This window comes from Equus asinus, chromosome 23 (genome assembly GCF_041296235.1).
Source record: "Equus asinus isolate D_3611 breed Donkey chromosome 23, EquAss-T2T_v2, whole genome shotgun sequence".
Classification (NCBI taxonomy): Eukaryota; Metazoa; Chordata; class Mammalia; order Perissodactyla; family Equidae; genus Equus; species Equus asinus.
This window is the reverse complement of record NC_091812.1, coordinates 66,688,008-66,758,649: the sequence shown is the minus strand read 5'-3', so window position 1 is coordinate 66,758,649 and position 70,642 is coordinate 66,688,008. Positions and strand designations below refer to the sequence as shown.

Sequence of the window (70,642 nt, the reverse complement as noted above, 5' to 3'; positions counted from 1 at the left end):
CACGGGTGTGGGAGCACGGAAGGACCAGTGTTTGGTGAGGTTCCTGCTGAAAGATGGCGACGTGCAGAGCAGGTAACGGTGACGAACTCCTCTGCTTATATAAACTAGGAGCCTGACAGCCCATCAGCACCTCAGGGTTTCTCTGCCGTTTGTGTTGCTGTCAGAGAATGTCTTTTAGTCCCCATACGCTTTACACAAATTCACACACCACAAGTCCCTGAAACACGATCTTTGGAGTGGGCAGAGATGAAGGACGTTCCAAGGAAGGACGTGGAAGGAGAGTGGAGTCTGTCCTCCAGAGACTGACGAGGACGGGAAAGTGAACCCTGGGAGAGTGCAGCTAAATCACAACGTATGTTACTAAAACGAGCACCCACGGCCCAGGTTTGTACACAGGCATCCCAGATCAGGCAGGCCTCAGAATTCAGGAAGACGGCTCATCAAGCCTCTTCCAGGACCCTCAGGAGGGGTGCTAGGTGGTGGTAACCCTTGCCAGCCTGTCTGGGGTGAGGGTCCTGTCAAGTCCTGGGGGCCCACGAGCAGGGACTTCGCAAGCTCACTCATTCCTAGACTCCCATACAGAGAGTTTATGAGGTTGCAGGAATGGCTTCAGCATTTCCCATTGTCTGTCTGAATACCTGCCCCCCACCCCTGACACGATCTTCCTCCGCCTGAGCCTCCTGTGAGACCTACGCCAGAGGTGGCTGATGAGGGACGGATGAACCCACACAGGTAGGCCTCGCTGTCTGTCAGCTGCCGGGCAAGGATGGGGGCAGCCTGAACCAGGGTACTCTCACCCATCCTCCGAGTGCACAGAGACCTGTGGGACAGCATGCAGCTCTGGATTACGAACAGAAGCGCAGCTACAAAAGGGCGGCCTTGGGGAGCCTGACCACCGAAGGCACAGCATTTTCATCCACGGGGACAGTCTCGCTCCTCTACCAGTGGCATTCCCCAGGATGTCACAGTCTCTTTGGCGAGATTTATTCCTAGTGGTGCAGGAGGAGGACTCTGGAGCCAAACCCGTGAGGTGCTGACCGGGTTTTCCCGGTTCCTCATGCGTGATCTGCACTGGGTCCCCTGACCTCTCCGAGCCCACTTTCCCCACAGAAAAATGAGTGAAACATGACTTCCTCGCAGGCTCTCTGTGAGCCCCAGTGAGCCGCAGGGGTGAAGCATGGGGAGCGCTGAGCACACAGGGGGCGTCTACCCTGAGCACCACCACTTCCACAGGGTTTGTGGGTGAAGGTGTCCTTTCCAGAGATTCCTGTTCAGTCTCTAGTGATTCCTGCCTGAGCCCTACCTTGTACGCTATACTCACAAAGTTTCATGTCCACTGTGTTTTTCCGTAATAAAGAAGGTTCGGCTACAGTTAAATTCAAGACGTTTCTTCATAGTTTCTTCCCATTGGACCTACCCTTGTATTTTTCATGACGAATGTGCAGATCTTCACTCCCCACATTTGCACCCAGAGCCCGGTGTGCACTGTCCCCAGGCAGGGACACAGTGGGTGGGCACATGGAGAAGATGCTCACCTGTGAGAGGCGGCAGCTTCTGGACCAGCCCACAACACACTGCCTGAGTCTGGTGTGACCTCTGAGGCCCGTTGCTCTGTGCACAGAGGCCCCGCTGGGCAGGGAGGGGGTAGCAGGCAGGGAAAGCGCAGCCAAGATGAACCCTCTCCTTCACAAACGGCCAAGGAGGGCTGCAAGCACTTGGGTGCTGGCTGCCTGGACAGTCAACAAAGAGGTGATGGCGGAGGACCTGTGAGCTGACCAGCGGATTTCATGGGAGGTGGGAAGGGGGCCCTGGCATGATAAGCCCATTCATCACCCAAGCTCCTTGTGAGGGACAAGCAGAGGGCCAGGCCACTGGACAGCTTTAGCCCCACCCCAGTTCTGGGCCACTGCCCTGTGGCCACAGCTTTGCATGCTGGGCTGTACAGGGGCCAAACTCAGGGGAGTCTCAGCCGTCCTGATCCTGCCTGGGTCCTGGGGAAGGAATCAGACTCAGGACCTGAAGAAGCGGGGTTGGCCAGGAGGGGATAGGGTGAGGCCAAGGCGTGTCCACGCGGCATCAGAGCGACCGAGTAGGGCAGGAGGAAGGGGCTGGAGGGGGAGCCAGCACGCCCCACGACGGGGTTCAGCACATTGGGAGGGAGAGAGGGCGGTCTGTGAGACAGCGGGGTCTACACCACTTGGCTCCTGTCCCTCACTGTTTGTTCATCTCACTCGCTCCAGTGGGGTCAAGTCCCCTGCTCTGATTGATGGGTCTGCGCTGGCGCCTGCAGAAGGGTGACCGAGGCCTCCATCCCCTCAGCCTGGATCCCGGCTTCCACCCAGCTCTGGGGCTGTGGACCCCTCGCCCCCGCTGCCCGTGCTGGGCATGCTGTGCTTGTGAAACGTGCTCATTGTTAGTAGGAACTGTTTACGTGTGAATAGAAATCTCTGTCGACATCTGTTCACACAAGAGTCCGGCCATGGCTGCAAAGGGAAGGGACAGTGGTTGTGGGGGGTCCTTGAAGACCCCAAGGCCCCTGAAGCCAGTCCCCTGCCCACAGCAAGATGAGGCCTCTTCCCTCAGTTGGATAAGACGCTCCTGCACAGAAATCCTGCAAAGGGACTTGATATCCTCCGGGCCACTATCACGCCCCGCGTACACACCTTCCGGGCCCCAGGAATCTCCTCTCAGCCCCTTCCCCTTGTTCTGTCCTCATTAGAATGAAGAGGTAGCTGGGCCACCACCATCCACTGAGACTAGAGGATGCCCCTCCTACAACGAGGCAGAGAGCTGAGGCCCAGCCTTTTCCTTTCCCATCAGGCCACCCACACAGGAGCCCTGGAGGAGCTGAGGATGTCCTGGCCCTGTTGTCTGTCCACATGAGGGAGCAGAGAGACGCTCCCTAACGACAAGCGCTGTCTCCAAGCTCCATTCTAGAAAGCGGGTTAGAGATCCAGAGGGCTGAAAGGCACGGAAGCGACTCTCCATCCCCAGATGTTTCAGGGACACAGATGATGATGGCATGCCCCAGGAGGCCCCTCACCAAGTGGCCCTGGGAGTGGGGATAAGGCGAGGGGTCCCTGGGGACCTGTGGGAGCTGTGTGAGCTCAGGAGCGGTCTGAAGGAGTCCGTGTGGATGTGGAGGGAAGCTGTGGAGCCATGGTGCCGAGTCTCCCACAGCCTCCTTCCTCTTAGTTAGGGCCCCTCTCCACGGAGCAGCGCAGATGCAAGTGTGGAGACAGCACTCTGAGAGCATCTCCCACAAAACTCTCTTTATTCACAATTTACATCCAGTGCCCCAGGGAGCTGCTCCCACCCGGCGCCCAGGCCCGCTCTGCCTGGTGGTCCTGCCCTCCCCCCGCGCCCACATGGTGGAACTGCCAGGGTTGCACTGGCGAGAAGGGGCCTCAGGGGCTGGCTTGGAGGGGGCCCCGTTGCTCCTACTGGCTGCAATGCCGCTTCCTCCTCCTGCCTGTGACACACGGGTCACACCTTCTCTTCTGTGGCTGTGAGGGGCGCACCAGCCCCAGAGCCAAGGCTGACCTCCCAGGGACCCTGAGCTTGGCCCCTGGGAGGGGCATCTTCTCGGCAGGGGCTGGGCCTGCACACACAGGGCGCTTCCAGGACTCGGCTGCTGCAGGAGGAGCTGGGCTGAGGCCCGTGCTCTGAGGGGACGGGGCCTGGGGGGCTCCCTGCGCCCCCTGACCTCCAGGGCAGAGAAGGCCCGAGGCAGGGGCTGGACTCTGGGAGAGGCGCCAGGGAAGCAGGCTGTGCTGAGAGGCCAAGAGGAAGGCGAGGCTGGGCAGGTCATCCTCGTCCTCACTGGACCCGTCCACTGGCTTGTGCGTCTCCCTGGCAGGAGAGGCCTCTCTGAGAACGGGGGCGTCCCTGGATCCCAGTGTAGGGGAAGTGAGCCTCGGAGCCTGTGGGGGAGAAGGGGGCCGTGCAGCCCCGAGTGGAGGGGACTCCTGACGTCCTGGAGAGAGAGCCAAGGCTTGGGGCCTGGGCAGGTCGGTGTCTGCCTGGCCAGGCCTTTGAGGGTCCTCGCAATCAGTCTCTGGCGGGTAGGCTTGGTCGCTGACCCCTAACTGGGGGTCGTGGTCATGTGCATCTGGGCCGGCCTCAGACTCAGAAGGACTTGAGTCCAGTGGGGGTGCGCTGTGACTTGGGGGTCTCTGCACGCCCTCCTCCTCCTTCAAGGCCAGGAGTCGCTTCTGCACCAGCTGGGAGGACAGAGGGGGGCCGTGTGAGAGGAGGGGGAGCAGCGGGCATGGGACAATGGCACTGGTTGGGAGGAGAGAAGGGGGTGACCCTGTGACTTGGTCTCAAAGACAGACATGTGGCCCTCCTGCTGTCCCCCTGCGCCGTACTCCTGGCTTTGGGTCCTGGCCTCCCCTCCAGGCTCCCCATCCCCTCCTTCCTGTCCTCCTGCACTGCCCCCACCCCAGAGCTGCTCCTCCCAGCGCCGGCCTCCAAGCAGGGGAGTGTGGGCAGAGTCACGTGCTCCTGCTCAGGGGTCCCTCCCCTCTCTGGCTCACCTGCTCAGTGGTGAGTCCTTCCTCCTGCTCCAACTCCTCAGCCAGGGCCAGGGGGTCCAGCTGTGGTTCTGGGGAAAGCAGTTCTGCCAGGAACCGGGGGTGAATGACCGCCTCCACCTGGAACAGAACAGAGAGGCTATGAGCGTCCTTGGCAGGGAGTGACCTGTGAGCCAAGAGGACCTAGAGGAGCTGGAGAAACAAAGCCCCACTCCATTCCCTTCCACGAGATGGGTCTTTAAACCGTCATGGTCACTGGCCACACACACACACACACACACACACACACACACACAAATGGCTCAGGAACAAGGAACACAGCTTAATCCCAACGGCCTGCACAGAACCCAGATCTCGAGTCCTGAGAGTGCCACTCCCTAGAATCTTCTAGAACCCCAAGCTCCAAGCCAGCCCACCTTGGTGACGAAGTCTTCCTGGGAACACAGCTTGTCAACGTAGCTCAGGAGACCCAGGTCCGGGTAGACCCCACCCCCTTCCTGCTGGGGCTCGTTTCTGTCCTCTTTCCGTCCTCCATCCAGCTCCCTCGTGGCTGGGCGGGCCAGCCCCAGCATCCCCTCCATGATGTCCACGTACTCTCTCACGGCCTCGGGGGGGATCTCCTTGGGTGCCCCGCTCTCCGGGCGCCGCTGGGGTCTGTGTGGCTGTGGGCGGGCGGGCTGCACCCTGGGGCCTGCCTTCCTGGGCGTGCAGGCTGAGGCCACTGGGAGGAGGAGGGGGGCGTGAGGGCTCCAGCTTCGCTCCCCAGCACAGCGCGTGGGTGAGGGCAGTGTGTGGGGAACGTTAAGGTGGGTGCAGGCTGGGGCAGGACCACCCACAGCCACGTGCACATGGGAGAGGGAGCACGAGGGGCATCTAGAAGTGTGGTGCATGAGGACGTGTGGATCATGTGCCTCTCCAGGGGTCTCCCCACCCAGCCCACTTCCCAGTGGGTCCTCATCTGTCCTCCCATGCCGTATCCCAAGCTTTGGGTCCTTCACAGAGACCCAAACATCAAGTTGGGTCCCTTCACAGGGAGGTGGGAGAGTAGCTATGAAATGGACCAGGGCAATACCCCATCGTGATGAGGGGCAGCTGAGACCCCAGGCTTCCAGTGGCTGTTCTGGTCGAAACACCAGTGACCTCCTTGAGGGAAAAGGACCAACGAGGGGAGAGGGGCCTTCACTAAGCCCAGGGGCCCTCCCTAGGCCTGGGCGCCTTTGGCCATCGGCTCCTGTGGGAGCGAGGTGCTGTACCTGGCTGCAGGCCCACCTCCGGGGCAGGCGGCCCCTGAGGATCAGGTCTCGGTGGGGCTGGAGGAGGTGGGCCCCGCGCCCCCTTCATCCACTGCAGCTTTTGAATCTGCATCTCCTCCTCTGCCTCAAACTCCATGAACCTGGCGGGTGAGGGAGGCACAGACCATGCTGACAAGGAGCCCAGGCCCAGAGCACAGCAAAGGCAGCAGCTGACTGGGGGACTGGGGAGAGGAAGTGCCTTGGGGCCACTGAGGAGGCAGCAGGCTGGCTGGTGGAGCACAGCCCCCTTGCACAGCCCCTATGGGATTTGACCCCTGGGCTCATAAGTTTACCCCACCCCGTCCCGAGACCTTGATGTCAAGGCAAGGGTAGGTCAAGATCAGGGATGGAGGAGCTCCCAGGGGAGCCAGGACAGAAGCATGAAAGCTCTCAAGGTGAGGGAGAAGCTTCTGGCGGGAGTAGGGGCCTCTGGGCTTCAGGGACCCTGTGCTGGCTTACACGCCTCCTCCCAGCATCCTCTCTGATGAGCCGCAGAACCTGCCCTGTGGTCCAGCCCTCATCCCCGTACAGCCCTCGGGCCCCAGACCCTGACTCACTTTCCTGCCATCTCGTAGAAGATCATGCGGTCGAAGTTGCTCTTGTGCTGCCATTCCTGCACGGCCCGCCACAGTCCCTCCTCCAGCGTCATGGCGGGCTTCAGGCGGGCCAGGGATCGGAGCACTGGGCTGCAAGCCCTCGGGGTCAGTACAGTCTCCAGCCCGGCCTCCGCCCATCCTGACCCCCCGATCCCCCATTGCACAGCCTGGAGCGCCCCCCACACAGCAGCAGGAGAGCTGCAGGCTGAGAGACAGGTGTCTGGGTGTGCAAAAACACATCTTCCTCCTGTGTCATCACCTCACACGCACACCAGCCCACGGCCTAGGACTCCAGCGGACCCTCCACTTGTACCCTCTAGCTGGGACATCGTGGCTTTCGGGGCTCTTTTCCTTTTCAATGTTGCCTTTTCATACTGATAATCACAATCATTCACAAGGCACAGCACGTGCCAGGCAATCTGCTAACACTCCATAGGTTAGCCCAGGGACCTTCTCTGCAGCCCTCTGAATTAAGTAGAATTGTCCCCTTTTTACGAGGGGCCTGAGGGTGGGATGGAAGTGCCTCCCAGGCTCACAACTCCAGAAGGAAAGAGCCCACGCCCTCGCCACTACCGAGCTCTACCTCCGCCCTGTTCTAACTGGAATCCTCCAGAACAACGAGGCGGGGCTTGTCTAAAGCTCTCTCCTGGGTCTGCACATCTTCTGCCTCCTCTGATGCAACATCCCCCGGCTGTCCTGTGCTAAGTCCTGTGTTGAAAGGACACAGGGCTGAGGAAGGCGGGCATCCCAACCAGGACTCCTCTCCTTACGCCAGGAGCCGCTCTGACTGTGCATCTTCTGAAAGTGTGATCATGGTAACTATAGAAGAGAAGGGTTCGCTGGACTCAGGGTGGTGGGGGCAGTTGGGATAAGGCACCTGAGAAGATGTCATAAACCAGACACGTGACACATATTACCAAGCATGTGCCTTCTCAGAGCACGGCATGCCCTCGCACCTTCCTTCCAGTATCCCTGGGATAGCTAACCCGCAGTCCCTCCCAAGTCCCTCTTCCAGTGAAAGCTCCGGCTGAGCTTGGCCCCGGGGAGTGTGCTCACATGAGGAAGCAGGAGAGAGCTTCTGTGTCAGGACTCTGAGGATGGTGCCTCCGGGCCAGGGACTTGAAGCGCTGCCAGCGTCGGAAGTTCTCGTAAACACTCTTGGGGGTACAGGAGTCATCCAGTGAGGCCTTGCACGCAGAGGTGGCCAGGCCACCCTCCCTGGAAGCCCCATGTGGATGCGGCCCAGTGTTCACCGGAGGGGTGGTGGAGGCCAGCTGGGCAGCTGGTGGCGGAGCTCGAGGAGGAAGGCCTGGAGACCAGCTTGCCTTGCCAGCCTGGGTGCCCCCAACAGCCAGGGCGGGTACAGTGGTCTCCACCACAGAGGCTGCCAAGAATAGGGTTGCAGAATACGCAGCATTCCCACAGAGGGCCCCTGGAGCACTCCAGTTGAGGGAGGCCTGAGTAAGGACAAAGTTCTGAGTCTGGGGGGGCTCTGCTGGCCTCCCTTCTAACCTGACTTGCACAATGACATTGCAAGCCCCAGTCCCACCTGGGCTATGGCCATTGGTAGCCACCAAAGGTGTCCTGGGGAAAGTTGGCAGCACCAGGGGGCTGCCAGGAGGGAATGACGGGGTGATGAGGGGCAGCGGGTGCTGCTGCCAGGATGGTTGGTGTGGGGGGCCGGGAGTGGGTGGAGAAAAGGGCAGTGCCGAGAACGGAGACATGGAGGCACCAGGGTTCATGGTCACATCTGGTCCCAGCACTGGAGATGCTGTTGAGACAAAGGAAAGGGGTGAACGGAGTGGAGAATCAGGAAGCAGGGTGAGGCCTGGGGCCCCTTAGTCACTGGGGAATCAGAGCGATGAATCCCAACAGGCGAGGGCCATTTCAAGAGAGGAAACTGCGCACTTTGCAAATTCCTCGAGTGATTTGCTTGCTCTGACCTCCAGTTGAGAATTATGCTCCTAGACGTCAAGGTCTCTTGACCCCTGTCTGCCGAGCAGTCTCAGCAAGTGCTGACTGAAGGGCCTCCCTGACGGCTTCCCCGGCGCCCGACCTGCCAGGCTCACAGGCTGGATCCCGAGACACTGAGCTGGGTGGACATCTACTCCGCGGGAAATGCCCTTGGGCAGGCCCACCAGCAGGTAGAGACCTTTTCCAAGGTAAGTTCCAGGCACCCAAAGGGTGAACAGCTGGTGTCTAAAACATTAGGGCCCCGTCTCCTCCTCAGTCTTTCTTTTCCTGATACTCAGTATAAACCCCTCTCTGTCTTCCCTGGCCGAACACAACAAATCACTGGAAAACTGTCTCCCCCCAAGAAAGCGCCCTAGGACCCCTGGCATAAGCCCCGCCTGCGCGCGCAGCTCAGAAGCCCCCACAGCAAACACTTCGCATGGCCGGGTTCTGCCCTCAGCCCCAGTGCCAGAGTCACTGCCACACTCAGCTCTGTTCCCAGGAGAGGGGTCTGTAACAAATGGGTTGTGTCCCCGAGTTGTCATTTCACAGCCAGTGATGGCTGCAGAGGATGAGAAAAGGCCAGGAAATGGACAGCAGTGGGGCCGTCAGAGGAGGTTCCAGAGAGTTCCAGAGCTGTCGGTCACATCAGTTAGGTTGTGGGAGTGCAGACTGTGTGTGGTCCTCCCCCTTCCAGCTCCCAACAATGGAAAGTGAAGGCCCACTAAGAAGTGGGGACGCACCAGGTGCCGGGGGGACAGCATCACCTGGAAGACATCTGTGTTCACCAGGAGCTCGCGCAGAGCCTGGTCCAGCAGAGCAAAGCACACACCACGCGCAGCTCAGTCACCAGGACAAGCGTCCCAGGACATGTGCAATAATACAGAAGACAGTCTTCCTGCTTCTGGGCGACTCTCCTTCCCCCCTTTAAAAAGGAATCAGCCTTCAGAGACGATCGGCAGGAAAAGCAACCACACTCCACGTCTGTTCCCTGTCTGTGAAGTAGTGACGTGGAATATGAGCAAATCATCATCTCAAAGGCGAAATGCAAGGCTGAGGGTACACGTGAAATACTGGACAAGATGACGCAGTCTGAAGAACCGAGTCTCCACAAGGAGAACAATTCAGAACAACTTAGGAACCTGGGCCCTCTCCTGGCTGAAGTCACCCGGCTGCCCCACCCCTGCTGAATCAAGACGACGGCCACCTGGACTGAGGAGAGGGGAGCTCTGGGCCGGGAGGGCGGAGAAGCTCCATGCTGCAGCCGTTAGAATGACTTCTAGCCTAGCTCTCGCGGCGGACGTTTCACTGCAGACTTGACCACAGACAGCCCCACAGAACAACTTTCTGGCTAAGACCATCTCTCCCCACACCCCCATAGATATGGTGTGCTCAGTTCAAATCCCTCAGGAAGATACTGGGGAGCAAGCTCCAGGTGCCTGAAGAACATGACCCAGGGCTAGGCTTTCCCTGTGACCGTCCCTGTGCCACCACCACGACATAGTCCCACCTCTCCCTTCACACACATGTGGAAGTGGCTTGAATCCCCTCTAGAAAGAATCAGCGTGCCGCTGCCATCCTTTCTCCATACCCAGGGCACTTCCCCTGAGTCATCTCGATTCACCTCTGAGGAGCTCTCCTCCCCAGTGCCGCCCCAGGTTTCCATCAGCTCCCAGCCTCCCAGGGAGACGACTTTGGGCATCCATTGCTCTCTCCTTTCCTTCAGTCCAATCTACTTGCCCCCAGCGAAGTATCACATTTGAATCTCCAGGATCTGAGGAGTGGCAGAGACTCTGAACACACCACCCAACCTACATGCTTACCTCCTTCTGAAGCCATCCTGCAGACTTGGGCACGGCCCACCGGTGCCTGGCAACCTCCACAATGAGAAAAGTCAAGTTCAGGACCCAGAGAGTGGCCTGCTCTAGCAGATGCTCAGGATCCAAGTAAAGAAGGGAAAAGTTTGAATCTAAACAGGAGTAGAATGTAGGATTCAAGACATTCTGCAGTGGGGGAGGGGTGGAGGTAGGTGGGTCTGGGTGGGGGTGGGGAGACATTCCATGAAGGGCTCTGGCAGGTAGGCAAGAACCAGAAGTTCCTTTCAAATTAGGCAGTGGCGACACAATTGGCATGTGCCTCTTTAGGCAATTTATACAGTATTTATCAGATTCACAGCACAAAGGTTTTACTTGATGTTCCCTATATTTGAAATCTCCACCCATCAACCTACTTTTGTGCCCCTCAACCCACTCTGCTTCCTACCTGACTCTTTCCTTCAACAGAGGCTACACTTCCTGAACAAAATTCAGGATATAGTCTGATAAATGGAACCCAGTGTTTGAAATTGGGATTGTCTCGGTAGATCCGGTGTGTTCGGTTGCCATGTGCACATCATTCTTTAAAAGCAGTCCTTTTGTCCCAGCTACTGTCCAGCCCTGGAAGTTCGGCAGACTCCAGCAGGACCGGCTGTACTAACAATCCCTTTGTAGGAAAGCCCCAGCCCAAGAATGGCTCTACCGAAAAAGTGTAACATCTTAAGCTATTAGTTACTCACCACTATAAAAAAAAACTTGGAGTAAAGAGACTCAAGCGTGCATTTTGGCTCCACCACAAAAAAAAATTTCACACACACACAAAATCTGCAGGCTCCCTGGAGTCTATGGAATTTGGACAAGCCATCATACAGTACTGAGTGTCTAGTTTCAGCGGGAGCAAGGACAGAAGTAAGGGACAGGAAGGCAGAAAATCTTCTCCTTCCCTGTGTTAAAGGGGCTTAACATCCTAGAGCCCTGTTTTTGTAGGTGTTAAAAACCCATTACCCATGAAATGGGTACCTTGAGACAAAGCCAAGATTCCACCCACCAGTGTCCAATCCTCACTCACACAGACTCACCTCCCTCTATTCCTAGCTCACCAATCTAGCCTGGAAGCCCTGCTCACCCACTTGCAAGTTTCCTGTCTGCATCCCATACCCTTGCTCTTTGGAATTGAGGCTCATCATTGCATGTGGTCCCATGTGCGTAGCAATCATGGTAGCACCCCTTAAAAAGAAAGTTGATTGATTCTTTTTTTTCATATTGCACATCAATGTCAGTTTTCAGTATCAAAATGAAATGAGTGTTCATGTTTTGTGTTTTGAGAAGAGAGGACTGCTAGGCAATTCATCAAGGGAGATGAGGGTGAAAACTTCAGAGGATTGCAACTAAATCTCCTGGGAGACAAGCTCCTCTCTCTGCTGTAGCAGCAGTTAGAGTTCCTACTGTGGCAGGGAGGTGGAGAAGGGAGGAGAGGTTTAGAAGCTCTGTTCCACGCTGTGAACATTCACCGAAAGACTCCTGCTGGTGTGTAAGAAGTTTCTTGTCCCTTGTAAAAAAAAAAAAGAAAAAATGATTGAAAAGAAGATGAGAAGGTGAGGTGAGAGCAATTCAAGCAAAGTCATGGTGAACTTCATTTCAAAAACTCCTGTTACGCGTTGAAAAAATAAAGAACTTGGCGATGTTTCTCAGGACCTGAGCTTTTACCATGGGAAACCTTAAGTGATTTTCAACCAGTAACCTCATAACTAGACAGATGGTGAGAAAAAATATTTACTCAGGCACTCAAGAAAGGCAGGCTTCCTTGTTGCTTCCTCCCCTTTCCAGTCAGTCAGTCAACCGTTTACAAGATTCACACTCACGGCTTTGATATAGGATTTGAAAGAGTCTTCTCAGGGCCACCAATATAAAAACTGCCTTGTGGAAAAATTACCAGTACCAATTCTGCAATCATTTTTGTACTACATCAAAAACCCTAGAGCCCAGAATCCAATATAATTAAATTAGTCCAAATGTAACTTGGGAAGACCAGCCCCAAAGCAGGTAGCTGAAAATCGTTTTGTTACTGAACGCACAGGTTCATTTACCCGCCGCACAAGGAGGGCCAGTAACTGAAATCCCAGGCTTGTGGCAAGGAAAGAGGTTTATTATCAAAACGCAGCCAGACGAGGAGATGGGAGGTAAAACTCAGATCTACTTTCTCAAAGGGAAAAAAAGGAATTTTTATCTGGGGTTTTAGGTAGGGGAGGAGGAGCATGTGGCCTTGCTGGTTGGCGCCTTCCCACCAGCCTGTTTGGCCTTGAAGACTGAAATTTCTTTTCCCTTGACCGTCTGGACTTTTCATCTTCAGCCTGCGTTTGGCCTTGTGAGGCTGAATCTTGACGTCTGGACTTCCTGGGAAAGACAGCCCGGTCATGTACTAAGGAGGGACGGAAGACTGGTTGGTTTTGAACAGCTGATTATGACGAGTATGCACAGCTGCAGTTAGTAAAGCTCAGCTCAAAGTTTTTGCTCTAAGGAAGACTTTAACTTCTTCCTTGGTTTCCCTTCGGACCACGATCTCCGACTACTCCCGCAGAAAGGTGAGGTGCAGGCACTGAGTGCTGAGAAAAACCAGCTGTGGACACGGATCACACAGCTCAGAAGACAGCCGATCTTCCAATCATTCCCGGAACATTAGCGGAACGCCAAGACACCACGTTTGCGTCTTGTGCAGTTTTCAGTCCGAGCACGGGGGGCTCTGGGTGCTTAGATGTGAGGGTCTTAAGAAGTAACCTGTGGAGTGAGAAATGCTAAATCTTGCAATTGACCAGAAAGAGCATTGAACGATTGAAGTTTCTTTGGAAAACATGACCAACCCAAGTCAATAAGTTGATTCTGCTACTATATATATTTTTTATTGCCAACTGAAATTCTGCAATATATTACAAAAAAGAGGGGATGGAGAGTAAAGTTGTTCCCATACTACCTGCCGCATCACCTGAAATTGGCCCAGATGGTCGTCTTAATCACAGTTCTAACAAAAACCTTGCAAAGGAAACGTGTGAATCAACATTTCTTGAAAAACCCGCACGTGTTAAATAAACTAAGGAAAAGACTCTAGCGCCGCCAGCGCGTTTGGAAAGAGCGTAGGAACGGCGTCAGGAGAAGGCGTCTCAGGGCGTCCCCAGGGACACTCTTCAGTGGCACCCTCCGCCGGCCGGGAAGGGCCCACGTCCGGACGGGCGCTCAGAGCCCCGGCGGCCAGCCGGGAGGGGGCGAGCGCCCGCCCGCCTGCGGACCTCGTGCAGGGAGGACCTCCCGGCCCGCCACGAGGGCCGTCTCCAGGGGCCCGCCCGCACGTCGCACGATCAGACGTGCTCGCGCGCGCTGATCTGAGGACCGACGGCCGCGGGGGCTCGCGGCGAGGCAGCACCGCCCAGCGCGCCAGGGGCTCCACCGCGCTCCTCTCCCGGGACCTCCTGGGACCGGCCCAGCGCACCCCGCGCCCGCACGCATGCGCATGCCGCCTGGGAGCGGGGCCTGCGTACCCTCTTCCCGCAATGGCTCCGCGCGTCCGTTGCGGCAGTCCGCTCCGGAGACGCGCATGCGCGAGCGCGGGGGCGGGGCCCAAACAGCCTCGCGGCTGGGGCGGGGCGGGGCAGAGCGGCCCTCAGAGAGGGTTGTGTGAATAGGGCGGTAACGGGTGCGTGTGCTGTCCGCCGCTCGGGGTCCCTGCTCTTCCCCGTTGTCCATGCTGCGGGTGTTCGCAGCCCCGTGTCCGCGGGGATACACGTCCCGCAGGGTGGGCGCACTTCCGGCGCGGCGGTTAGACCCGGAACGGGCGCCTCTGGGGCCCTGCGCGGGCGGCTCGCGACGGCCGCCTGGGCGGGGTTCGGTGGCCGTTCCGCGCCTGCGCACGCCGAGCCGCGCGGTGCCCGGGCCGCTCTCCCGCCCTGGACGCCGCCTGCCGTTGTGCACTTGGCCCGGGCGCTTGAGGGGCGAGTGCGGCTGTGACGCCGTCCTGCGGGACCCGCACGCCGCCTTGCTGGCGGAAGGATGTCGGCCACGCCCCCGCCGACGCCGTGAGCCGCCTCGCCGAGTCATCGCAGTAAGCCGCTCGCCCTCGTCCGACTTCGGACGCGGAGGGTCGGGGCCGGGCGCGTCCGCCGTGCGGGCCTCCAGCCAGCGGCCGCCGGCACGTGGGTAGGAATGGGACGCGCGCGGAGGTGAGGAGCTTTGTGTGTATTTGATTTTCTGTGAGTTACGTGCCGCACGCGCCTTGTGTCGTTGACGATAGTTAGGTGTGTGTGTGCGCGCACAACTGCCCCGGTCCCGAGAGCCTGCTCGGGAGGCGCAGCCTCTGCGGCGTGTGCCCTGGGCTGAAGGGGGTGTGCGCCGGGGGCGCGGGCGCTCTGGGTGTCTGCCCGTGTGACGTGCGTGCGCTTGGGGACGTTTGGGACTGGGGTGGTGATGTGCAGAGGCGAGGACGATGTGCAGTGTTGGGAATATTTGTGTGTTCGTGTGTGTTCATGGGTGCATGGGGGTCGTGTGTAGTAGCTAGAGTGCAGGGGCTGTTGGTGTTCTCGTGTTCGTGTATATCTGAGCGTGGAGGGTATATGTTCAGGGATGGTTTGAGTGTGTGTATGAAGGGTTCAGGCATCCTGTTGGTGTCGTTCTTGCATTGCAGTGGTTGAAGAACTTGGTGGGGTGGTTTATATGTGCATTTTCAGTGTTCGTGGGGTAGTCTTCTATGTATTCGGTTCGTATAGGTAGGTTGTGGCTGTGTGTGTGTTTGGGTTCATGGGGCTTATGGGGTGTGTTCTACAAAATATGGGATATTCAGTGTGTGTGTTTGGAAACACGCTGTGTAGGCTGTGTGTGTTCAGGAATTGTGGAGTGTGTGTATTGTAGGGCTGTGGCACAGCTTGTGGGTGTTTTTTGGGTAGTGCCTGAAGCACCTGTGTCCCTGGTGTTTTGAGACCCTGTGTGTCTGTAGGGTATTCATTGTGAACACAGGGAGAGCGGGTTGTATATGTTTGTTTCTGGGCACATGTGTGTGTGTATATACTGTTGTGGGTACCGAATGTGAGTATACTGGGGGAAAAGGGTTTTGTCTATAAAGAGGTGGCTTGTGTGTGTTCAGGGTGCAGGTGGCAGCTGTAGGGGTGTGTTTAGGGCGTATAAAAGGCTGTCTGTTCTGGAGATGTACATTCTGGAGCTATGTAGGTGGTTTTGTTTGTATGTTTGGGGTGAGAGTTGAGGGTGTTAGTGGGGGTACAAGTGGACTGTGTGCACTTATTCGTGTGAAAGGGGGTGGGGTGCGCTGTAACTGGCTTGGACTAGGTTGGGATAGTCATTGGTGGATGTCTTCCCGGCTCTGTGTTCAGTGATGTCAGGTTGAACTCAGTCATGCTGAGAATATTTGCACCAGGTAAAATGTGAAATGCCGCAAGTCAAGGCTTTTCCACCTACCCCTGCAGAGCATTTTAAGCATTTCCAGCTGATGTGTGTGTGTTTGTCCGGATATGTGTATGTGTAAAACAAGACTACTCACGCATCAGTGGGTCGGTGTATGGGAGACTATGTGAGTTGCGAGTGGGGCATCTGTGGCTGTGGGCCCTTGGATATGGACATCGACCCTGGTCATTCTGAGTCATTGCATTGCTCCTAATTAGGTTGGTCCATTCTTCAGTGCCAAAGAATCCCCCAAAATGTGGGGGTTTCTGGCCCTCCTCGTGCAGGTGGGGTCAGGGGTGTCTGTCTGTACCTTAGGCAGGTGGACGCTCCTTCGGCATTTGTGTGGTCCTGGCATCTGGGTCCTGAGGCGGCTGGGCCTGGTGGACAGATGGCGTTGCAGAGCAGCAGCAGTGTATCAATCATGTTTTTATTTTCTGTATTTTGTGATGTTTTGACATCTTAAAAAACTTGCTGGCTAGGGAGAGACGACCCCACCCAGTACTCGCCAGTTCTTAGAGACAGCAGAGGGCTTGCAGGGGGCCCTTGTTTCATATGCGGACCAACCAATCCAGAGTCTGCAGCCCCACCTTCCCCCTTTATCTGACACACACACTAAGCCAGTACTGCCCCTGACCTAAATCGTCCCAGGGTTAGGAACCAGGCAACTAGAGACCACCCCGAAAGCCGACCCTCACCAGAATTATTGAAACTAGGCAAGCCTAAACTGTTGACTCTGCCACGCCCTGCCTTTCCTGCAGAAACACCAACAAAGGCTCTGGCCTCACCTTTCTCCTCTCTCCTGTTTCTGCATCCTCGGCAAACCTGGTGCTTCCCCTGTGGCCCTGTGTCGTGTGGCATACCCCCTTCTCCCAGGAAATGTAATTCCACTTTCCGTGGCATTGGCCTCTCGCGTCGTCACTCCCCACCTCCTTAAAGTAAATCCTGGGCATGATTGTAGACTCTGTTCAGTGGAGGGGCTTGCCTCTGGACTGCTCTCGGCTCCTCATTGATTCTACCACAGCGAGTCCTGCCTGAGAGGGCACTGCTGGCTGTTGACACACTTGCCACCGGGCTGCGGCCAGTTTGTGCTGTGTCTGCCGTACATGACCATGGTATTCCAGCTTAGATTATGACAGGATCTTGAAGGAGTCCTCCTCAGGACCTTCTGTAGCTTACAGCTGCCGTAGTGCCGGTCTGCACCTTTCTCAGGAGAGATGGATCCCATCAGTCTTTTTCTGAAACCCACATGCCTGGTTTCCTGGGCTCTGACCCTGGGGCTGACTACAGTCACTGCTGACCTAGAAGGCAGAGGCTTCCCCGAAAGCGAGCGAGGGAGGCTTCCTCAAATAGGCAGTGGTGGGATGCAAGTCTGACCGAGCAGGCCAACAGTGCGATTCGGAGGTGGGCTGCTCTTTCTTTTCCATCTTTATTGAGATAAAATGGACACGTAACATTGTATAAGTTTAAGAAGTACAGTGTGATGATTTGATACATGTATATATTGTGAAATGATTACCACAATATGATTAGTTAACATCTCTTTCACCTTGCGTAATTACCATTTTTTGTGGTGAGAACATTTAAGATCTACTCTCTTAGCAGCTTTCAAGTGTATAATACAATGTAGTTAACTGTAGTCACCATGGTGTCCATCAGATCTCCAGAACCAACTCATCTTATAACAGGAAGTTTGTACCCTTTGGCCAACATCTCTGCATTTCCCCCCGCGCCCCAGCCCCTAGCAATCCCCATTCTACTCTCTGTTGTCAGGAGTTTGGCATTTTTAGATTCCACATATAAGTGAGATCATACAGTATTTGTCTTTCTCTGTCTGACTTATGTCACTTAGCATAATACCCTCATGGTCAATCCATGTTGTCACAAATGGGAGGATTTCTTTCTTCTCATGGCTGCATAACATTCCATTATATCTGTGTGTGTATATATACACACACACACATATGTTTGTGCATACATCTGTATACATATACATGTATCATGTCTGCTGTATCCATTCATTCGTTGAGACTTAGGTTGTTTCCATATCTTGGCTATTGTGAATAATGCTTCAGTAAATATAGGTATGCACATACCTCTTTGAGATCCTGATTTCATTTCCGTTGGATATATACCTGGAGGTGGAATTGCTGAATCATATGGTAGTTTTATTTTTAATTTTTTGAGGAACTTCCGTACTGTTTTCCATAGTGGCTGCACCAATTTTCATTCCCACCAACAGTGCACAAGGGTTCCCTTTTCTCCACATCCTCGCCAACACTTAGTATCTCTTGTCTTTTTGAAGATAGCCATCCTGACAGGTTGAGGAGATATTTCACTGTGGTTTTGATTTGCATTTCCCTATCGATTAGTGATATTGAGCATCTTTTCATATACCTGTTGGTCGTTTGTATATCTTCTTTTGAAAAATGTCTATTTAGGTTCTCTGCCCGTTTTTAAATTGGATTGTTTGGGGGTTTTTTTTTGGTACTGAGTTGTATGAGTTCCTTATCTACCTTGGATATTAACTCTTTATCACATAGATGGTTTGCAAATATTTTTTCTCATTCTGTAGGTTGGCTTTTCATTTGTAGGTGGTTTTCTTTTCCTGTACAAAAGCTTTTTAGTTTGATGTAGTCTACTTATTTATTTTTGCTTTTGTTGCTTGTGGTTTTGGTGTCATATCCAAAAAAACATTGCCAAGACCAATGTCAAGGTCCGTTTTTCTCCTGTTCTCTTCTAGGAGTTTTGTAGTTTCAGGTCTTATACTTATGTCTTTAGTCCATTTCAAGTAACTTTTTAAATTGAAATATAAATGCCATGTAACATTGTGTTGGTCTCAGGTGGACAACACAGTGACTTGACGTTTGTGTATGTTGTGAAATGACCACCGTAAGTCTCGTTAACATCCGTCACCACATAGGTAGAATATTTTTCTTCTTGCAATGAAAGCTTTTAAGATTTACTCTCAGCAACTGTAAAATATACAATACAGTTTTATTAACTAAAATCACCTTGCTGTACATTACATCCCTAGGACTGACTTATTTTATAACTGGAAGTTTGCACCTTTGACCCCCTCATCCATTCTCCCGCCTCTCACCTCCTGCCTCTGGCAACCACCAATCAACACCTGAGTTCAGGTCTTTTTTCTGTTTTTAGATTCCACATATAAGTGAAATCATACGGTATTTGGCTTTCTCTGGCTGACTTATTTCACTTAGCATAATGCTCTCAAGGTCCATCCATGTTGTCACAAATTGTAATATTTCCTTCTTTTTTAATGGCTGAGTAATATTCCATTGTATGTGTATATACCACATTTTCTTTACCTCTTCATCCATTGATGCGCATTTAAGTTGCTGCCATGTCTTAGCTATTGTAAATAATGCTGAAAAACATAGTATCTTTTTCAGTTAGCTATTTCTTTTGGATAAATACCCAGAAGTAGAATTACTGAATTATGTGGTAGTTCTATTTTTAATTTTTTGAAGAAACAGCATACAGTCAGGTGGCACTTAATGACGGCTATGTTCTGAGAAACGTGGTGTTAGGCGATTTTGTTGTGTGAACATCATGGAGTGCACTTACACAAACCTAGGTGGTACAGCCTGCTACACACTTAGGCTGTACGGTCCTAATCTTACGAGACCACCATCGTATATGCGGTCCACCATTGACCAACACATCATTATGCAGCACATGATTGTACTGTTTTCCATTGTGGCTGCGGCAATTGACCTTCCACCAGCAGCACACAGGGGTTCTCTTTTCTCCACATCCTTGCCAAAAATTGTTATTTGATTGTCTTTTTGATAATAGCCATCTGACACCCAAATACGCACACGCAGACACAAACACAACATACCCACATCATCTGCATCTATATTAAGGCAACCGTTCCTCTCATCTCCCATATAATCTCACACACAGGCACGACCTAGCTTTGTACATCCCAGACCATCTTGTACTCTCAGATACACAGTGAAACTTCCGTGCGCACCCTGATTACAGAGACGGCCCCTCACACCACTCAAGTGTGCACGGGGATGCAAACACAATTCCCGAATCTTCACACACAACTCTCCTACTCTAAGTATGCACACAGTTACCTGCACTGCCCAAGTACACCCGTGGCTCCCTAACACAGACACACACGCACCCGTACACACTGCTCGGGTGCATACAGGCTTCCACGTCTCCCGAGCATACACACAACCAGCCCCGTATGCACACATCACTATTCAGCACCCCCAGAATAAACCCAGTTAACTGTACTCCTGTAACATACTAAAGACTCACCCATAGTCCCCTAAAAACACATTTCCACACACCACTGAATATACGTTTAACCTACACACATACATGAAATACGTATCTTAGATATATGAAATACATACACAACACAGAATACAGACACCCAACTCCTCACCCAAAAAACAGACAGGAAGCCCCAAATGTGTGATTATAAAACATCCCACACCTGACAGTGTGGCCCTAATCACACACCAGTCTTTACCCACCTAAACACACTCGCCCATACCCTCCTCATACTCCTTGGTGAGATACCCCACTGCCGTAGAACAGGCTCTGAGCACACAGTGTGGTGGACGGTATCGCTGTGAGGAATATGTACTGTCCCTCTCGGGGGTGTTTCTGTCAGACATTATACATCCCACCCTGTTAAGTGCACATGTGGCCGTGTGACTTGCTCTGGCCAATGAAGTGTGAGCAGAAATGCCACGTGTGACTTCTGAGCACACGCTTCCCGTCTGGTCCTGCCCCAGTGGGGCTGCTCCTTCCATCTGGATCCAGAGTGAAGAGGACAAGGAATCCGTCTAGAATTAATGGAGGACATGCCACCAGAGTAAGAAGCAAGTGTGTGTTGTTGGACGTCACTGAATTACAGGTGGTCTCTGACTTACGACGGTTTGACTTAGGACTTTTCAGCTTGAGGATAGTGCAAAAGCGATACGCATTCAGTAGAAACCGTACTTCATATTTTGAGTTTTGTCTTTTTCCAGGTGATATGTGGTCTGATCCTCTCCCGTGATGCTGGGCAGTGACGGTGAGCACAGCTCCCGTCAGCCATGTGGTCACAAGGGTGAACAACGACGCACTTAGAACCATTGTGTTTCTCACTGTCAGTACAGTATTCAGTAATTACATGAGATATCCAACGCTGTGTTATGGACAGGCTTGTGGGAGACGGTTCTGCTCAACTGTGGGCTCGCATAAGCGTGCTGAGCGCGCTGGAGACACGCTGGGCTCAGCTGCGATGTTCGACGCTCGGTAGGTTAGGTGGATTCAATGCATCTTCGACTTCCTGTGCTCTCGCGTTACAGTGGATTTGTCAGGATGTAAGCCCATTGTGATTTGAGGAAGATCTGCACCTGTGACGTGAGATAATCCAGCATGTCCTAATGGACGCGTGTCCCACACACAGAAACATGGGAAACATTACACTGCACGTGCACACGTACACACACACTCGCCTCCAGGCCTTCTTCATAGGAGCACACATTCAGTCTTCTAATCTGCCCGTCACGTCCTGCTGGACTCAGAATGTGTTCAGACAACCACCCAACTCTTTCAAAATGCACACACATCGGCTCGGAACTCTCCAAATGGGCATCCTCACCCCTGCAGGTAGACACATCTAAAACTGTCCATGACCCCAGTACGCACACAGACACACGAACCCCATCCCCAAGTGCATATTTTACACCCCCCGCCTTCTCAGACATGCATAACGCCTGCACAAGCTGTACATTCACACGCACACCCTGTCCCCACAGAATCCAACATGTATCTTATACAAGCTCCCCCTCCTCGGGTACACATACACACCCCCCGCAAACAATCTGAATGTTCACCTACATTACCCAAACTCTAGTACAGTACACGACATAACCCACACATACTTCAACCCCATCACAGACACACGTCATTGCTTTCAAACCTCCCTGATGGATGCACAGTCCTCACATCACTGAGTTCACGCATAGCAACCCCAAGTGGGCACAGACACACTACCCTGAACACAAAACTCCCACAACCTGAACACACACACACACGCACGCCTGCATGTTCTCCCACCCTCAGAATGAAAATGAAGAAATGGATTCGAGCTGCACTGGTGGACTTTGGTGGATGCTGGCATCTGCCACCTCAAGTACGTGCCGTCCAGGTCGCTGATGTGCTGGTGGAAGACGGCGTCAGCTGCGGTCCCTCCAGGGCCACGTTAGCTCTAGACAGCACCCCACCAGGTCTCAGGTCTTCCTGGGGAGGCTTCGTGTCCGGTGGCTCAGAGGAGCAGGGACGAAGCAGCCTGAGGACAGTCAGTGGAGACATTTTAGGCCCGCTGTTTTGGGTTGTGGGCTCGATCTCTCCCTCAGCCCAATTATGCTCTCTTTTTTTCACTTTTGAATTTTTTTAAAGAAAACAATGCTCATGACACTGAGTCAGAGACTGAATTCCAGGGAACCCAACCAGAGACAACATTGATTGTTCTTTTTATAAATAAAACCTTTTAGGATGGCTTGTAACCCTAGGTGTGAGGAATTTTTCTTTTTTTTTCTTTCGTTTTTGTCTCTTATCTGTCCCCAACTGTCCCCCCCTCTTTTTCTTTCTTTGGGTGTTCACGTGATTAGCCCCTATTGGTCCTGCATGGTTCTGCTATGAGCAGTGCCTCCCTTTCTGGGGTGTCCCGACCAACCTTAGACGGGCGGGGTTTACATCCAAGAGAGCGTGGGGGCCGCATCCTGCCTCTGTGACTTGTGGTTTTGAGGAGGACTCTCTGCGTACAGCGGGCAGTGGCACTGAGGAATGCCTGAGCACGCTGACCTGGGTCTGTAGTCTCAGGCCGGCTAGGAAAGCTCCTCTGGCATCTTGAGGGGAGCAAGAATGCAGTGCTCCCAACCCCCGATGAAGGTTCTCTCCGTGTCAGACTCTGCTCAGGCCCGAGCGTCCCGGCTACGCTTACTTCCACACTCCTCTGTGCATCCCCAGTTTTGCAAGAAGCCTGCTAAGTCAGTTTAGCCACAACCCCCACCCTCTACATCAGGTCAGATTCCTCATCCCTGCCACCCAGGTGATGTGTGAGCATCTAGCCTGCCTTCAGCGAGAATCCGGTGAGGTCAAGTCAGCCAGAGCTGCCCCCCCCCCGCCCCCCCGGCACCCAGCCTGATGGTTCCTCTCAGCTGTTTCCACCCACCGACCCCCACCCTGCTCCTTGGCTGTCCCCCTTGCCCAGTGGTACTCGGAGTGGAGTCCAATCTGTCTCCCTGACTGCAGTGGTCCCCACACACCACGCTGGCCCCCTGAAAAAGTCTCACCACCTGATGCGAAGGGTTCACTGGCTTTACTGAGAGTGGGATTTTGCCTGGTCTGCAGCTCACAGCCAGAATTGGCAAACACCCAGGAAAGAAGGTGACCAGTGATGGACAGCTCACCCCAGAGTCCTCCTGCTTCTCTGGAAGGTCAGGTCATCGAGTCCTCGATGCTTCCACAGCTCTCGGATGCCGTTAAAAGCATGATTTCTGTTTTATTTAGCCATCTTTTTCAAGTTGTTGCAGCAAGAGTGCTTGCCTGCTGTAATCTACCCTATCTTGTCTGAAAGCAGAAGCCTCACACTTATTCTTGAATCTTAATCTTTTTTTCTCTGTTTTGCATGCTTGCTTCTTTTCTCCCTGCTCTTGGCTGAAGTTCTCTCAGGCTCACAGGGCTGGACGAGCCTCAGCTGGAGAAGCACCTGCTCTCGACTCTCGTGTGCTCTTCAGGGCAACGCTTCAGCTGAGGTGGCCGCCCCGTGGTCCGTGTGGAGCGGGGTCCTCGTCTCACCAGACCTCGGCTAGGAGTCCTGCTGCGGTGGGCATGGCTTGCGAGAGCCAGCGGGAGGCTGCTGATGGAGCTGCACCTCTGGGAAGGGGCCGCCCCGCCCACTCCCTTCTGCCTAGTTTCAGGCCCTTTCTCTGCTGACCTCCTTCCCTCAGCCTGGAGCAAACGAAATCTTATTTTTAAAAATTATTTTTTTAAACCTACATGGGTCCTATTAGCTTTTAAAGTGTGCATCTAATCTGTTTGTTTCCTCTGTGTGAAAACATTTCCCTCAGGGGCCTAAAGGACACAGGGTGGTCCCCTCAGCCTGGTGCGCAGGGACCCTCGGGGCTTGGTTGTGGCCCTTCACTTCCTGGCATTCCATCCCTGTGCTTCCGTGTTCCAGCCACACGCACACCCTCCCACCTCCGGAGTGACTCAGCCCTCAGCTTCAGTCGCCGTGCTTGTGGGCTTCCCGTCTGTCAAGGCCAGTGGAGCATGCGGGCTCCCCTGACTGCCCGACAGCAGACAGACCCCTCGCCAGTCAGGGACGAGCTGGCTCACACACACGCCTGTGACATCCCTTTGTACCAGTCCTCAAGGTGACTCCTGGAGCTTTGTAGGAACTCAGCCGCTCCCCCATCCTCCAAAAGCTGGACTCTGACCTCCATCCTTGCAGATCTGAGTGACAGGTGTGGAATGTGGGCTGGGCAGGGGGGTCAGAAGAGCACAAGCAGACACAGGAAGGTTGGGAGAAGGTCGGGAGACACGCAGGACCAGGCACAGGCCACGGTGGCCTGGGCATGCTCGGGTCCAGCCCCCTCACCGCTGGCTGCCGTAAAACCTAGGCAGTTTAGGTCCTGCTTAATGGGTACAGATCGTCAGGGAAATATTACTGGGTTTGAGGAGCCCATGAGGACTAAAGAAAATGCCAGTTGGATACAAGTAACAGATGGTCGCCACAAAGTTGTTAAAAAATTAGCGCCCAGCTCCCCGTCAGTCTCACAAAACGGCTTGTGAAGCACACACTGCTCTCCAGTGGCTGTCGTGTCTCCTAGCCCGAGACAGGCCTGCGGGAATGCATGTCCTCATGCCCTCGAGGGGCAAGCCTCCACCTCAGGGAGGAGTCTGCCTTCACGTGACGATCGACGCTGCTCCTCTGCCCGTGGGTGTCCCACGGTGCCTGGAGGGAGAGCGCGGCGCACCTGTCAGGTCGTGACTGCGTGCAGACTGTGGGCCCGCGTCCGAGCGCCCGGCGTTGGCCTGGTGTGTGCCTAGGATGTGCGTGTGTGTTTCCATCTGTCAGTCTAGACGCCTGTCGTTCGATACAGGAACCATCAGCCACGTGTGGCTATTTAAATTTAATTAAAATTAAACAATTTAAAATTCAGCCCCTTCGTCACACTTGCTCAGTAGTCATGCATGTCTGTTGGCTGCTGTGTTGGACAACACAGATAGAGAATATTTCCATATTACAGAAAATTCTGCACAGCGCTGCCGTAGAGGCTGTGTGTGCACCGTGTGTCTGTGCCTGTCTGGTTCACGCGTGTGTGCATGAGGAAGCCCCCGGTGCATGAGGGCTTTCAGGGTTCTTGTTGGGGCAGGTTTGTCTGTGGGCAGCTTGTGTGTGTGTGCCCAGGAGTGCCTATGAATCCATGTAGTTATGTGTGCTCCTGGCTGTGTACATGCCCTCATGTATACCTGTTTGTTCATTCATTCATTTAGTCATTCATCAAACACTTACTGAGTACATACTCCAGGGCCTGTGCTATGTCGTAGGGATACAGAGGTGAATAAAACCTGCACCTCCGGAAGTTTCAAATCTAGTGGGGTTTACAATTACAGCATAAACTCAGTCCTATAGCAGAGGCACCGGTATTTGCTTTAGGAACCTAAGGAAGGATGTGCTAAGACCTGAGGAAGCTGGACAGATCTTTGCAAGGATAACATGCCGCATTTACAGTCCAAAGAAGGAGGGTGTGCAAAGCCCTGGGGCAGGATGTCACAGTGTGCCTAGAAAAGCAGCTCGTCCTGGGAGCAGCCTTACTGCGCATCGTGGGGATGGAGACCATGCCTGAGGATAAATCTGCAGGAGGGGCAGTTGAGAGAGTTTGGGAAGGCCCCTGACTGCTGTGGCGAGGAACAGGACTCATGGGCAGGGTAACCGTGTCGAGAGAGCTCTCGGGCTGCGGTATTAAGGATGGCAGGAGGCAGGGGCATCGAGGGGCAGGGGTATCAGTCTGGGAAGGAAAGTGGAGAGTCAGAGGCTGGGGATGTCTGAAGTCGGCATCTGAGAGTGAGTGGGCGGACCCTGAGATGCAATTCTCTCCATGGCCCCTGTTCCTTTTGGGGCTGAGGGGAAGAGAACATATTTCTGGTCAGGAGACACTGACCATGGGAAAGCAGGATGCAGATGAAAAACAGCGAATGTTAGATTTCAGTGGCTTGTGGGAGAGCAGCCCTGACCCCTCCAGGCCATGGAGTCACTCATTGGACCTGCTGTTTGTCAAATATCCTGCAAAGCTGGGAGGAGCCAGCCTCTGGGCATAACTCACATCTCTGTGAGCCTGTGAAGGATATTTCTGAAAGAGGTGACACCATCTGTTTTCCATTGGTGATGATCTGAGGAGGAGACTGTCCAGGCTGGGCTCCTGGGCGCCCTCAGGCTGCTCTGTCCACCCCAAACTCACACATGAGGGACCTGCTTAAGGGGCTTCCCAGCCCGCTTGCCATCTCGACCTCAGTCCCAGTCCCCTTGCCCTGCCTCGTTCCCTCGACCTTGTCCTGTCCTTCACTCCATCTCTGATGCGGGGTTCGCTGCTCCTCTCACATTTCTGTTCCCATATGGCCGCCTGCACACGGCATGTGCTGTATTGCGGGACGCTGCCTTGGATGATATTCCTCGAGGTCCCACCTCCCTCGTCCCCCTGAGTGACCACCTTTCTCCCATTGGTGAAGTCTCCACCTGGTTCTGCGGGCTCCGGACAGAGGCAGTGGGCTTCACATAAGCATGTAAGCTCTTAGACTCTTCTTATCTGTTACAGTATTCAAAACATTATTTAAAAATCAACGTCCTTGTTCAGTGTGTAACCTTTACGTCAGCTGGACTATCTGCCTGTTAAGAACTGGAAGAGGTTGAGAGGAATCCCCAGGTATGCGCTCTGTGGAAGCCCAAAGCCATCCTCAACCTTCTGTGAAGCCCTAATTAGGTTAATGGTTCCATGGTCACCTTCGGTCCCAGATCTCACAACATACACACGCCTAGTGAGGGGAGTTTTCCTCTCCTACCTAGCTCTCTCCCTGAACTCTGCTGGACAAGGGCCCTGGCCTGAGGTTCAGCAGCGCGCAGACCAGCTGACGGCCCAGCACAAAGCCCCTGAGGCCCTGGCAGTGTCGCAAGACCAACCCAGTCGTGTGCAGCTTTAACCTGGGCCCACACCACGTGGGCTGGCCTGAGGCTGAGGGGCCCGTGGTGCCCGCGCTCAGATCCCAGTGCCCCAGAGTGTGGCGGAGCAGGGCAGGGCACGAGAGGAGGAGCACGCCTGGAACAGGCTGGTTCTGCTGCACACCCGCAGAGGTGCATCAGTGACACTGTGGGATGCTGAGAACATGCACGCTTTAGGAGAGGTGAGGTCGTGGCGGCAGGGAGCCAGGCCGGCTTAGGTGCTGGGGGAGCAGGACTTCAACTGCACCGGCAGCACCTCTGAGCTCAGCTTGGACAGAGTTCTTCAACGCTCTGAGCTTCGCTTTCATCACAATAAAAACAGCAACGGTAACCCTTCCTGCCACGGGGCCGTGGTAAATGCTGAGGTGCTGATCACTCATCCTCATCGCAGATCCAGGAGAGAGCTCAGGGGTGATACATTCCAGAGTGCAATGTGAGTTCTTGCTTCCCGCAACACCCCATGATGGTCCTTCTCAGACATCTCTAGTGACAAATATGTTCTGTATTAGTGGACACCTCTAGGAACTGGGAAAATTCTCATTACCCTGAGCTACAATCTGCTGATCTACCTGCTGATACTGGTTCTTGTGTTGGAGTACACAGTCCTGTCCCCATGACAGCCTTGAAGTTATTTGAAGGCATTATCTTGTCTTGCCCAAATCTTCTCCATCCAAAAATTCATTTCCACACTTCTTGTTAATCTGATATCTCTTCTGGTAGGTCCTGTTTAAAAAGGTCCCTTTGGACCTCACTCCCAAATGTGTGGACCAGAGTCAGACTCCCTCAGAGTGTGGTCTGATTGGGGCATCATTAATTGCACTCATTAGTAGTTAGTGATAATATGAACAAGCTTTGCTAAATCTTTTGATGGTTTCCAAAGGCCATACTTCATAGTTGAAAACTGGTAAAATTTCCCTGTGAGAAGAAAACTGTGCCTTCCTATTAGGAACATTCCTCATTGCTCAGGTTTTTCTCTCCTGATTAAAGAGGACTGGAAGAATTATACATATGTTTGCTCATAATGAGTTCAAAAGGAATGAAATAACGTTATCAAGGCTTAGGTGAAAGTCATAGCTCAAATCCAAAGAGGGGGACATAAAACCTATCATCTGCCCTTCCAGAAAGAATTTTGAGGCCAGGAATAAATGGGAGTCCAACCATATTGGGGAGAGTCACAGGGCCCCATGACTCTAAGGCATCTTTGGAGACCGGAATTTCTAATGGTCTGTTCTTCACAAGAATTCTTACTAAGCCATAGAACCACAGTTTCATACTGATTCATAGAACTATGAATTGACACTGATTCATAGAACCGTGATTTCATACTGATTTCTCCAAATTCCAGTCCAGCACCACAGAGTACATTATAACTTTCCTCCTTTCTTAATTTGTAGTTTTTTTCTCCAACAGAGAACCTGGCTCTCATTATCCACAATATATTTACTTCTTGCTCAATCCTAGAATAACATAAAGAAGCGTGGGATACCACCCCCTAATCCTTTTTGATTTTAATTAGTTTTGATCACATAAAAAATTAACATATTTGTAAATGTAGGAAAAATTAAAAGGTATACTCACAGAAGTGTCCTTCATCCTGTTCCTCCTGCCCTGTTCCCATTTCCCTGTCCTTTCTTGCCCCTTCCCATCTCTGTCATCTCATTAGTCTTTAGTTTCTATTTCCTGTGTTTCTTTTTTTGCTCACATGAATAGGTACATGTATATTTTCCTGTTTCCTGTCCTTTCGTATGTGAAAAGTAGAGGACCAGCCCTGATAGCCTAGTGGTTGAAGTTCAGCACACTCCACTTCAGCAACCCTGGTTCAGTTCCCAGGTACAGAACCACACCACTCGTCTGTCAGTAGCCATGCTGTGGTGGCGGCTCACACAGAAGAACCAGGACTTACAACTAGAATATAAAATGATGTACTGGGGCTTTGGGGAGGGAAAAAAAGGAGAGGGAGAGGAAGATTGGCAACAGATGTTAGCTCAGGGTGAACCTTTCCCAGCAAAAAAAAAAAAAGATACTTCATAAGAAAGTTCTTATCTTTAGGTCCAACTTAATACCTAAATGACAAAATCTCAATTATTTAGCAATTTCAGGCAAATACATAAGAGAATGAAGAATTATTGAATATTCTTTCTAATTTTCTCTATCCATAAACCTTCTGGTCCTGATTATGAGTCCCTGCAGGCACTAACCATTCAGCCTGAGTGTAAGCACAAAAGGGCGGCAGGCATCCTCACTGGACACTCATCTCCATTTCTAAACTAAGACAATGCGTAAACTGAAGACCATCTTCTGATCAGTAAATGTAAGGGTCTGGGCGCTAGGAGGATCTCTGGTGCTGCTCAGCTCCAAGATTCCGTGAGTCTCTGTTCCCATGGTGCTGGGGTTCTGATATTCCAAACATGAGAGAAGCATTTTCCTGAGGTGTTCCAGGCAGCCTCACTCTCCCATCTCGAACCTCCTTTGCCAAAGTTTGAACATGGGTGGCATGAGCTACACGATGAAGAAGAACAGCTTCAAAACAGGAGACCCCATATACCTGCGCAAGGCCCTTGTAAACAATGTCGGAGAGGAGAAGAGGACCAGGCTCCACGTTCAGAAACTCCAGAAGGCCTTAAACATCCGGCTCAGGGAGATTGATAAAGAAAAAGCAGCCCTGAAGAGGTTTTTGGGAAAGCTTCATAAGACAACTGGCTATTTTCCTCGACAGCCCTTCTGGTGACCACTGCCACTGTGAGAGAGGAGTTCATGGAAATGGTTCAGTACAGAGCACATCTGAGTCTCCTCCTGTTATTGCCGTGTGACCCAAGAAAGCAGCGTAAGAAACCACTGGAACAGGTCAAAAAAAGAAAAAGACTACAATTAAAGATAGAAATGGAACGTCTATGAGAGATCAACAGATGTCTCCTACAAAAGAGAATAAGACGTTCTTTCCCCAGGTGGTCTGATTTCTTTCCGATGTGAAGTGGTGATACGCAGCCCATACAGTGTCTCCATCTGGACTTTCCCTGAGACAAGAATAAAGCCCAGCTATTGTAGAGATCATCCTGATACTGATCATGGAATACAGATATTTGCCTTAATCTTGTTCTTTTCTCATTGATATCATTTTCAAATATTTTTCTATAGTTTTAATAGCACGAATAAAAGTTAAGGCAAAAAGTAAGATGAAAATAAGTAATAAAAGTAATAAAAAAAGTAAGATGAAAAGCATAGAATCAAGTCTGTAAGAGAGCTTGATTCAAATCTAGGTTTTGCCATGTTCTTACCTTTGTGATCCTGGACTTAGCAACTCTTTTCTCTTATCAAAGATGGAGATAATAACGCCTATATTAAAAGATTGCTTTAAGGATTAAATAAGATTATATATACAGGGAGTATTGCAGACACCCCCAAACTGCTACTAGCTAGTATTGCAATTGATTTTGTTTTAGTTATTTTATTGCTGTGCAGTGGCGCTCAGGTTCTAGTCCCAGCTCTTCTACTGACATCCCAGGTCTCTAGGCAGGTCGAACCTTGGCTGTTGCAAGGCTCTAATGTGAGAACTGGACTAGATCATCTCCAGGGCCTCTTCCAGCATTAAGTTCTTGATACTAAAACTCCATAGTTCTACTTTGAAGTGTTTGCCAGACAGAGCAAGGATTCAGCGATCAGAATGTGTATCACAGTGACTTTAGGGGCTCAGATACATGTTCCTGTTGAGCCATAATTGATCTACCAATCTCATGTTATTAAAGTGTGATACATCTTAGCAGCCTCTCATGACATACTTGCTGGGTGACTGCAGAGCAAGTGCAGCCTGCCTCTTGAAAGCCCTTGGGATTAAGCCGCACGTCTTTATTGTTTAGGTTCTGCAGGGAGACAGACGTAGATTCTGCCAGATATTGCTGTTTGATCCCAGGCGGGTTAGCTAACATTTATATACCTTTGTGTGTACCTTAAGGTGCTTGGGTTTTTCAACTGTACGATGGGAATAATAGTTCTTAACTCAGAAGACTGTTGTGATGTCTTCCTGTGATAACACATGTAAGTCTGTTAGCACAACTAACACATTGTAGGTATTCAATACACGCAGTTGCTGTGGTGGTTCTTTCTGGGAAAAGGCAACAGCTGGAGCTTCTGGGCTAAGAAACAGCCTTAATACTCATTACTCTTGGATCTCAGAATGATGACCTACTTAGCTAGATCTGTCACGTGCTGCAGAAATGTGTGTGTGTGTGTGTATCCAAAAGAGGTGATGTGGAGCTCTAGGTAGAGAGATCCTGTGATGAGGATTTCGAGGGTGACCAAGGAAGACGTGACTATGAGAGAGTCGTACAGCGAGCTTTCTTTGGGTGGCACTTTGATGGTTTGCATGAGAAGGGAAGTCCCTCACAGCAGGAGATCTTCCAGTGGCAGAGGCAGGGGGCTACCACCCAGACGGGGACAGGGCAGAGGAGCTCCTGGAGGAGGGGAGTCAGAGGGGGCTGAGGGTCTCGGCGATGTTGCTCAGCAGCCAGATGGAGAGTGTATTGGTTTGTAAGGGCTGCCTTAACGAAGTTCCGTGAGCTAGGTGGCTTACACAAGAGAAATCTGTTCTCTCAGTTCTGGAGGCCGGAAGTCTTAGATCCAGGTGTGGGCAGGGCTGGTTTCTCCTGAGGCCTCTTTCCTTGGTGTGTAGACGGCCGCGTCCTCCTGGTGTCCTCAGAGGTCATGCTCTTGTGTGTGTCTATATCTTAATCTCTTCTTATAAGGACACCAGTCACACTGGATTGGAGCCCACCCTAATAACCTCATTTTACCTTAATTACCTCTTTAAAGGCCCAATCTCCAAATAAAGTCAAATTCTGAAGTAGCGGGGGTTAGGGCCAGAACATAGGGATTTTGAGGGGAATGCGGTTCAGTGTATCCCAGGGCTCAGATCGGAGAGCTCTGAGGAGCAGCAGCAGCTTGGGGCTGTTTATAGCCCAGGACTTACCCATGGCCAACAGATTTGGGTGCAATTTCATGGGGTATGGCAAAGCAGGCACTCTCTGAATGGCTAAAAGTATACTAATTTGGGCTACATTTAAAGCAATTGGCTGTGTAAAAATTTGAGTTTGGTGTTGGCAGACGTTCAACTAACAGTCTTAGCCTGCTGTGAATCATGTAGGGGCCAATATTACCTTGGGACATCCTTACTTATCTATGTATTTACTGTGCGTGTACACACACATACTTCCAATAACAAGGACTCGGCCTCCCTGGGGAAGTGGCTGATTCCAGGACTGGGGGGGCAGTACTAGATGAGCTGGAACATCTTAGAGTGCCAGAAAGCAAGGAAATGATTAATCTTGGGAACATAGTGAAAGGACACAGGAGAAGAAGTGATATCAATGAAAATGGTAGAGTAAGAACATCAGAAAACTCTGTCCTCCATAGCAAAACTGAGACAACTGGAAAAAATTGTCAGAATTACCTTTTTGCAGATCTCTGGAAATTAACAAAGGCTTGCAGAAAGCTTGGGAGTGTCTAGTCAAGGAAAACGACTGTATCAGTAAGCACAGAATGCCTTGTTGTGTTTTAACTTACACACGTCCCATCCCCCACTTTCCAGCTCCATGGTAGCCTCAAAAACTAACAGCCCCAAATCACAGTGAAAAGCAGCAGCCTGGCAGCCACTAGAAGGGGCAGAACAGGGCTGGAAATTTTTCAAAGCTACCTTCCCAGAGAATTGCCTTTATTTGATCTGGCTGGTGGTTCCCTGGAAGACCCTGCTTAGAGGGCTAACTTTATCTGATCTTGGAGCTCACTCAGTGTGAAAAGCCTTTGCCTTGAGGGTGTTTGACAAGAACAATTACAAGCAATTGTTTAAATTTATAGCTAACAGTTGGGGCAACGACAAACTAGCCAAATAGTGTAAAAAGAAAAACTGGGGAATGAGATGTTCATAGGGCTTTGAAAGCTCCTAAGAATCTAAAAGGTAACTAACAGCTAAGGAAAACGAAACCTCTCCCAGGCTTTGCAGATTAATCTGTTTGGGCACTCCTTCATGGCTTAGCCAGGCCACTTACAACTCTGCCTTTGCCTTCACTTCCTGTTTGTGCTGAGTCTAGAGATCGGCCAGAGATGAAAGCTCAGGATCTTCTCAGGTCTTTTCTGAGCATGTGTCATCCCCAGGTTATATGCGTGTCTTTCTAAGTTACCCAGTACACACAGGCACTTTTGAATGCCCCAATTTCCCAAAGAAACTCTGTAGCTTTTCTTCCTAGGCTTTTAGCATGTTTGTTATTTGCCTCAATTGTAATCTTTTGCCCTAGGTTGCAGTAGGTTGTTCATCTGCCTTAGAATGTTTTTGAGGAATGCCCTCTGTGTAAGGCAGTTTTCTGGCCTGAAAGAATTCCAAATTAGGTGAAACAGACAGGCACCTTCTGTCAGTCCATCAGGTAGCCCCTGAGACAGGTCAAAGCAGACAAACACAATTATTTGCAAATAAGGTCTCTGCTCCCTCCAGAACCAGGGACCAGGGTCCCACACTGGGAATGCAGGCTGCCTTCTTCAAGACTGCTGCCAAGCTGAGCAGGGGAGTAGGTCAAGAACAAGTGAAAATGCTGCAATGCTTTCCTACCATTTTAAAGTTGACTTCTTATTCAGCATTCTCTTGGTTTTTCTAAAACTCTGTTTTCAACAATTCTGGCTCTCTTGATTCTCAGAATTTTTGCTCAGTTTTTTTAGTGTTTCTGTACAGTGATGGGGCCTTGGAACTAGCTACTCTGACATTTTTGCTGATGTTGCCCCTTTAGTATTTCTTGTAAGGCAGGTCTGTTACCAAATAATTCTTTCAGTTTTTGTTTCACTCAAAATTTATATTTTTTCCTTCATTTTTGAAGGATGGTTTGCTGGATATAGAAGACTTAGCTGGTAGGGTCTTTTCTCTCAGTACTTTGTATTTGTCTTCCCACTGCCTTCTGGCCTCCATGGCTTCTGATGATAAATCAGCTGTTCGTCTTACTGAGGAGCCCTGAGCATGAGAAGAAGTTGCATCCTGCTCCTGTTGGATGAGGTTGTCTATAAATGTCAATTGCATCCGTTGACTGATGCTGCTGTTGCGTTTAACTATGTCCTAACTGATTTTTTGCCTGCTGTATCTGTCCATTTCCAACACAAGGATGTTGAGATTGCCAAGCATGATAGTTAATTTATCTATTTCTCCTTGTAGGACCATCAGTTTTTGCCTCACATTTTGATGCTCTGTTGTTAGGCACATGCACAGTAAGAACTGTTATCTCTTCTTGGACAGTTGGTCCCGTTATCATTATGTAATGCCTCTCTTTATCACTGACCATTTGTTTTGCTGTGAAGTTGGCTCTAAAATTAATATAACTACTCCAGCTTTCTTTTGATTACTGTTAGCATGGATATCTTTCTTCATCTCTTTACTTTTAATCTATATGTCTTTATATTTAAAGTGGTTTCCTGTAGAAGATATCTAGTTGGGTCTTGTTTTTTGATCTACTGTGACAATCTCTTTCTATTAATTGATGTAGTTCTACACAATATCAGTTCAGTGTGTAAAGGCTGCTATACTGCTTTGTATATAAATGGAATCATTCTAGATTTATTCTTTTATGTCTTACTTCTTTTGTTCAGCCTTCTGTAAGATTTGTCATTGTTGCAGTAGCTCTAGCTTGTTTATTATTCTTTTGTATGACTCTACCACAGCATATTTATCCATTCTCCTATCTATGAACACTTGGGTTGTTTCTCAACTATCACGATGCTTTTATGAACAATCTTGTTCATAGGTCATGGTTCACATGTGCAAGAGCTTTTCAAAGATACGCATTCCTATAAGTGGTGACATGAATATCTCCAACATTAGCATTTAATATCAAACTATTTTCCAAAGGGACAGACTAATGTGCATGACCCCCAGTGCTGAATGAGTTCCAGGTGTGACATATCCTCAACAACACTTGTAACTCTCAAGCTTTTAAAACTTTTTGCCGATCTGAGGGTGTTGCATGGAATCTCACCATGGTTTAATATGCACTTCCTTGAATAGTAATGATTTTAAATAAATTTTCATGTATGTATTTGGCCATTTTTATTTATGAAGCACCACCTAATTTCTCTTCTCTGCCTGCCTTTTCTGATTGAAAAGACTTTTAAATATATTTTTAAATTTAGAAAAAATATACAAATATATTCTACATTTTAATCCTTTGTTGTTTATATCTGTTGCAAATGCTTTCTGACACTCTTTACTTTATCTTTTCAGTTTTTAAATGGTGCTTTTAATGTACAGAACTTTTAAATTTTAATGTGGTTAAATTATAAATCTGTTCCTTAATGGGCAGTTCTTTAATGATTGATTTAAGCAATCCTAACATAGCAGACAGTAAAAAACTATTATTCGGTATGCTCACTCTTCTAAATGTTTTAGTTTACTATGCACATGTCATGGAATTGATACCTGCATATGGGATGAGGGAAGGATTCCCATTTGTTTTCCCATATGGATACCCAGTTATCCCAGCACTATTTATTTTAAAAGAAAATTGTCCTTTCCTCCCATTGTTCTTCAGTGCCACTTCCCTGTAATATCATGTCCACATATCCATTGGTCTGTTTCTTGATAGAAACCTTTTACCTCAATCTCTCTCTTTCTTATCCCATCACCAATAGTACACTCTTAATTTTATTTATAGTAAGTGTTGATATCACACCTTAATTTCATTTTTTGTCTATGCCTTAGCTATTCATGCATTTCTATATAAATTTTAGAATCATATTTTCAAGTTCTGTAAAAAAATGTGTTGAGATTTTGTAGAGATTTCATTGAATGAATATATATGTATGTATGTGTGTTGACGTATCTTTACCACTGAGTCTTCTGATCCAGGAACACAGTATTCTCTATTTACTTAGGTTTTCTTTAATAGATCTAATTAAAGATTTATAATTTTACCTGAAAGGTTGTGCACACATTTTGTTACATTTATTCCTAGGTACTTGGAACTTTTAAAATCCCTTGTAATTAATATCTTATTTCATTTTATAAATTGCTGATACGTAGAAACACAAAGTAGATTTTAATTTGTTCATTTTGTATCCAGTAAAGTTGCTGAAATCTTATCAGGGCTAACGGTTTATCTGAAGATTATTTGGTTTCTCTACATGCATTATCATCTTATTTCTGAAAAGGATGGACTGTTGCTTCACTCTTCCAATCGCTACGCACTTGATTTATTTCTACTTACCTTATTGCTCAGGCTCGGTTCTCCAGTAAGAACGCTAAACAGCAGAAGTCATAGTGGGTTGTTTTGTTCCTGATTATCAAAAAGAAGGATTTTGACGTTGCACCAGTAAGCATGCTTTGCGGTAGCTCTTATATAGACATGTTTCTCAGTATAATAGTTACCCTTTATTCCTTATTTGCTAAGATTTTTTAGTCAACATAAATGGATATTAAATTCTAGTCAATAATTTTTCTGCATCTTTTGAGGTGCTCATATGATTTTTATCCTTTAATCTTTTCGTATGATGTATTACATTGATAGATTTTCTAATATTAAATCAATACCTTATATTCCCAGGATTAACCTATCTTGACTATGATATATTGTCTATTTTAAAAATATATTACTGGATTTGTTTTACTGACATTTGTGATTTTGCACCTATGTTCATAATTGACACTGACCTATAATTTTCTTTTCTTTTAATGTCTTTGTCAGGTTTTAGTATCAATTTATGCTAGCTTTATAAAATTTAGGGGAGTGTACACTTCTATTCTCTGGAAATTCTATAAGATTTGGAATTACTTCTTCACTAAATATTTAGTAGAACTCAGTAATGAAGCCTGGAGTTTTCTTTTGGAGACAACTTTAAAGTTAGGTTTACTGAAGTATAATTTATGTGCAGTAAAATTCACTCATAAGTGTGCAGTTCAGTGGGTTTTGACAAATGTATACAGTTGTATACCACCAGAAGACATAGACTATTTTGGGGCCGGCCCCATGGCCGAGTGGTTAAGTTCGTGCGCTCCGCTGCATGCGGCCCAGTGTTTCGTCGGTTTGAATCCTGGGTGTGGACACGGCACCGCTTGTCAAGCCACGCTGAGGTGGCGTCCCACATGCCACAACTAGAGGGACCCACAACTAAGAATATACAACTATGTACTGGGGGGCTTTGGGGAGAAAAAGGAAAAAAATAAAATCTTTAAAAAAAAAAGATATAGACTATTTCCATCAACCCCAAAATTCCCTCATCCCATTTGTGTTCAGTCCCCTCTCCTTACCCCCAGACCCAGGACACCACTGGTTTGGTTTCTATTGTTATAGTTTTGCATTTTCAAAATGTGCTATAAGTGGAATCACACAGTCTGTAGCCTTTGTGACCGGCTTCTTTCACAGCCTAAGACTTTTGTGATTCATCCATACTTTTGTGTGTATCAGGATTTTGTTCCTTTTTATTGCTGAATAATATTCCACTGTGTAGATGAACCACAATTTACTTTTCCCCTCACCAGTTCATGAACATTTTGGCCATTCCTGGTTTCTGTGAACATTCATGCACAAGCCTTTGCACAGATATGGTGACCATCCTGTGTTCCTTTGGACATCAAGACTGCCACCCACACACCAAGACTTATTACTCACATAATGAGGCTTTCTGGAGAGCAGGGTGGCTGCCAAGCAGGCCCCCAAAAGGGCTTGAAAGATCAAGGAAAGGAGACTGGCTTAGGTTTTTTCTGGTGGTGGGGCTGGGGCGGGGGCTTGTGTGGTTTGACCCTCCCATCATCAGCTGGGGAGGGCCCACCTGGGCTGAGGGCTTGTCTGCTTGCCCAGACGTGGGGCAGAAGGGGAAGAGAGAGGCGTTAGGCTTAGGAGCTGTCAGAAAACATCCAAAAAATGGAGTTAGACTTTCTTACAGTAGACATATTTTTTTTACTCTTGGGTAAATATGTGGAAATGGGCTTGCTGGTTCATATGGTAAGTACATATTTAACTTTATAAGAAACTGTCAGACTATTTTGCAAAGTGAATGCACCATTTTGCATTCCCACCAGCAACATATGAGAGTTCCTGTGGTTCCACATCCTCACCAGCACTCACTATTTTTGGCTTTTTCCTTGAAAATGTTACCTATACTAGTAGCTGCGATTTTAATTTGCATTCCCCAGTGACATGGTCGTGAACATTTTTCACGGGCTTATTTGCCATCTATCTATCTTCTCTGTCAATTTTTGGGGTAACTCTCAACTCTGTTCAATTCTATTTTTTTTATTAATTCAATTCTATTTTTAATGACTACAGGACTATTCAGTTTTCCTATTCCTTCTGGTAGGTAATCCTTTTCTAGGAATTTATCCATGTCATCCAAATTAAGAATTTATTGGTATATAATTATTTATAATATCCTCTGCTATTCTTCTTAGTAATGTCCTCTTTCACATTCCCACTGTTGACTTTTGTGCTCTCTCTTTTTTTATTTTAAGGTATGCTTTTTTTGGTGAGGAAGATTGGCCCTGAGCTAACATCTGTTGCCAATCTTCCTCCTTTTTTTTTTCCTCCCCAAAGCCCCAGTGCATAGTTGTGTATTGTACTTGTTAAGTCTTTCTATTTCTTCTATGTGGGACGCCACCTCAGCATGGCTCAGTGAGCAGTGTATAGGTCTGTGCCCAGGATCCGAACCAGCGAACTGGAGGCCGCCAAAGCAGAGCATGTGACCCTAACCACTAAGCAACCGGGCTGGCTCCTCTCTCTCTTTTTTTATGTTCTTTCGTCTTGCTAGGGAGTTGTCAATTTTATTAGTATTGTCAAGAGCCAAATTTTAATCTTTTTTGTTCCTCATTTTTTTTCTATTTTATGAACTTATTTTTATTATTTCATTTCAATTTTAAGTTTATTTTCCTGTTCTTTTTTCCAACATTTTGAAATAGATGGAAGCTCAATAATTTTCAGCCTTTTTCCCCCAAGTATAGGCACTCAAGGCTATGAAGTATCATCTAACACTGGTTTAGCTGCATTCTGCAGATTTTGATTCATAATATTTCTTCATCATTTGGTTCAAAAATTATCAAATTTCTTTTTCAATGTATTCTTTGATGTGGTTATTTTGTAGTATACTTTTTAATTCTAAAACATGGGGATTTATGATTATATTTTTGTCATTTATTTCTAAAATAATTTCATTGTGGTGAGAGAACATACTTTGCATTAACATACTTTGAACGTAATTTAATTCTTTAAAGTTTATGGAGACTTGACTTATTTTCCAATATATGTCATTGTTTGTAAATGTGCTCTGTGTACTTGCAGGGAAAGCGTGTTCTGTAGCTGCAGGTGTGATGTCCACGTTGGGAAGGAAACCTTGTGTACCTTCTTCAATTAGCTGTAACTCCTGCTTCCTTCTCCCTCTTGGTCAGTGACCTCTCTGAAATTAATTTCCCCTCTAATACTTGGATGAAATACATACAACACCATGTCATTTTACGAAGTGTAAATGACAGCCATCCTCCAACTTAAGGTATCCTCTGAAAGCCGAGAACCTTCTCTCCTGCCCCGCAGGGCTGACTGCTGAAAATCTGGCCCAGGATCTGATTATGAAGGTGGCAGAGCCACAAAGGAGCCTAAGTGCACAGCCTCGGCAGTCGCCCAGACACAGAAAGAGGAACACCCCGAGATTTGGGATTGGGATATTTGAGTGGACACTCTGAGAATCTTGACACCCACCCCGCCCCCAGATTTCCCTGAGCCCTTCCTGATGGCAAAAACAGCCCCTTCCACATTACCAGGGGGACTCAGCGTCACCTGACGTGGATGCCTTGAGTGATGATGTTCTTCTCAGGACCTGCCCCTTACTCCTCATGGCCTCTAGGCTGATAGCAAGAGTCAGGTATCAGCAGAGCCTGGACAGAGAAATACAACCCTGCTTTGGGAAGAAATGCTTACATAGCAAAAGAATTAGAGGACCTGCCTAATAATAGGACCTGGGGAGTGTGTGTAAAGGAGATCTTGGTGTTAAATGAAGGAAAGTAGAAGTTAAGACTGGAGAGGAGATCGTTTATTGGCACGAGGCACTCATGTTTGATTCAGGAACATCTCTTGGGTAAACCTGAAGCCATCCCAGCAAACTAAGGTCTAGCAGCGTTGGAGTGGCAGTAAGGTGGTTTGACCTGCTGGTGGTTGACACAATTCCCTGGGGGTGATAGAAATGGAGAGGCACTGAGGGTGCTGGTTGACTTGCGTAAACAGAACCAGTGGACTAGATGTCTTCCACCTCAATGGAAAATTAAGACCCCATAGGCAGCTTCCAGCTCCAAATTTACAGCCCAGAGCACGTTGACTGAAAGGAAGGTCAGTTCCCCTCAAGTTCCTGTAACTCTACCACCAATATACGCAGTCGACATTCCTCCAGCGCCTTCTCAGAGGAACCCATGGCCATTTGCCAGGGGAACCAGCACTGGGGAGGCTGAGGTTCCTTCTCAGGCGGAGGACAAGCTGCTGTGCCTCGGAGATCTCACCACTAGAACAGAAACAACAAAAGAGCCCTTGGGGGCCTCTGTGGGATTTTTATTTGGAGGAAACAAGTACCAAACTTAGGAATCCTCTGGTTCATTTACTGGGTAACCCCAGAGGCTGCCAAATTCTCCGGGTCCCAGAGTAACAGATCCCGGCTGCGGCACAGGCTGCCCTCCTCCTCGGTTGTATAACCCGGCAGGTCGCATGGTGCTACAGATATCTCTGATAGGTAAGGATGCTGTTTGGAATCTGGAAAGCTCCAGTGGAGCAGACCCACAGCAGACGAGTGTGTCTGGAGTAAATCTGTGCCTCTACAGAAGAGAACCAGTCGTCTCAAGAGCAGCTCCTGTGCCCCGGTGGCGAGAAGTCTCCCCACCACAGAACACAAAGTGGCGACTGATCTGTTTCCCATCCTGGGCTGGACGCGCTCTGATCCAGTGAATCATGAGATCTGGTGCGCACAGCAGTGATCTGTTGTGTAGTGGTCCACTTGGGACTGGGCTTAAGTGGGACCTAAGGACCAAGTAAATGACGGGAACAGGCGACCCAGACCCCACATCACCTACCTCTGCTGCGTCTCCCTCACCCAGCACCCATGCCTCATGGGCGGGGAGCTTCCTACAAGTAACCAGCACAGGAGGAAAGGACTCGGGTGCGAATCACAGCTAGGTTGCCTCATTATGTGGGCGTTCGCTGGAAATGGCCTGCTGCACACTGCCGCCTCATTACAGCACTGTCTGGGGATGTCACTGAAAGACAGTATGAAAGGAAGGCTTTCAAATGGCCCACCTGAGAGTGGCCCAGTTAGTTATCCATCCAACGGGAGAAGAACTCCTTGGAGGTACAGCTGTACACTGCCTTGGTGGTGGCAAATGGCTTGGCTGGTCAGGCCCGGAAGGACCAGACCGGGAGGTATGAGGAAGAGGCATGGGTGGGCAGACAGCACGCAGGTCCTCGTATCTCACCTGAGAGCCCACCAGAGACCATGCACCACAGGAGGCTCTCAGTAACTGGGGGCAGCATGACGTCCTTGGGCTGCCAGGCACTCTTCTCGCCAACCCGGTCCTTGTGCGAAGGCTCATGAACAGAGTGTCAGGGATCACGGCTCTGTATGGGCCCAATGACAAGGGCTCCCCCATGAAGACTGGCACAGTTGCTGCCCTCACTGAAGGGCTGTCCAGTTGGCAGCAGACTGATGCAGAGCTGTTGGCTTGGCACCATGGATCACGGGCAGTATTTCATCCTTGTGACCCCTGCCCTCGGTTCTGTTAGCACCAGCACCCAAAAATCTACAGAATGCCTCACCCGTGACATCGCCCACAATACTGCCTCAAAACAGAGAACCATTTTACACCAAAGGAGGTGTGACAGTGAGCTCACGAGGACGGAGCGCATTGATCTTGTCAGTCCCCATCATCCAGAAGTCACCGGCCTGATGCAGTGGTGGGATGGCCTACGGCCGGCTCAGCTAAGGTGCCGGCTGAGGGGACAATACTGAGTGAGCTTTGCCTACCATCTTCCGACCCAGGACGTGGTGTACACTCTGAACCAAGGACCCAGGACTGATGGTGCCACTCTAGCTAGAACACACAAGTCTGATGACCGACAGGTGTGGGAGCGGCCCCTTGTAATATTACGCCCAGCGGCCCACTTGGGTAGTTTTTGTGTCCCAGTCGTGCAGCCGTGGGCTCTGGATGACAGGTCCTGTTCCTGGAGGTAGGAGTGGAGACAGTTCTGTCAGGCTCACAGCAGGGGGAGCTGTGACTACCACCGGCGACTCTTTGTTGCTTGTCAGTGGCCCAACAGGCAGAGAAAGGAGTGACCCTGCAGACTGAGGTTATAACCGACACACCTCAGGGACCAGGACTCCTCGCACCTAACGGGAGGAGATAGGTGTGTCTGGACCCAGGGCAGGTAGCCGGGGTGTCTCTAAACTTCTGTCTCCAGCAGTGACTTTCAGTGAACAAGGAAAACTACCACAACTGTGGGCGGCCACCCTGGCGGTGAAGGCTTGGGTCACCTCCCACGCACGTTAACAGCCCAGACCGCCCAAGGGGGGCCGGCGGGGGCTCTGTCTCGTTTCACTACCACTCTTGCCAGAGGCTTCCGAGGAGGATGTGGTCACCAACCCAGGGACTCTGAGAGCCTTGTCGAGCGTGAGGATGGCTTCATTCTCAATGGAAGGAGGCTAGGGGACAGGACACCTCGTAATGTAGCAGGAGAGTTGGGAGGACATGAGGGGGTGGGACACCAAACTTGACACCTTCTCAAATTCCCTCCACCACTTTCTTCTCTCTCGTGGCTGGCACCCCATCTGCACCAGGCTGCGCCCACTTTTCAAGCTGATTGAGGCACACCCTGCGGGCCATAATCGGGCTTTGTGTCACTCCCCTGGGAGCTAGATGATGTCAGTTGGAGGGGCCTGGGAGTCGATCCCACACTGAGCAAGGCCTCCAAGAACTACTCTCAGAGTAAAGGAGCTCTGGATCTAAACCAGGCCTCCTGCCATGCAGGGGTAACAGAGATGGCAGCCTCGGTGTGGACCAGACCAGGACATGAGGCAGGGGCATGTGGGGAGCTGAGAAATGGTTACCCCGAACCTGCACTAGAGGGGTTCACACTTCGGGAACACACCCTGGTTTGGCCAAAGACCTTCAGACTGTGAACGGGGTGGAGGCAGCTGCCATCGTTAGGGTCTTGTTTCCCCAGAATGCCCACAAACATTGGCATTGTTGAGCTTTCTATTATTTCCCCCCTTTTTTGGCCAGCCTAATAGTCTAAAGTGACATGTCATTATCATTTTGCTGTAATTACTAATGATTTTGAGCATTTTATCCTATATTTTAGGGTTTAGTTTGGTTTCTTCTTCTGTAAATTACATTTCTTGTTAGCTCATCTTTGGGGTTGCTGTCAATGGCAAGTCTTTGGTTATGGGGTCACTTGTACAAAAGATTTATATTTTCATATAGACTACTTTGTTATGGGTTTTGCTTTTGTATTATTTAATCCTGCTTTAAAGGCCTCCCCTTTTAAAACTTTCTTCCTATAATTTAAACTTTTTTTGTTTAGAAGCTTCACACATGAGAAATGTATTTTTGTGCATGGTATGAGGACAGAACCTGATTTTATTCTGTTTGGATAGCTAGTCCTTCCAAGATCATTTACTCTGAAGCATTATCTTTCCACTCTGCCTTGAAATGTCACCTATATCGTTTATCAAATTTCCAGAGACACGCGGGTCTGTTTCTCCATCCTCCGTGCTGCGTGTCTGTTCGTGCACTGACAGCACTTTGTCTCGGTGACTGAGCTTCAGTTTCATCTTCATAACTCGCAGGCAGGTCTCGCCCGTCCTCCACGCTCGTCTCCACAAGACTGTCTTCGCTACCCCTGTGCTTTTATAGCTCCGTGTGCATCTTATAATCACTTTTTACCTTCTATTTTTAAAACTGTAGCAATTTTATTGGTTTTCCTTTCAGTTTATGGCCTCTTTAAAACAGTAATTCTTCCATCCATGAACGTGGAATATCTCCTTATTCTTTATTCCTTTAAAAAAGCTTTGTGTTTTTTCTCCACAAAGGTTTTTTTTTAAAAAAGATTATTCCAAGATATCATAGTTTCTGGTGTTACTATGAAGGGGATGCTTTTCCTATCATATTTTCTAATTGTGGGTACGTTGTTTTCAATATGTAGATAACCTGTACACCAATCGTGCAGAATTTCACTTACTAATTCTAATGATTTTCTTAGGTTTCTAAAGGAGAGGGTACTGTTTAGAAATTATGGTAAGTACACCTCTTTCTTTCTCACCTTTTTAGAATTCAATTTTATTTGTAAACTGCATTAATTTATCAGCACTGCCAGGGCGTTACTTGATTACGGTGGTGACAGATGTCGCCCTTACCTTGTTCGCAGTGTCAGTGGAAATGTTTTTCTGACGACTCATCATTAAGCACGTCTGCTGAGTCTTTTAGATTCCCTTTCTCCAATTAAGAAAATTATCTCCTATTCCTCTTTTGAGAGTTCATAATTTCTACTTAGATTTTCTATTTAACCCATCAATTATTCAAAAGTGCCAAGAGAGAGAGAATGTGTATTTGGGGGAGGGGGTTGCTTTCTTTTAAAAAAAGGAATCACTGAATCACGGTTAGCTCTGCCACTGCTCTTCCTCTCCCTCTGTCCTTCCCCGTCCGCCAGGCCCCAGCACTTCTCAAGGCCCTCCCCAGCTGTCTGGTCTAGTTTTCCAGTTCAGGCCCTGGCACTTGGACTGGACATCTCTGAGCCCACAAATCCCTGGTGGTCTCCCTGGCTCATGCAGCACTGGGGCACCGGCAGAGGCACCCACTCGCAGAGGCCAGTGACACGCAGGCACACGGCAGCACGCTGCTTCTGTTGTACCTTCTCCAGGTAACGGATGCTGTCCCCATGCTGTCAGCCTCTCCTCCGTGCCTGACCTGCAGACTCTCGTCCTCGCTGTCTTTGAAGCTCTGTCTTCAGGCCACCAAATGTCTCATGAGTGTTGCCACCAGGATGTTCCTAAGGCCCCAAACCCCCTCAAAACTGAACCCTGCCCTCTCCAGCCAAGTAACTGACCCCTTCCAGCCCATGCAGCCTGGAAAGAGCAGAGGTGCTGGGGAGAGGATCTGGGGACAGGGACCAGCACCACTGCTGACTTAGCCAGTGGCCCTGAGAAGGCTGTCACTGCTGTGAACAGCCTCGACGACTCAACATCCCCCTCCTCGTGGGCTTCGGGCTTGGTCCTGCACGAGAAGCCACCCTCCCACTGCATCCCACAAGGCTGGGGCACAGAGCCACCCCCTTATGCGCAGAAACCAGGCCCTGGGGAAGGGGTCACAGCTGCTACTGACCTTTGGGCCCAGGTCTGAATTCTGGGTCCACATGAGCACCCACTGGCAGTCAGGAGAGCAGAGGAGGCCTGCGGGGCTAGCAGAGAACAAGCTCGCTCTGGAGCGCAGCTGCAGCTGGGGCACGGCCAGCGCATGGAGCACCCCTTGGGCACAGGCAGCCTGCAGAGGGGGTGTGGAGAGCAGCGTCTGCCTGGGTCCACACCTGGCACAGGGTCAGCTCCTCTGCAGTCAGAGTGATAGCGGCCCTGATATTGGTTTCCATATATTAAACCCAGCACATATGGCATTAAAACCAAAGCACTCATTCCTTCTTACTCCCTGGCTTCCTGGCTCCAGGATCCACTATCCTCCATGGAGACAGCTGGCCAAGGACAACCACCTGGATTCGTTATCTCCTCCTTCCACCAAGGAGCTACAGCCTGGTGGGAAAGCCCCAACCAGCAAGGCCATATGTTGCCCCTCCCCTACCTAAAACCCCAGATAAAAACCCTTCCTTTTAGCTTTTGGGGATTTTGGGATTTCAGCATTAGCTGCCCTTTCTCCTTGCTCAGTGCTGTGCAATAATAAAGTCCTACTTTCTTCCACTACACCTGGTGTCAGAGATTGGCTTGCTGCGCAGCAGGTGAGCGAACTCACTTCAGGTTCAGTATCAGGAGTGAGCGTATTCCAACATCGTGCACGTTCTCAGAGCCCCTCGCCCTCCTCAGGGTGCTGGCGCAGAATCTGCAACTACCTTTTCTGAGCTCAACCCAAAACACGCCTCGGAAACCTTTCTGTGTAGGAGGACGTTCTTCCACGACTGTCTGCTTCCTCTTGTTCTGACAGACATTTAGGTTGGTTACAAACTTTGTTACTATGAACAATGGTGCTGCAATGAACACTCCTGCACAAATGCCAGTCTTTCCCCCTGAGAGAGTCTTGGAACTGGAATTATGAGGTCAAAGAGTATCTTATTTAAAACTTTAACAGGAAAAAAACCCAAGCTTTTTATAAAAGCTTTAATCTACATTCTTATTGACCATGTATAAAAATATCTGTTTCTCCTCAGCCAACTTGTCATAGTACCAGTCCTGAAAAATGTTTGCTCACCTGGTAGGTGAAAAATCTCATTCTAGTGTCGCTTTCTTGATTATTAGTTTGGTTTCCCGCCCTTACATATTATTGGTCATTTGTACTTTTTTCTATGAATTGATTATTTGTATCTATATCTATTTTTAAACTACATTTTTATGCTTCATATAACTTGATATCAATGCTTTGTTTTAATAAGATACAGTATTCTCTCATAATTTTCCATGTGTGTTAATCTTATAATCTATGGTTCATATATTTTTCATTTCTTAGGTAAATCAAATCTGTGTGATTTTTCTTCATTCTGGGTTTACCTGAAATGTCTTTATTTCACCTTCATTCTTGAAGGATATTTTTTCTGTTATAGACTCTTGTTATTTCTCTCAAGATGTCGTCCTGGCGTCTTCCAGTGTCCAGTGCTGCTGTTACGAAGCTGGACTCTGAGGCAGTTTTCTTTCCTGTGGCTGCTGCTGAATAGATGTTTCCTAGTATCCAGCATCTCAGTTCACTCTGATGGGTCCATATTTCAGGCTTATTTTTATTGGCTCTGCTTGGGGTTTGTAGGCCTCATTGCTTCCAGGGATTAATGTCCTTGCTCTATTTAGGAAACGTATCTGCCATTCCCATTTCAGATGTGGCTTCTGCCCCTCTCACTCCCTCACCTACTCCCAGGATATCAAATAAACACACACTGGCGGTTTTCAGGGATCCTTTATGACCTTCTTCTCAGTGTGCTCTGTGGACTGGCAGCATCAATATTCCCAAGAAGCTTGTTAAAAAGTTGGCATCTCAGGTACCCCCGGGGACCCAGTGGATCAGAATCTGCATTTAAACCAGATCCACAGGTGATTTCTGTGCCATTAACGTCTGGAGGCATGGGCCACGTCTCTCAGCAGATCTCTGAGCCACCACTCCTGACACCCCCTCGTCATTCCAGGTCATCTGTCTCCCAGTCCACCAATTCTCCTCTGTAGCCATAGCTTTTTAACTGATGGAGAGAACACGGGGAAAACTGCACAGAACACAGACGGAGAGCACCCTGCGTTATCACATGGCGCGCCTTTGCCACCTTCTCCGAGAAGGGGAGCACTGCCAGCGGACCCTGGGCTCCCGGCCTCCCTGACCTTTGTGTCACTCAGCTCTCCAGCCCACTGGTGAGTCCACCCACTGAGTTCTGAACCGTTGTTATTCAGTTTTTCTACTCTAGGATTTCTACTTGGTTCTTTTCTGACACATCACTTTGTATAGCTTTAAGCTCTCTGCTAAAATTTCTCACAGAACACAGCCGCCGCAGGTGTCCCCACGCCTGTGTGTGATGAGCGTGCTCTCCGGAGCCCCGTGGCTCTCCTGACGTCCTCTCCTATTTATCCTGCTGGTTCTGGTTCGGCCGGTCTTACCTCCCCATGTGCCTAGTCAGCTTTCAGTGTGTGCGGAAACAGAGAGAACGGGAGGCGTGGCTGACGTCATCCTTCTCCAGACAGGGTTTTCACCAGGTGGCGGAGCTGTGCAGCAGCAGAGCCAGGATGGTCCCCTTCCAGCCCGCCCTTACTCTTAGGCTGCAACACCGATGGCCCACCCAGGGCAGAGGGTTCACAGGGCTCCGATCCTCGGTGGCCCTGCACTCAGCTTTTGTCCCGGTGGCTGGGAGACGGCTGGTACCTGCAGAGGCTCCTGAGAGCCGGTCACTCACCAGCAGGAAGGGGCCTCCAGCGCAGACGAGCACGTAGGCAGGCAGAAGGAGGCCCACTCCCACCCGTTCCCCGCCTTCCACGCTTTGATCAGGCCCTGCTCGTCCACGGTGACAACCAGCTGCAGCCGAGGGTAGCTCACCAAATTCACCAGAGCAGCAGGCTGTCGAGGGCCCGACCGGATCTCCGTGCCCTGGGCAGCAACAAAATTCAAGAGCCACTTATAGAGGGCCCAGAGATTTCATAAATGTGTCCTCATTTGCTCAGCCATCGCCCAGTGCACACTGGGGTCATGCAGGTGAAAAGGGCGCGACCCCACCCTCACAGGATCCACAGTACGGGAGGGAACCCATACAGGAGTGAGATTTCACGGCAGAGGAGACTGTCCTGGAGGAGCGGTGGCTGAGCGTTGTGGGTACAGAGACTTCCTGGGAGCTGGCGCCATCACCGAGAGGCCGCAGGTGGGGTCCAGCGCACACTGGCATGGTGTCTGAAGCTCTTCCAGCAGCCATCTCCAGCTCACTGGAGGCAGGCTGGGCAGGGGAGCGGGATCCACATGGACACCACGCCCGGACCTGGCCTCGCCCAGCTGCACACAGGGAACCTGCCTGCGGAGCGCCCCACTCTGTCCTCGGGGAGCAGCTCTGGAGATCAGCTCGTTCGGGCTTACGCACGGGAACGGCTCCTGCTGCATTTCCGCGGCTGTCCCACTCAGGACCTCCTCCTCTGCAGCGTGCGCAACAGTGGCACCTCGGGCCAGCCCTGGCCATGGCCCAGTCTTGTCCCCTGGCCCGGAGGAAAACAGGTGACCCGAGCTGGGTCGATTCCAGGCTCTCTCCCAGGATTCTGAAAACTGGACAGAGCGGTAAGGAGCCCGGGCACTGTGGGCCCCGGCACAGGAAGGCAGGGCATCAGAGGCACAGTCCACCAACTGCTCCTCCCAAGTTCCCCAGAGCTGCCACACCAGGTCTTGTCCCAATCTGGGGCTGTGATGACCCTTTTCCTACCACGTGTCATCACTTTACCATGAGCTCTCTTCTCCCAATCACGACAGCTCAGTTTTCTCTCATCCGTCTCTTTCTTCCCCTCAGATCAACAAATCAAGAGTTGACTTCTGCCGCTGACACAGCTACCGTGAGCATCTCGGAAGGAACTCAGCACTAGGGACTGGCTGACGGTGAGCAAGTCTCGGAGGATGCAGAACGTCCCCGGGGCTGGTGGCTGGAGTGGGTGAAGCAGTGGTGAGACCCCTCCTATCTCAGAATGGAAGGCAGTGGCCAGCAGAAGGGAGTAGATCCACGCTGACTGGTAGCCACCCAGTGTCCCCAACTCCACACCAGCCACGGAGATGAGGGAGGTGGGGCTGGGGACAGCCAGAGGCTTCCACTGGCACCAGATACTTTGATGGTAGAAAAAGACAAACTCAGACCCTGGAATTCTCCAGGGGACAGAGATAAAATGTAGCACGGAAAATCAGTATAACCAGTCAAAAATGTGAAGGAGAATATTGTGAGTACATAGAAAACTAAGAGAAATTCTAAAAAAGAATAATTATTAATTTAGGAAAAGAAAAATGTTCGTCTACCTGATGGCTCAGCTGTAAATACATTTACATAATTATAATAACATAGACAATACATATAGTCATGTGGGGACAGGAAGGTCACCCTGTGTGGAAGTGGGAGGAGGAAAGAGAAAAATCACCTTGCACAGAACTCACCAGATGCCAACGTTAGTTGCCACGTACCCCTGATTAGGGCAACGTCACTGTCTCTGGGGTTGGGGAAACGGGGACAGGCACAGTTGGTTTTTCTAACAAGCTTTCAGAGCTTTGACCCTTAAGCTGCGTATAACTGCAACGTTAGTGACATCTCGATTTCTGTCGCTAATCTGTGAAGTGACAGCCAAATGTTGCCATGCTTTTAGTTATTTCTTTCAAAAGAACTGTCATGAACTTTTACAAATCAATATTTTAAAAATGTATTTCTGAATATAGATCCAAAGAAAGTTAAATAAATGACTGGCAAACTGAGCCCAGTAGTATGTAAAGACCCATCCACAGTGAGGGTGAGAAAGGACCACCATAGCCAGGAGGGAGAGGAGAGAGCCGTGGCCAACAGGAGGCTGAGGGAAGGCAACAGGTTTGAAAATTTAGAAAGAATAATTTTCTAGTAAAACATAAGTGATTCAGCTTGGCTGCAGAACAGGTAAAAGCCTGGACAGAGGGGAGTTACGGAGGAGACAGAAAAGGCTGGTAAAACCAGCACGACAGAGAGAGGCCAGACGCTTCACACGCAATTCCTCCAGCCTTTGAGAAACCAGTAATTCCTGTAACATTCCTTTTATTATTTTTATTATAGAAAATGTTAGAAAGCTCTCTGATGCATTCTGTGAAAGTAGCAACAAAACAAAATGTAGACAAATACGACATGAATAGAGATGAAAAATGTTTAAGTAGTATTATTCAGAGCCCCAGCAATATATTGAAAGAGTTATCTACAGTCATGTGTCGCCCAACAACAGGGACACGTGCTGAGAAATGCGTCATTAAGCAGTTTTGTTCTTGTGCAGACACCATAGAGTGCGCTTACACAAACCTGGATGGTGAAGCCTCCTGCACACCTAGTCCGCATGGTCCCAATCTACGGGACCATCATTGTATGTGCAGTCTGATCTTGACCGGAACGTTGTTTCGCAGTTCGTGACTGTACTGTGATCTATCAGGGTTGAATCCAGAAATGCTAGGCTAGTTCAAATAATTTATTATATTTTCTAATTAAAACTGAGGAGCCACAGGAAATAACAAATGTCCAAAAAGCACTGGTACCTATTGTCAAATTTTAACAGCCATTTCTGATTCTTAAAAAATCTCTAAGTAACACAGGACACTTAGATAATAGAAAGTATGTACCAGGCACTGAAGCAAATATAAAATTCAAAAGAGATCTTCACAGCAAAGGAAACAGTGAACAGAATGAACAAGCAATGTATGGAATGCGAGAAAATATCTGCAAACCATGTATCAGATAAGGGGTTAATTTCTTTATATAGCAGGATTCTTCCAATTCAGTAGCAAAAAACTAACAACCTGATTAAAAAATGGGCTAAGACCCAGCTATCCCACTACTGGGTGTCTACCCAAACAACTTGAAATCAACAAGTAACCCAACCCAAAGTAACATCTGCACCCCTATGTTCATCACAGCACTATTCACAATAGCCAAGACATGCAAACAATCCAAGTGCCCATCGTCTGATGACTGGATAAAGAAGATGTGGTGTATATATATGATGGAATACTACTCAGCCAGCAAAAAGACAAATTCATCCCATTTGCAACAACATGGAAGGACCTAGAGGCTATTATGCTAAGCAAAGTAAGCCAGACTGAGAAAGACAAACACCAGATGATTTCACTCATATGTGAAATATGAACAAACCCACGGACAAAGAGAACAGTTCAGTGGTTACTGGGGAAGAGGGGTGGGGGGTGGGCACATAGGGTGAAGGGGAGCACTTACATGGTGACAGACAAGAAATAATGTACAACTGAAATCTCACATTGATGTAAACTATTAAGAACTCAAAACAAAAAAAAAAAGGGCTAAGGACTTAAATAGGCATTTCTCCAAAGAAGACATGCAAATAGTCAACAGTGCTCAACATCACTAATCATCAGGAAAATGCAAATCAAAACCACAATGAGATTACCACTCAGACTTGTTAAAATGGCTATTATCAAAAAGACGAGAGGTAAGTTTTGGTGAGGACGTGCCGTCAGTGGGTATCAAATTCCAATTAGGCAGGATGAGGAGTTCTAGAGATCTGCTGTACAACACTGTGCCTGTGGTTACTGTACACTTAAAAATCTGTTAAGAAGGTAGATATTGCATGTTAAGTGTTCTTACCACAATAAAATAAAAATCAAAAGAGAAGAGCTAAAGGCATACCTAGAAAAGAGTCAGGAACAAGACAGAAATGCCACCACTATTAATCGAAATCCTAGCTAAGGAGTAAGGAATGAAAATAATAAATGCAAACATCAGAAAATATATGATGAAATTATTATTTTCAGGTGATATTATTATAAATATAGAACACCTAAAAATACTATTATGAGACTTTACTGAACTGGATGATACAAGATACAAATACAAAACATCGTGGTTTTCCTTCATACACACAATATCAAGATAGAAATGGAAAAATATCCCATTCTTATTACTATCATATCATTAGCAACTTACTAGCTATTATTAACAACAAAATATAAAAAGCTAGGAATAAGTGTAACAAAAGGAGTAAAGACTATTCAAAACCTTTACTAATCAACCGAAGAGCTGAATAAACACAAAAGCCCATGTTTCTCAATGGGAAGATTTAACGCATTGTGTAGGGGCACTAGCCTGCGTGCTCTTTAAGAGCCATCCGTCCTTGATGTGCCTTGTCTGGGCTGTTCGCCAGCACTCACGATGATAACAGTCCTGGGCTTGGCCAACCCAGCTGTTTCTCATGGGAGAGTTAGCACAAAGATCCCATGGTTTGAGGGAACACAGATGCCCTGGGGTCGGGGGTGGGGGCTCTGGTCCTTGAATGCAGGTCACACAGGGACGATCCCCCTTGGCAAGCAGGCAACCTTTGTTCCTCTGCCTACCTAAGCCAGCTTCTCCCGGGGGGCGGTAGTCGATGCACATTTCTGTCCAGCGGCCGCCACTGGACCTTCCCTGTAAGTAACTCCATATGTCTCATTCACTGTCTCTGAGTCTTTTTTTTGGTCTCTCAGCAACCTGTCCTGCACTGTCTACCCACCTGGGCATGCAGCCAAACACACTGTAAAATGTCACCCCTTTCCAAAATGATTTATAAATGTAATGCATTTCAATCAGAATGCAAATTTCATTTGTTTTAGACCTCATAAAAATGGTTCCAAAGTTCATATGGGAGAGTGACTACAAGGAAAATTTTGAAATCACCAGCGTAAAGAGGACCTACCCTATCAGATATTGAGAACTTTTATAAAGCTGAATTACAAGCTATTCAAATAACATGATAGCAGCACAACCACCAGGCAGATAAATAAAACAGAGGAGAGTTCAAACACAGGCCCAAATATAAAGGGGAATTTGATATGCAAAATAGGGGGCACTGTAAGTTGGTGCAGAAGAGGGGGTTTATTCAATAAACAATGTTGAGACAGCTATCTAGTTGGAAGAAACTAAAGGCAAATCCTACTTCCAATCATATACAAAATAATTCTTGATGAATTAGAGATAAATGTAAAAAAAATACGTATACATACACAGACACACAGACACATATGAATAAAATATAGGGGAAAAAAGACTTCAACTGAGGGTAAGGGGGACCTTTTAAATCATGGATACCCCGAAACCATAAAAGGAGGAAAAGAATTGTGATGGAGCATAAACAAACTAAACTTCTGTAAAGCAAAGCCCCAGCAAGCCTAATCCTGGAGGGTCTCTGCCACTCGAGTGGAGGCACCTCGTTCCAGCCGGCGGCTGCACAGGACAGTGGCCACGAGCGGGACGCAGCTTCGTCTTCCTGTCCTTCAGTTTGCTCACCCAAAAGTGGAGAAAACACCACAGCCCATCAGGCACACAGGAGCCCGAGAGGGATAATGAGTTAACTGACGTTTCAGTCCCGTTATCCCTCCCAATAACCTCCTCCCTCCCACCCCAACGGACGAAGAATAGGAGCAGAAAAGCACAAACATGGTCAAGTGACGGGTAATCAACAAAGTGAGAACCTCAGATAATATTCTGCATATTTGACTGGCGAAAAATACTGATTATAAGTAACGCTGGCAGCCATGTGGGAAACCAGTGTTCTCACACGCTCTTGGCGGAAGTATACATTACTACAAACTTTTTAGCACAAATCTGGCAGTATTTATTAAAATCTAGACTGCTCATGAAGTTGACCAGCAACCCCACTTACAGAAATGTACCCAAAGCATAAAAGCTCTAAGACGTCGGCATATGTGGACAAACACTCTACGTGTAACAGCAAAACCTGTGACACTGAGCGCTCATGGAGGGAGAAATGGCTACATAAAGCAGACACGCCCGTGCGAGGCAAGACGAGAAAGTTACCACAGGAACAGACAGGAACTGCGTGAGGCCTGCCCACCAACAGGGACGGGAAAAGCAGCTTATGGAGAAGAGCAATAGGATCTCATTTTTCTTTAAAAAATTTTAAAAAGCAATCCTCTCTAACAACCAACCCCTCCCTGTGTAATCACACACACGTGTGCGCTGACATCCATCTGTGCAATCACAGCAGGGCGCAGACCCACAGGTACCAGTGGTTGCAGAGCGGGAAGGACTAGGAGGGAGGAGCACAGACTAGGAATCTTACTCTAGACACGTGTACACTGTTGAAATGTTTATGAGAATGTGTGTGTTGAATTTTTTAAAAAATTAGTAGATGTTAAATTGAGCAGAAAATACAGATAGCTCCCCAATACCGCCTCTCTCCCCACACTCAGTTTCCCCGATTATTAACACCTTGCACTGTGGGGGACATTTGTTACAAATGACGAGCCAATATTGATCCATTACCATGAAATGAAGGCCACAGTCCACATTAGAAGCCACTCTTTCTGTTGTACCTTCTGCGGGTTTTGACCAATATATGACGACACGTACCCACCATCACGGTATCACAGAGCAGTTTCGCTGCCCTCAAAGCTCCTGTGCCCCCCATTCGTACCTCCGCCAGCCCCCCAACCCTGGCAGCCCCTGATCTTCTTACTGTCTCCATACTCTTCCCACCCCATCCAGTGACTGTGCTCTGACCCAAATGAGCAGCAGTCTTATGTCCACACAAAAATCTGCCCATGAATGTTTAAAGCAACTTTATTCATAATTGCCAAAACTCGAAAGCAACCAAGATATCCTTATCCTTGAAAGGATAAATAAACCATGGAACATACAGACAATGGAATATTATTCAATGTTGAAAAGAAATGAGCGATCAAGTCATGAAAAGACATGCATATTGCACAGAAATGCACGCTGCTGACTGAAACGGCCAACCCAGGAAGTCTACATCCTGCACGATTCCAACCAACAGAGTGGACTTTTTAAAAATAAAATAAGGTTGAAGATTTGCTCATACAGCATCTTAAGGTTGGGAAGCCAGGTGGAACAGCCGTAGAGTGTTCTGGACGTCTGAGACGGTCCCACGCTGGAAACGATGACCACCTGACAGGAGGGTTCGGCAAACTGGGCTGCAGCCAAACCCGGCCCACTGCCCATTTTTGTATTTTTACGTTTTAGTTTAAAAAAATCAAAAGACTGTTCCATGACAAGAAAATTACATGACACTCATTTAAGTGTTCGTAATACAGCTGTATCGGAACACAGCCGCTCTCTTGTTTACTTGTTGTCTATGGCTGCTGTTTCATGACATCATGGCTGAGTCGCTGTGACAGGACCACATGGCCTGCAAAGCCTAAAATACTCGCCGTCGGGCCCTTTACAGAGAAGGCCCACCGACCCCTGTGCAAAGCTCTCTGTTCCAGTCAAGGCCTTTTTGTTTTGGTCGCCGTGGGACTTCTGAGCAGCCTTCAGGTGCTCTTCCTGCCGAAAGCCTCTAAGCCAAGCCTGCCGTGGCCACTGTCCACAGCTGGAGGCTGGTCTCCTCAGGAGGGCCCGCAGGGGATGGGGCAACAAACTGCAGAGAGACAGAAACCAGCCCCCGAGGCCAGTCCATCTCCAGAGGCCTCTCCTCGAAGTGACAGCCTCGACCATGACCGTGCACACGGGAAACCAAGCTCGTGAAAGAGAAGAACCAAGACAAGCAACTGAAAAACTGGCCACGGAGGAAAGAGAGATGCTGCAAATAACTGCACCCTTTAAACAAAAAAAGAGCAACCAGACAATCTGAAAAGTTCCCGGAAATTAAAAATGTTTCTGTAAGGCAGACAGTCAACAGATACTCTCTGAAGTATACAGATCGAGGAGCAGAATCTCTTAATCAAATATAAAAATTGGTCAATCGATGGCTGCCAGGAAAACTAAAATCAGAAATGATTTAAAAAGTGGTTAGCTCTGGGAAAAGAACCTGCGCAGGGGGGATATGTTTCTACTTCTTATGAAGTATCTTTGAGTCCCATTTTTCCTTTTACATAAAAGCCTTGATAGTGTTTCACTTTTATGATTCAAAAGTAAACAAATTATAACTAACCATAACTCATTCCGAAACTGCCCTGCCCCCCGGCCCCCACTTTCCTCCGTTTCCGAGCGCCCGTGCCAGTTCCTGGAGCCCTGAGATGACCTGGGCTGCCGTCTGCATCCGTCCCGACTTTCAGAGACTCGCTCAGGCACCGGCAGCCACCAGTGGCCTCACAGGCTCAGCCGGCTGTTTCAAAACACTTTTGTCACCAAAGTCACACCTCTTCTCTCTCCTGGATTCCAACATGACGTCTGAGCAGAGCAGAGACCCCAAGGCTGGCACAGGGGTACGAGAATGCTGCTCCCCTGGCTGTCCCACACAGACTGAGAAGGAAGGTCACACAGGTCACAGTCAGTGGTCGCTAAGAGCCAAGGTGCCCTGTTCTTGGGGCCAGAGGAGGGGTCATCCACGGGGAGTGAGGTGGACCCTCCTGGAGCTGGGGGCCCCCCCCGCCCTCTCTCCCCCCAGCAAACCTGAGCAACGGCAAGATGAACACCCACCTCACCAGGAGGCCCCCTATAATAAATCGAGGTGCCTTTAGGTGTCTAGGGCATTTGAAAATGTGAAGTAACAGTTTTCCAGGAAAAGATCCCTCAGAGGAGGCTGGGTACGGTCCATGTGTGGCCCCAGGCAGAACCCTTGGGTTTACAGGGAACCACGTGGCCCCAGACTCAGAATGCCTCCCCTTGCTCAGTCTCGTCTACACTTCTACAAAATCAGGATGATGATGATAACGCGAACTCTGCTTGGCCGCTGTGAAGATCAAGCGAGATAAGGGACAGGAAACTTTCTAACTATAAGTGCCAACCGAGTCTGAAATACTAATCAAGTTATCATGGTTTTAACACCTAGTTTGCACGTGGGGGTAACTAAAAGCTGCAACTATCTGGGCAAAAATGCCCAGGGAATGGCCTCGACCCCACTGTGGACACGACAGGATGGAGCCTGGCAGCTGCCACCCTGGGTGCAGGTGGCCTGGGTCAGGCCCCTTGGGGAGCGCTGGCTCCCTGGGGCAGCACAGTAGAGCCAAGAGCACGTCACTGCCATCAGTCAGACTCAAGCTTCGGGTGGGACCCAGCACCTGGCGACTGAGCCTACTGCGGCTCAGACTTCTCACCTGTGCCACAGGCCGCTCCTCACCTCACAAGCCGCCTGCGATGACTGAAGGAGATGATGAAGACAAAGGGCCTCGCTGAGACCGAGGGCACCAGGTCAGTGCTCATCCTGCTTGGCCGCCCCTGCCCCCTGGCGGCTCACTCACCTCGTGCAGATCCCAGGTGCGCACGGTGCCGTCCAAGGACCCAGGGCACATCACGGACTTCTTCTGCCTGTCAAACCAGCATGCGTTGGTTGAGATGTAGGCCAGCTCTTCTATCTGTCCTGGAAGAGAACAGAGATGCAGATGCCCGGGATGTGAACTCTCCACTGGGGAAAGGTGGGTGGGGTGGTCATCCTCTTTCTCAGGAGCACAGCAGGTGCTGAGGCAGTGACAGCGGCCGACAGAAGGGGCCAGGGCTTCAGACCTACAACTTGGGTGTCACACCCTGAACTGCCCGCCCCCAGCCACGTAACCGCAAACAGCTCCCTACTCTTTGTTTCTCTCTACTCTGAAATAGATGGAGTAATCCCTTCTTCACTGGGTTACTGTGAGGATCAAGTGATATAACACAGATATAGAACCTGGCAGGGCATGTGCTCCTCAAGTGGCATTTTCCAATTCATTGGCTGAAACACCAAATCCCATGAGACTCAACCAGGGAGAGTGAGCAGTGGGAGGCACACGGCTACCACATTCCCCGTCCCCTACCTTTGTGCCTGGCAAGGGCTTTGCAGGTGAAGTCCTTCTCTGGCCGTCCCGATTCCATGCGGAACTCCAGCTCGGACCGGCAGAGATAATACTGTTTCCAGGTCTGCGTGCCCAGCATCATCCGGGAGGCCTTACACGAGGACCAGCATCTCAGACACAGCTGCCTGAAACACAGACCCACAGCCCAGGCAGGACAGAGCAGCCATTAGAAGGGGCTGTGGCATCAACAGGCCGAGCTTTGACTCCTGGCTTCACCATCTATTAGCCTGACAACCCACTTTGCCTACACAGCCTCCGTTTCTTCTGCTATTAAATGGGGGTCATGATGAGATGAGACTGAATGAGTGCTCGCACATGGCAGGTGTAAGTGCTTAATGTGAGACCAGCCAACCCGTATAACGGATCCATGAAGCAGTCCTGACCCCCATTCTACACCTGAGAGAGAGGTTAAACAGCTGACCCAGATCACAGGGCCTCAGTCACACAGCCGGGACTCAAGACGCTGCGCTCCCTGACTCCAGTTCTCACTGCTGAAGTGTCTGCTTCTCCCTTCCATCCTGTCACACCTTCACGTGTTCTGTTTCTCTGTTACTAGATGCACGTGTTTATAATTTTTAGATCTTTATGGGTTGACTTATCACTATAAAATATCCTCCTCTCTCTAGTAACACTTTTTGTCTGAAAGTCTATTCTGCCTGCCATTAGCATGGCCACTCCAGCTTTCTCCGGCTACTGTTCACATGGCGTATCTGTCCACATTCTTTTCTTTTTAACATATCCATGTCTTTGAATCCAAAGAGTGTCTCTTATAGACAGCATAAAGTGGAGTATTTTTTATCCCTTCTACCAGTCTCTGCCTTTTCATTGGAGTGTTTAATTCTTATACGGTTAATGTTATTACTGATACAGCAGGATTTACCTATGTCAGTTGCTACTAATTTCTATATTTCATGCATTTTTCCTCTATTTTTCTATTACTGCCTTATTTTGTGTTAAATATTTTCTAGTGTCCTTTTTAATTCCCTTGACATTTCTTCAATCATATTTTTTTAAGTTCTTAGTGGTTGCCTTAGGGATTACTATTAAAAGCTCATAACAATCTAGTTTTGATTAATATCAACTTAATTTCAATAGTAGTTAAAAACTTTGCTCTGTATAGCTCCACTTCCTGCCTGTCTCAACTTGCTGTTATTCTCATACAAATTACATTTTTATACATTATGTACCCATCAACAGAGATTTATAATTATTGCTTTATGCAGTTGTCTTTTAAATCATATAGGCAAAAAACAGTTACAAAAAAAGAATACATTTATACTGCCTTTTATATATGCCTATAGAGTTACTTTACGGTGTTATTTCTTTATGTGGATTCAATTTACTGTCTAATTCAATTTTTCCTTTCATTTCAATCTGAAAGACTCCCTTTAGGATTTCTTGTAGGGCAAATGCACTGGCAACAAATTCTCTGAGGTTTTATTTATCAGTGAATGTCTTAATTTTCTCCTCCATTTTGCTAGATATAGAATTCTTAGTGACAATCTTTTTCTTTCAACACTTTCGATATGTCATTCCACTACCTTATGGACTCCATGGTTTTTTATGAGAAATCAACTGTGAATCTCACTGCTTCCCTGGTACACGATGGGCTGCTGCTTCTCGTTGCTTTCAGGATCCTCCCTCTGTCTTTGGCTGTATAGTTTGATTAGAGTGGGTCTTGATGTGGAACTTTGAGTCTGTCCAATTGCAGTTCATTGAGCTTTTGGATGTGTAAATTAACATTTTTAATCCAATCTGGCAAGTTTCTGGCCATCACTTCTTTAAATACTTTGCTCCTTCTCTCTTATTCTGAGAGTCCTACTGTGCAATGCTGGTGTGCTTGGTAGTGCCCTCGTGTCTCTTAGGCACTGTCCATTTCTCTTCATTCTCTGTTTCATTTTGTTCCTCAGACTGGATAATCTCCATTGACCTATCTTCAGTTCACTGATTCTATCTTCAGCCTGCTCAAATCTGCCCTTGATTTTTAATTTGATAGTGTACTTTTCTACTCTATAATTTCTATTTAGTTACCTATAAAATTTCTGTTTATTGATATTCTCTATTGGATGAGACATTGTCCTCATACTTCCCTTTAGTTCTTCCCACATGGTATTCTCTACGCTCAACACACAACACAGCTGATTCAAACTCTTCATCTGTAGGTCCAACACCTGGGCCTCCTCGGGGGTGGTTCCTGTCATTTGCTTTGTTTCTTGTGTATTAGCCACATTTTCTTATTTCTTTGCATGACTTCTAACTTTTGTTGAAAACTGAACATTTTAAATAATAGAATGTGAACTCTGGAAATCTAGGTGTGTTGTTTTTGCTGTTTGTTGTTATTGTTTGTTTGATTAATGACATTTCTGAATGAATTCTGGAAAGTCTGTACTCTTTGTTACATGTGGCCACTGAAGTCTCTGCTCAGTTAAATTAGTGCTCACCAGTGACTGACAGAGCTTTCTCAAATGCCTGGACCCACTAAATCTTCCAGTCATTGCCAAAGGGCTCATGTGCATGTTGGGAGATGTGTTCAACACTCCATAAGACAGCTGACAACTCTGCCTTAGCATTCACTTCCTGCTGCACAGAACCACAAGGTCAGCCGGATGTGAGCTTAGCGCCTTCTCAGATGGTTCCTGAGTTTGCAGAGCCCTGCACATGCACGTGCCCTTCTAGATTCCTAGGAATGTGTTGGAGCTTTTCAATGCCCCTAAGGACATCACATCCCCAGCTTTTCCTTTTAAGCTTTTTGGTTAGCCTATTGTTTGCAAACTGCTGTCCACCAGCTGACAGCCGCAAAGTTAGTCAAGAGTCTGTAAGTGTTTTGACAAATGTCCCACGGTAAAGACTTTTCACGCTGGGTGAACTCCAAGTCAGGCCAAATAAAGACAGCCTGCACGTGGGGTCTTCCAAGAAATACCAAGCAGATCACATAATGACAATTCTCTGGGAGGAGGCTTTGAAGGGTCTCCAGTCCCATTCTTCCCCCATGCCCCAGTGACTGCCAGGCTCCCTTCACCCTGTTGTGAGCTGCAGGCCGGGAGTTCCTCCACAGAACCAGAGGGGCTTATGGGAACAGGTCAAGTGAACACTTGTTCTCACTAAGATTCAACCATTTTTTCTTGAATAAACACTTCCTAGACTATTACAAGTCTCTGGTTAATGGCCAGAGTTCTGAAAAAGTTGATTTTCACAATTTGTGCCAGTTTTTCATGGCTTTTATCGAGGAAAAACTTTTTGGAGGTCATTAATCCACCATGTTCCAAGAACCTGCATTCTTAACTTGTGTGTGATGGCTGTCAGTTCTATGACAGCCTCTCTCTCCTAAGGTTGTTGAGGATAAAATGTCAGCTCGTCCACACAACACAGAACAACTGAATTCCCACCTGGCCTGTGGACCCCAAAGGGAGAGACACACGGCTCTTGCTCTTGGGCACCTTCAGCTGGTGGTTAGGAAAGGGATACGCAAAAGTAAAAGTCAGGGGAGAAAAGCCAGGTTTCCTAAGGGGCAGCCGACGGAGCTGAGCACTGGGAGAGCGGGTCTGGCTGGGAGGGGTGAGGGAGGGTTCACGGGCAGAGGCTCACAGCACTTCCAGGCCCCAGATGTGCGTCATACGGCTCCAGTCCATCATTCACATCTCACACAGGGCGCGAATGAGGTCAGGTGGGAAATAAGCGGCTCACAGCCCACGGCCTGAACAAGCACAGCAGAGTCTCTCTCCATCACGGCCCTTACACTCACTGCACACCTACGTGAGGCGCTGTGCTGGGCACTAGGGACCTTCTCACAGTGAGAAGATGCCAATCCCCGTGTCAGATGAATGTTTTTACTGTGCTTGCTGAAACTCTGGTCCTTCTACCAGAAGTGGCACACTGGCAGCCTGTGGTGGAATGGACCCCCAGATGACTTTGTTTGGCCTACATGGGATTGGCCCACATCAACTAGCTGCCAACACTTAAAAATCAGATTTCATGGGGCTGGCCCCATGGCCTAGTGGTTAAGTTCGCGTGCTCTCCTGCGGCGGCCAGGGTTTCCCTGGTTCGGATCCTGGGCGCAGACATGGCACCGCTCATCAGGCCATGCTGAGGCAGCGTCCCACATGCCACAACTAGAAGGACCCACAACTAAAATATACAACTATGTACTGGGGGGGAGGGGGGCGGTTAGGGGAGAAAAAGCAGAAAGAAAAAAAAAAGACTGGCAACAGTTGTTAGCTCAGGTGCCAATCTTTAAAAAAAAAATCAGATTTCACATAAAAATCAGGTAAAAGCAGAAGGTCTAGCTACACTGAACCCAAATTCCCACCTGGAAAAACTTGTCTGGAGTCACACAGAGCTGTGCCCTTTAGACAAGAAGGAGCTCTCGGCTTCACCATGGTCTTCAACATCCCTTTTACCTTCGGGACTCTAAGGCTGAGTACCGGTTGCCTCATATCATCATGCTTATGTTGTTGATTTCCTTTTAGTTGAAGTAAGAGGAAAGGGACATTTCTTGTACCCACATCTCTAGACAGTGTGAAAATAAAGGCTAGACCAAGAAGATGATGTGGTTTAAGAAAAAGGGGAGAGGACACATTTTTTTGTGGAAGGAAAGTCTATTTCTATATATTTAAGGCCACTAAACATCAAACCATAGGTAGGACCCATGACCAATATTCAGAAGAGATGAAGAGACCAAATGATTTGAAAAAACAAAAAGGCAGACTGTCAACAAGCTGGAAATATGAATAAAGTACATGATGCACCTCAGAAATACAACGATGTATCAAGTAAAAGATACCGTGGCACCAACCCCTTCCACAGAGAGCAATTAATAACAAAACAATCGACTGTACACAACAGAAATTATGTACCTTAAATAAAAGCAAGCATTTGCACTTTTACTTCTAACCAAAAAGCTGGTGTGTTGAAGAAATGGCAGAATTTAAAAGGTTATAAAGCATTTAGAAAAGTAACTTGTAGCATTTTCAATTAAAATGATAAGAGTACAGATTAAAAATATATGACCAGTTAACCATGTTCACTGACTGTGTCCATAAGAACTTCTCTGGGCCTGCAGAGCCTTTGGGCCTGGTACCATGACAGACACAGCATCAGAAATGACACATGCACGTGACCACAGGTGACGATGCTCCTGTCACAGGTCCAGAAACATAACCCCAGTGCTTTTGTAAGGACATAGGTCAAGGATAGAATCCCAAGGAATGACTTTATGCTAAAAATGGCTAGCACCAAACACCACGAAAGAGTAATAAACCCAAGACCCGCTGGTGACTTGACTTGCAGACAGCCATACAACCTGCCTGAGCAACCTGGAGGCCCAGACGTAACCTTGTCCACACACCCACAAGGGAATCAATTCCAGAACTGAATGTTCTGTCTAGAGCACATTCCCCAAATTGTAGAGAGAAAGAATGAAATCCAGTAAAAGTTCTCTTACTTCAAAACTGACTAAAGAGATTATCAGTGTTTTTCTAATTGATATTATTAGCAATAACAAGTGGATAAAAAGCAACAAACAATGCTGTATGATACTGAAAGTTAAATGTGGCAAGAATGGCATTCCAGAATTCTCAAATATCTCAATGCACAGTTATCCTAAAAATAAGAACCATCAAGCAAAGGCTCCCCTTTGTTTGGAAGAACCTTCATGTGTGAACAGCTGTTTCCCGTCGTGAGGGACTAAAACTAAACACAGCTCCAGCTGACAGGCAAAGCTACAGTCTGTCCTGTGTTCAGCAAGAGCGAGAAGACGTGACACTTCTATCTCGGCGCAAAAGGAAAGTGTCCAGTTCCAAAGGAGGTGAACAGGAAAGAAACACTTAGTAACTTAACGATTAAAATGTAATTTTATTTTCAATTTTAACTTTCTGAGTTTTATTTTTTTAAGTTCTGATATCATACATACTTATACAGCTATGCTGTTACAGCAAAGTTGAATTAAAATAAAAGTGGTTTCCTTGTCCGTTGACTCGTCTTCTTGGAGCCAGCTGCACTCATCGCTTACACTGCTGCCCCTGAGTGTGCGACCCTGCCTCACAACAACCTCCCATTCAATTAAGACAATCTCTGATATTTTCATGCACTATAAAACAGTGTCTTACACCCCAACCAGGGAGGAGTTTCCGGCAGGTATGGGCTGTGGACTGTCCCTTCTTGTGTATGCAACAGAGCCAGAAACGCAGCGAGTGCTCAAACACTTATCCCGTGCACCCAGCTCTCCTTTGCGGGGCCCGCTCGGGACAGTGTTCAGCTCTTCCTTCACTCACCTCCACAGGTCCTTGGTCTTTGAAACCTCATACCAGACCTAGAACAAGAGGCAAGAGAAGAGAGAATGTGGTCAGTCAACACACAGCTAGCACCAGCCTGCCAGTCCCCGCGAGAGGACAGAGCTAAATCAGACCCAGTGCCCGCACTCAAGAAACCTCACCCTGGGGACTTAGAGACGTCAGACAGTCAAATAAAAGTCACCACATAATGAGTGAGAACGGACAGCATGACCAAGTCAGTGGGGCCACAGGGTTCAGAAGTGATACTGCTGAAGACCGGAAGGATGAGAAGTTGTCCTCCAGGGAGACTCAGAAGAGCGACAACGATGGGGAGTAATTTGCCTTAGTTAGAACACGAGGAGCTGGAGAGTAGCTTGGATCAACTCCCAGAGGTTGTAACAGCAAAAACAGTTAGAAGTGACTTGAGGATTGTGAGTCAACACTGGTGGGTCAGACGGTGTTTTAGGAAGATCACTCTGGCTGCTGTGGAAGGGTTGGAAATGAGGGCTGAGCAGCAAGCCCATAGAAGGCTGCTGCAATGGAGCAAATCGAGGCGTTGGCCAAGGGGATGTCCCAGATATGCCAAGATGGTGGAACGGAACAGCCACGTCGCGAGGGGCATCATGCAGGCCTTGCTCCCACAAACTGCCCTCTGCACACGTTATCTGGAAGAGGCTCAGGACGGCCCTGGAATGGGGATCTGAGTACCATGCCCCCCGCCTCAGGCCCACGCCTGCATCCTGGAATTTCCTGGCATCCCCCGCTGGGCCACCCCGGATTCTGGAGCCTCAGAGCTTCAGTGGGAAGCACTCTGGAGCTTTCTGTGGCCCAGCCCACTGAAGGTCCCATCCTGGCAATGTGGCTTTCCAGGCCCTGTCACAAGCAACGACCATGCTTTCTCAGCCCAGGCTCCTACTTCCACGACCTTCACTCATCCAGCAGATCAAAGTTTCTCAGTCCTTAAGAAGTTTTTGGCTGGTAGGAATGTAAAATTTCTATTTTGCAAAATCAAACCAAGCAAGAAGATTTATGCATGTTCCTTTTCTACAGTTCCCAGTGCAAAAGCCAAATGAGACCTTGTTTCCCGATTATAGAATTATAATATGTAATACAACCTGCAAAATAGATGCTACCCACCTTTTGGGATCCCAGTTAGATCCTGGCCTTCACAACGACACCATGAGGCAGAATTATTGACCTCATTTCACAAGAGGCCAGGACCTGGAGAAGTTGGTGCTATCTAAGGGGATAAGACATCTCCCTTTCAAACTCGGCCCCCGCTCTCCCCAGCCTGATGCTGAGGAAACAGCCAGAGTGCCAATTCCAACTTCGTCCAGGACCACCTGGGGGACCTGGGACAACACACTCACTGTGCGATACTCACTTTCCTCACCGGTAAAAATGGGGATGAAAATCCAGTATTTTACTTAAAACATTTAAAATGATAATTACAGAATTCAGGTAAGGATCTGTTTATTAATCTTTTTATAATGATATAACAATGTATTTTAAAGATTTTTATTTTTCCTTTTTCTCCCCAAAGCCCCCCGGTACATAGTTGTGTATTCTTCGTTGTGGGTTCCTCTAGTTGTGGCATGTGGGACGCTGCCTCAGCGTGGTCTGATGAGCAGTGCCATGTCCGCGCCCAGGATTCGAACCGACGAAACACTGGGCCGCCTGCAGCGGAGCGCGCGAACTTAACCACTCGGCCACGGGGCCAGCCCCAATAACAATGTATTTTAAAAGAAATTCATTTACTCAACAAATATTTACTGAGAGTACTCTAAATGTCAAGCCATACAGTGGGCGCTGGAGACACAGCGACGCAGAAGAGAAAACTGCCTGCTCTCAGGAGTCCAGCGGGAGAAAGCAGACATTCAACAGTCATGCGGCCACAGCTGCGCCAGGTCCCAGAGCATCTGTGACACGGCGCAGCGCCGACCACACTAATGCACTGGACCGACAGCGAGCGAGCACAGCTGGGACGGGATGCGAGTGGCCGGGAAGGGGCAGTCCTGAGCCCGCAGGAGGAGGTACCACTCACAGGAGGGGGGGGGGGGGGGGGGGAGTCACAGCTTTCCAGGCTGGCCCCAGAGAGAACTTCCAGAATATTCCAGAAAGGTGGGAGGAGAAAGAAAACCGATCCCCAAGCCATCACGAAGGATGCATCCTGATGGCAGGATGCGCGCGTCTTGTTCTCATGGTCCGGACGGAGGAGTGGACAGAAAGACGGCGGGGTGGGGGCTTGCAGAGCGACCCCTCCAAGGCCGCTGAGGTCACACCCCGGATCACGAATTCAGGGCCGCCCGACGCCCTTCCCGGCTGCGGAAACTGAGGCCCGGAGGAGGGCCGGCCGTGGACGCCGAGTGACCCTGCACCGAACCCTGCCTCAGCCTGGGACACGGCGCGCTACCTTGTCCACCTGGGCGGCGCAGAGCAGGTCTCGCGCCTCCAGGAAGGAGAAGACCTGCTGCAGCTCACGCGGAACAAGGGGCAACGCCACCGCGCCCGCCAACCCATCTGTCCCGCCACGTCCGCGCCGCGCTCCCACCCTGCAGGCCAAACCTGCTCAGCAGCCGCGCTTCCGTCCCGTTTGACCAATCCCCGCCGACCCACCGCGCTTCCGCCCACCCACCGCGCTTCCGCCCCGCTCAGCCAATCCCCGCCCCGCACAATGCGCTTCCGCCGTGCAGGCCCTTCCTCGCCCAGCCCGAGGCGCTTCCGCCCGGCTCAACCAATCCCCGCCCGCTCAACGCGCTTCCGCTCCGCCCAGCCAATCCCCGTCCAGCACAATGCGCTTCCGCCCTGCAGGCCCTTCCTCACCCAACCGAACGCGCTTCCGCCCCGCTCAACTGATCCCGGCCCACCCGCCACGCTTCCGCTCCGTTCAGCCAATCCCCTCCCAGGCCGCCACGCTTCCGCTCCGCTCAGCCAATCCCCGCCTCGGCCACCGCCCTTCGCTCCGCCGGCGGTGCCTGCCCACCCCCAGCGCTTCGCCTCAGAATAGCCCGCCAGCCTGCTTACTCCTTGGCCTCTGCCTTGCTTCCGACCTCTCCTTTGGGCCCTTGCCCAGACCCTCGCCCACCCCCTTATATTGACATTCACCCTCGTCCTGCCCCTGCCCCTGTTCTTCGCCCTCGCCCTGACCCCGATCTAACCTCCGCCCTTGATTCGACCCCCACGCTGGACTTTATGGTGGCCCTGAACCCAGCACCTCCCAACCCCTTGCCTTAGTACTGGCCCTGCCCCTTGACCTTGCCCTGGCCAATGAATGTGCCCTGTCTTCCATCTCGACCTCACCCCCCACCCTCTCTCAACCTGACCTTTGACCTGGACCTCTCGTTTACCTGGTTCCGGCCTGGCCGTCACCCTGACCCTAGTCCTGTCAGTGGCCCTTATTCTCACCCTAACCCTATTCCTCGACCTTAGCCTTGCCCTGATCATCACCCTTGATCTCAGTAGCATCTGCTCTCTACCCTCTCCTGACCCTGACACTCACCTGCACCCTGAACTTCACCCTAGCCCTGACCCTCACCTTCACAACCGTCTTCACAATGACCCTCAGACTCCCTCTTACCTTGGTACTGGCCCTTGCCCAAGCCCTGGCCCTAAACCTGGTGCCTCCCTTGCCATGGCCTCTGCCCTGGCCCTGGCCAAGTTTAGATCAGAGTGTAAGGATGAGGTCACGATCAACTTGAAGGTCAGAGTGCGTCAGGATGAGGGATCAGGGACAGTGATGGGGGTCAGAATCAGAGTGAAGGTGAGTGTCCAGTGCAGGGTGAACTTCTGTGTCAGGTTAAGGGTCAAGATGAGAGAGAGGGCAGGGTCATGGTCAGTGTCAGAGTCGGTTCAAGGTGAAGATCAGTGACGAAAATTTTAGGACGAGGGTTAAGGTCAAAGTCCAGTTCAAAATCAGGGTGAGGTTCAGGCTCAGGGTCAGGTTGAGGATCCATTAGAGGGTCAGTAAGAGGATGAAGGTCAGGGTAAGGATGATGGCCGCTGTCAAGATGAAGTAAGATTGAGAGGGGTTCAAGTTGACAGTGAACGCCCAGTTCTGGGCAGGATTCAAGGTCAAGATGAAGGTGAGGTTGATGTTCAGCATTAGGGTCAGGGTCCAGATCAATGTGAGCATAATGTCAAGGTCAAGCTCAATTAAAAGTCAAGGTGTTTGTTTTCTCTTGCTGCTGGAATGAGTTATGACTCCTTCTCCCTCATGCATGGGGGCACAATTATGTTGAGCCAACCTGCATGACCCAGGACACCCTTTCCAAATCAAGGTCTGTACCCTTAATCACATCTCCAAAGTCCCCTTTGTCATGTAAGGCAACATATTCATAGCTTGGGACATGGACATCTTCAGGGGGCCACTATTCCACCTACCACAGAGGGTCAGCGTTAGGCTTATAATCAAGGTTAGGTTCAAGGTTACATTCAATGTGAGGATGGGTCAAAGATGAGGGTGATGTTCAGGCTGAGGTTGAAGGTCACCGTAATGGTGAAGGTCAATGTCAGTATAAAGTTCAAGTTCAGGGTCCAGATCAGGTTCAAGGTCATGATGTGATTAGGGTTAGTCAATGGAGACAGCCAAGTGTGAGTCCAGGTTCTGCTAGAGGGTCAGCGTTAGGATGAACATCACTGTCAGGGTGAAACTGACATCTGAGTCGAGTTCAGTGTCAGTATCAGAGTCATGGTCTGACGGTCATGGTCATGATCATAGTTCTGGGGTGCAGACTAATTTCAGTTTCAGCTAGAGTGGACAGTGTAGTTCAGAGTCAGGATCAAGGTGAGTTCAAGGTTGGAGGGGTCAGTATGATGGTCCTTGTCAACGTAAGGATTCAGTGTAGCAGGGTGAAGTTGAGTGTCAAAATCAGTTTGAGGTTGGTGAGTGTCTCATTCATGAGCATTCTGGGTCATGATCAGTGTGAGAAAAGCTGTTATTGTCAAGGAAATGTCCAGGTTGAGGTGAGTGTGAGGGTCATGTTAATGGTCAGCATCAGGATCAGGGTCATGATGAGCATCAACGTAAGGTGAACGTCAATTAGAGGGTCAGTGTTGAGGTGAAGGTGAGGGCCAAGTTCATGGACAAGGTTAAGTTCTAGGTCAAGTGGGGTTAGAGTTAGGGTCAAGGTCAGGGTCAATACCAAGATCAAGGTCAGATATGGGTGGGTGAGGGTTACAGTAGGTGTAAACAACAACTGGGGTTTATTGTGCTTTGTATTCCCTCTAGGGTTTGCAGGACAGTGACTGTGGCAGTGTTAGTCACCTGTGCCCTTGGTGCTTACAGAAGTTTATCCACATGGAGCACAAAACGAACATTTTAGGAATAAAAGATTGCTAAGAATAAGTTTCTCTAGTCTGTGTGTTTCGTCTAGCCCTGAACCGATACCACATTGTCTCAGCTATCAGAGCCCCCTGAGGAGTCTTGGTAGCTGATAGGGCAAGTCCTTCCATCCTCTTTCTCCTCTTCTTCTGCTTCTGTTTCTGCTGCCTCCTCTCAAACCTTTTATTTCCATACATATTTTAGAATCAGCTTATCAAATTATTCAATAAGAAAAACAAGAGCCGGCTGGGGTTGTATTGGGATTTACTGAACCAACAAATGGGTTCCAGGAATGCCTGTCCCTTGATTTGCTTGATATCCGAGTAAGGTGGTGGCCCATCTGGTCCTGGCTCACTCTTATCCTGAAGGCAGACATGCTGGCAAACCAGTTTACGGCGTTGGGTCCTCAACTTGAGCCATCACTGGGCCTTGACTTCACCTCCAAATGGGAGCTCTGTCCTATGACACCCCCAGGACTAGAGTAGCCGTGAATGGGGTCACTTTCCCAGCAACCACAGAGAAGTGAGGGCCAGGAGACGATGCTACCTCAGCCACTCCCCTTGACAGGAAGGGAAGAAGGGCAGATCCCAGGCAGAACTACTTACAATTTTTAAAATAAATCTCAAAACTGAACTAGTGTTTAATGTCTCTGAGAGCAAAACCAAACCAAACCTCCCTTCCCACTTACACTTCTGACATGAGGAGAGCTCACACTCTGCGCTGCCCCAATAGCCCCACCAAGACCATCCCTGACCAGGAAGCCAGCGCCTGAAGAACCAGCACCCCGGCGGGCTCGGCAGCAGGGTGCCTGTCTCTTTCTGGTGGGTAAGTCAGCAGCACGCAGACACATGGCCTGGGTCTCCTCTGCTGGGGCTGGATGTCCTCGTTACCTGGCTGGGAGCAGGCCCATGTATCGAGTGGGCCCCATGTGGCCATGGGAAGGCTGGCAGGGGTCAAGTCAGGCTGGAGCAGAGGAACAAGAGGCCCAGGCGGTCATGGGGG

General features: G+C 49.4%; 3 protein-coding genes and 1 long non-coding RNA gene across 10 annotated transcripts in view; 1 reads left to right on the top strand and 3 right to left on the bottom strand.

Moving 5' to 3' along the window:
* Positions 1-3,440: 3,440 nt before the first annotated feature.
* On the bottom strand, positions 3,441-10,215 carry NUTM2F (NUT family member 2F). Its single transcript, XM_070495889.1, has 7 exons — positions 10,200-10,215; positions 7,480-8,194; positions 6,385-6,513; positions 5,789-5,928; positions 4,952-5,247; positions 4,539-4,655; positions 3,441-4,223 (listed from the first exon to the last, which is right to left on the bottom strand). The coding sequence occupies exons 1-7, from the start codon at positions 10,213-10,215 to the stop codon at positions 3,441-3,443; spliced, it is 2,196 nt and encodes a 731-aa protein (XP_070351990.1).
* Positions 10,216-12,317: 2,102 nt separating this feature from the next.
* On the bottom strand, positions 12,318-14,398 carry LOC123280157 (laforin-like). Its single transcript, XM_070495894.1, has 2 exons — positions 13,721-14,398; positions 12,318-12,965 (listed from the first exon to the last, which is right to left on the bottom strand). The coding sequence occupies exons 1-2, from the start codon at positions 14,274-14,276 to the stop codon at positions 12,910-12,912; spliced, it is 612 nt and encodes a 203-aa protein (XP_070351995.1). The 5' UTR covers positions 14,277-14,398; the 3' UTR covers positions 12,318-12,909.
* A 34,646-nt stretch (positions 14,399-49,044) lies between these two features.
* LOC139041724 (uncharacterized) lies at positions 49,045-51,623 on the top strand. The gene is made up of 2 exons (XR_011497480.1): positions 49,045-49,183; positions 51,212-51,623. It is a non-coding gene; the product is annotated as an uncharacterized lncRNA (long non-coding RNA).
* A 3,245-nt stretch (positions 51,624-54,868) lies between these two features.
* Positions 54,869-70,642, bottom strand: part of CDK20 (cyclin dependent kinase 20) — a 23,138-nt gene continuing 7,364 nt past the window's right edge. For 3 of the 7 annotated variants that reach the window (XM_070495893.1, XM_044756784.2, XM_070495892.1), the window contains one exon: positions 69,889-70,642. This exon is cut by the window's right edge. Coding sequence is in view for 5 of the 7 variants with exons in the window: in XM_044756784.2 (XP_044612719.2) it covers positions 70,634-70,642 (9 nt within the window). In the remaining 2 variants the exon portion in view is untranslated. Of the gene's footprint in view, positions 56,529-56,777; positions 56,959-57,466; positions 57,586-58,012; positions 58,177-64,320; positions 64,359-69,886 lie in introns of those variants that run through there. The other 4 variants (XM_044756780.2, XM_070495891.1, XM_070495890.1 and 1 more) reach the window with 3 other exon arrangements.

Bases quoted from the DNA above. Each gene is read 5' to 3' on its own strand.
- NUTM2F (XM_070495889.1), bottom strand. The intron at 5,929-6,384 runs GTGAGTCAGGGT...CTCACCCGCCAG, and splicing joins TTCTACGAGATGGCAGGAAA to GTTCATGGAGTTTGAGGCAG. The intron at 5,248-5,788 runs GTACAGCACCTC...CAGTGGCCTCAG, and splicing joins GGAGGTGGGCCTGCAGCCAG to CCTGCACGCCCAGGAAGGCA.
- LOC123280157 (XM_070495894.1), bottom strand. From the start codon at position 14,276: ATGACTCGGCGAGGCGGCTCACGGCGTCGGCGGGGGCGTGGCCGACAT. The intron at 12,966-13,720 runs GTACGCAGGCCC...CTCACTCCACAG, and splicing joins GGAGCCATTGCGGGAAGAGG to GTTACTTCTTAAGACCCTCA.